Genomic DNA, 71,317 nt, shown 5'->3' on the forward strand with positions numbered 1-71,317 from the left:
TTTTTCCAAAAGAGGAAAAGCAGAGCCATCAGCTCATGAGTTTAAATCACCCTCCACTGCTACACACTCCCTCGACTAGTTCATCCCTCCAACCCTCTGCCGTGGCGGATCGCTGACACTAAGCAGATGTGCTGCCTTTTATCTTGTCATGACACCGAGCTACTGAAGGAAACCCTTAAGGCTCAGAGGTTCAGCCTGAACTTGATTTTATACTACTTGATACCTCATTAACTGCAGGATTGTGTGTAATGGTAATATAATAATCTGGTGACAAAACCTCTGAGTTTTGACATTGAGCAGAAGCCTATTGGAGGTGAGTTTAAATACTCAGTGTCCTCAGGTTCTGGATGACAGGAAATCAGGTTCACATCATAGAAAACTTGACAATGCTGGCAGACCATTACGTCATATGCACCTGAACATGTTATGTAGGTGAGACAAAATTCAATTCTTGGATGATTCAAAACTTGGTGTTAGGCTCGACTTTTCAGTTATACCATTAGGGCCCGGAACCTTTTCAGCATCTTAAAATATTGTTTGATCACAATAAAGTGTGAGTGCTGAGACTAAGCAGATGTTCTGTGTGTTATCTTGTCATGCTACAGTGCTACCAAAGTCAACCCCTTAGTTTTCAGAGGTCCCTGCCTGCCTGCTGCCCTCCTTTGTGGCCCGTGACGGCTCTAACAGTTTCCTGATTAACAGCAGCTGTCAGTGCAATAGGGGGGATGACTGGACCCATTATTAACTATTAACTCTTTGTTGTAGGGACGTTTACAAAGAAATTAGTTGTAGGAAGAATGTGTCATGTACTGTATTGAAATTCTAATCCACATATGAATGTATGTGATTACATGCAGTTAGATGCAATGCAGATTTCACATGTGAAAATTGTCATTCACATGTGAAATGATCAGGCCCTGTGAAAGCCAATCACTCCTGAAAATCTTCTGTTCACATGTGACAACTGTTAAATTTTACTTCACATGTGAAATTTCCAATGTGAAAATATTCAGTTCACATTTGAAAATAGCCAACTGCAATGGAGTTCACTTGCAAATCGCACATGATTTCATGTGTCATATGACAAAAAATACAATCACTTATAAATGCATGCAATTCGCAGGTCAAAATGCAAAAAACATTTTACCCATGCAAAAAACTCAATTAACATGTAAAAACTGCAAATCACAAGAGGAAATGTATCGAATGTACAATATGTAATTACAGGTGGAAATGTAATGTTTCATTCACATGTTTAAAAAAAGTCAATCACTTGTGAAAACTTCATGTGAAATTGCCAATAACATGTGAAAATTTTCAATTCACCTGTGATCTGACAAAAGCAAATTTCAAATGTGACATTATCGTAAGGGATGTGTCAAGTTTGCGCCAGAGCTTCACAATCTTTCGTGTGCTCTCAAAGGTGTGTACTGTATATATAACACAGTATTGTACCAGAACCACCCACACTGGGAGTTTTGCTTCTCATTACTACAAAACAAGAAAGCACACCAAAATAAAGGTTATAGACTGCTGTGTGTCAGTGCTCGACCCATGTTGGGGTTTTAAGCTGAAGTGTGTGTTTGACGTGATTCATCACGTTAAGCCCAGTCTGTTGTCGCAGGCTGATCTGCTGTATTAGTGTGCATGTGTGAAGTATAGCTCACCATCACAGAGCAGCAGCGCAGACAGCATGTTAGCTATGCAGGAAATGTTGACACAAGTCTTGTTCACCTTGTTCCCTGAGGTACCAGGTCGACAATTGCACTCAGGCTCAGTTGTGTCAATAAATAGCAGCCACTACTTTAATTATAATTACATAGACAATACTGTATGACACATGTGTCTATCTCTGTCATTCTCTCTTCCCTCCCGGCCTCCAACCTTCATCTCTGTGTGGTGCGGTCCGGCCATGAGAGTTGGACTAGAGATTCCTGGAGGTGGGAGGAGGGCTGATCCCGCTCTCTGTCACCCAGCGATGAGAGGTGATCCTGGGATTAGAGCGGTGTTGGTTCAGGCTGGGTCACTGGAGACAGACTGGGGCTGGCATAGAGACAGTAGCAGGGGGAGGGAGGGAGGGAGGCAGGAGGCAGGTAGGTTAAAAGAAAGGAAGTATGAGGGTGAGAAGGAAGGGGACTGGTTAAAGGAGGGATGAGATCGGAGAAAAATATGAGGAAATGCAAACAGAGTGATAAGTGAAGGTTGTTGCAGAAAAAAAATGTTGGTTAATTACTAGCCGTGATAGCATTAGCAGCTCAGCTAACATTAGTTTGGTTGTTGTACGAAGCCCATATGTGTGTATATGTTGCTGCTGTGTCAGACATGCACTGAAGATACCTATATATGTATATGTTAAAAACAAATGGTCTAACTGCAACATTTCATTTGTTTGGCAACTGTGTGTAGCTATGATTAGCATCCAGCAGTTAGTTTGCTAACGCCACACAAGTTAAACAGCTGTAACCTGGTGGCCCGCTGGGCAGTAACTGATGCTAATGTGAATCATATCCCTTCTCTAACATGTGCAGTGTTGAAGTTTTTCAAGAAGAAGTGGTTCCTGTGGTGATATTCACAATAATCAGTGTTGCCAGATCTTGAAGAGAAACAGGCAACCAGGGCTATGGAAACAAGTTCAAAAGATGTGACTTGGCTTAAAACAAACAGGTGTCTTACCTAATGTAAGAAAGGCCAATTGATCAATTTATACTTTATACAGTGTATTCTGATTTTATTTTGCATTTCATAAGATACAATTTCAAAAATACAGGATCTTGAAATTGTATATTTTTCTTTTTACCCCTAAGTAACTCGAACAAAACCAGCTGAGCAACACAAAATGAGGAATGAATAAACTGATGAATGAAAAGAGAGTTAAGACCCTGCATATAATGAACTGACCAAGTACATTAGCGAACATTGATGGGTAACAGTAATATCTCAGTAACAAATTTATATAGCACAATAACATCACCCGTATAAACTGGCATGTTGAAAAGGATCTGCATGATGTGCACATATATTACACTAATCTTACAGTATCTGCAGAGTGCCTTTTAATCAACTTACCCCACTTGAAGTTGAAGCCAGTCCTTCAAAACACTTTTTTCCCCACTATTTGTTATAGTTTTCCCATATTTCGCCCACCTGGTCCCCAGCATTGTTAGCTAAGTAGCTGTATAATATTATGAGATTTTAGCCTGGAAACTGCCTTTATCAAAAAGATGCTATTTTATTCGATGTATCCCTGCTGTTCTTTTTTCTCCCCATTATTTACTTTCCATTCAATTATAACTTGAGCCGTTTAAATCTGTCTGATACCTAAACTGAGTATTTGCCCTCAGCATGGGACCAAAGATCAGAAAAAGAAAGAAGAAAAGAAGAGAAGCAAAGAAAAGTACTTCACTCCACAAAAGACCTAACATAGGAATATGTCTGTGATCTATTCTGGACTTGAGACCTGGTGCTGCATGACATTGATAATGAGGGTAAAAGAAGAGCAGTGAATCAGGCCAGCCTGCACGGGACCTCCTCTTTCCACAGGTGCAGCACCTATTCTGTTTCAGACAGAGGTCATTGTCACCCCCCGCTGAGGGGTGGAGGGCTGAAGGGAGGGATGAAGTGACCGGAGGACAGGACCCTTCAGCGCCTCTTTGGTTTGACAATGGGTTGCTTCTGCCCGGCTAAACGGTGGGTTTGTGTGTGGAGGGAGGGGTCATGAGTGTGTGTGTGTGTGTGTGTGTGTGTGTGTGTGTGTGTGTGTGTGTGTGTGTGTGTGTGTGTGTGTGTGTGTGTGTGATGGCGTGCGGGACGGAGGGAGGAAGAGTTGTTACCTCATGGAAGCACTATCCTCCACATACACAGACACACACAGATCTCTTCTCTCGCTCTGTGCTTTGACCTTGCACTGACCTGAGCCAGTATCTGGTTCACCTGTCCACAGGGGATCTCCTCATCCTGCTGTCAACTCATCACTCTCTGTCCAACCATTATACCTCTGTGGCTGCAGACCAGACGAGGGAAAAAAGGGACCATATGAGCTACTGTGAATCCCTGGTTGCATCAACTTTGGAAAAAGCGAGACTAACCTAAATAGATTAAGCGTAGAAGGGTTAAAAATACTGATTTCATGCTCAGTTGAGCTGGGTTGATAAACCTCTGATGATGCTAGGACATTGCTAGAGATAACGTTTTGTTAAATCTGCTGTCATGAAATGTGTTCAACAATAGCTATGAAAAATGAAACTACAATTGGAAAATTAAAGTAACGTTGCAGGTGAGATTTTAAACAATGGCCTTAGCAACACACCTAACGATACACCTAACTGTAACCTGGGGGTCGGGGTTGACAATGAGAAATGGCCCTTTTGCTCCCTCCTGTGGGCAAAGCAGTCACATATGACAATGTCATTTTGTCCAATTTACTTTATAAATTGAAAAAAATGTGATTGAATATCTTTCGTGTGCTTGGATTGTTGTCACGCACTCACAACCTACAGTATACGGTGCAGACAAGTGCACTTCTGTAAAATGAATTTGTTCATCAGGTGTCTGAGAATGTGAATGTGATATTTGTCAAAATTGCAGTAAAAAGTCTTGACCTGAATGAACTGATGCTAAAGCAAACCGAAAATCAAACGTTTTTTTACATGAATTTACAATAAAGCACCTCGTTACTCAGCAAAATGGTGGCGAATATGACCGACACAAGGCTGTAGCAATAATTTCTCAAGCAAAGCTGTGATTGAAAGGGAGCTGGAGCTGAAAAGAGAAAACACTGCGCAGACGGAGGAATAGAGTGATGTATGGAGACAGAGCAGTGGTCTGGATGTAATAGTTTTGTCGAGAGTTTCCAGTGGCTCCTACAGCGAGGGCTGAGTGATGGAGAGAGGAGAGCACGGCCTTCACCTCTCTATGACACCCATCCATCCACCGTCGTAACAGGAGCGCATCACAGCGACGGCCAACAAAGGCAGCTCCACTGGTTTGAGATGTGCACTCACCACAATAAAAGGTCATGGAGAATATCTGTGTGTGTGTGTGTGTGTGTGTGTGTGTGTGTGTGTGTGTTTCATAACAGAGACATCCATGGTTTGGTCTACTTAGCCTCTGTCCTATCATCAAAGGACACAGGTGAGAGCAGCATTGTGGGTCCTCAGTTCTCATGTTACCCTTTCAACTCAGGGAGCGCACATCAAAGACGGGGGCTTAGAGGGTACAAAATACTTGCACACACATGCACACACACAAAATCATAAAAAATGCAAGAATGTTCTGTATGTGCATACATTACCCACACACAAACACACAAGTACACTCTAAAGGGACATAGCTAATATCTAATATGTGTGTGCGTGGTATACGCATAAATTATGTAACTCCTCCTCTTTTGGTCCACAGCACCACTTTGAACAAATTGGTCTTCCTCCATAACCCAAACCTCACCTTGTCATATACTGTAGTATCCATTAAATGCCACTCATTCACTGTGAGTCACAGACTTGTGCAAACTTGAACATGAAACATGAATGCAGGTTGTGAAAAAGCATAATCCTGTGATGCAAGTGACCAAAATGCTCAAGTTCTCCCCTTGTGTTATGCTCATCTGCTGATGTAGGGATCCCATGAAGATACTAGTAATGACCTGCCAACACATCATCATTTAAAGACCCATCTTAAAGTGTTTTCCTCCTCTGGACCTGCATGAAGCAGTCCTGTCAGGCCCTGATAGCAAGACAGTGAGGGTATGCCAGGTGCTCCACTGCAGCGGCCAATGCATGCTTGACACATTTAAAGGCACAACACACACGCAAATAGACACAAGCTCAATCACAAGCACAACTGTCTGCATGTCTAATGTGTAGCAAAGAAAACGCACTCTGCTCTTGAACAGCAACAATTTTCAACTTCGTCAGTTTGAGTCGTCAAGCGTTCAATAGAAAGAAAAAAAGGTTGCGAGGCAAAAGAATGATACTGACTTCAACTGGAAAATTAGCCAAGTAGATGACATTTTCAAAATGTGCTTGTTTTTCATTTGGATCCGTCTTGCCAGTGAATCATAACAATGCTTACAGAGCTGAAAAACGCAGAGAGCTTCTATGCTTTTTAGAGATCAATATGTCAGATTGAGTGATACAGGTCAGATGTGTTTATGTGCTTGGGATACCTCAGCGTGTGCAAATGAAAACAAACCACGCCTAAACCCACTCACCCAAAAGCAACTCAGTGCTAACGTTATGATTTTCGTAAAATTTTAGGTTCCTACTTTGTATCATAAAAACGAGCCCAGTGAGCCTTTTGTAACTCGAGACCTGATGTTTATAAGAAACTTTGATTCATGCATACAAACATTTTGGAGATGGGGGAAACAGGCAATGCAGATGGTGCCATGATGATTTGAAGCCAATTTTTATAATGGTGCCTCCCATACATTCAAAATCATGTTAATTATAAGTCCACGCCATTATAATCATTCAAACCAGCAGTGTTATGTCTGCTTGTCCTTATGGTGAGCCCTGACAGTGAACACAACAGTGCTGTCAGGCACACAGATCCCATTCAAGACAGGGCGGTGGCTGTCAGACATACTCCTTCTTCTTCATCCTCACCTCACCATTCAGGAGGTGCTTTGCATTGACAATTTATGGTTGAATGTAAGATGACATGGGGCTGATCCACATGCAGACAGTCTCAAGTTAAGTTGGATTTATAAAAAGAAACTGCGCACTGGCAGGTAAGGTTTATAAATCAGAATATGTATTGGTATGCGTTTATGTCCTGGTTCTTACGTACACAAACATCTAGTGTTGACTCTCTATGGAGTTTTATGAATGAAGCCGCTGGTGACTGTCTGGCCCCAGACTGACCTAAAAACAGTGTATGAGGCCCTTGACTCTCTAGTGGAAGTGACTAAGGAAGTAACAAATCCTAAACACAAGTGGACACCTTGGAGACACAGCGATGTGTCTGTGACGCATTTTAATCCATGTGTAACCAGAGTCCATAAGTCTTTATGAAGAAAGCCAAACAAATACCAGAATGTTTCTGCTGTGTGCTTAATTCAGGGTGTTACAGAGAAGGAGGCAAAGAGGTGTCTTATAGGACACACCTGCACACTTCTATTTCTGTTTTTTGTTTTTTTGTCTTTTTGTTTTTTTATTCAATTTTTGATTATTTTTATAGAGGCATAGTCTTCCCATTATTTTTTCTGTTTCGTCCACATGTAAGAACCTGCCGAGCTCATTGTGAACCGTATGTGCTCCTTGTGCTTTGTCTTTTTTACATAAACATTGCTGCCTGCTATGCTGTGTAAGACTTTAAGTAACTGAGGTAATGTTTTCCACTTGACCGTAGAGCAGAGTTGGTCATGAGAGAGGTTGGCACATTATATACCTTAAAGTCAGATCCTCATCTGATCCAACGTCTGCTTCAGTTTCTGAGACCCTATCTGTGGCATCGTCAGCTCTCACATATGCATTTAGAATGATAGAAACCATATCCAACATACCGTAGATTCACCCCTGTTGAAGAAAACTATTAAAAATGAAAAAGGAGACAGTTATTGTCTGTTTGAGGTCTTGAGTGATGTTGGTATCCGGGAAGTGGATGAACTCGACAGTGAACTATGATTTTTTAATTGACTCAGCATATCGCTCCCCATTTTCCCTCTTTTTCACTGCTGTCCTGTGTTTTATTGTTTCTTAAGCAGATCTCTTAAAGTTGCCCACCCACCCTTTTTACAGTGTGCGTAAGTAATTATGGCCACAACTTGACTCCAAAACAAACCTTGTACCTCTTTGGCACCTCGGATGGCTATCTTGCCTCCCTGATAAATAATTTCATAATAAGGGCTTTGCTGGGATGTGTGCTGTTTTGTTGTCCCCAGTTCAAACATTATGGTCTGGAGGTATTTATCTAATTTTTTCAGTGATTGTCGGCAAGTTTATCGAGAGTTCTATGTCACTGCTTCGGTCTACATCTTTATCTGCCAATTCAAAACTACACAACTTACCCCTGGATGGTGTCATTAAGCTTCCCAACCTGGTCATTGGTTTGAGGGTGGTCAGGTGAGCAGAGGCAGTTGAACGTCAAGACTTTCAAAGTGTCATTCACCCTAAAGTCCCACATTTCCAAGCATATCTCAAAATGCTAGCCTCTCTCCCTTCTAGAGATATCAGATATCACATTAGATGCTAACTGAATCCATATCAGTGCTGATTGTTATCATCTGTGTTAACTTAGTTGTCCTCAAACTGGCTCACACAAGGAGCTCAAGCTTATCAAAAAACCTCAGAGGTTTCAACAACAGAACTGTAACGTCTCTATTTTCTCTTGAGCTCTTACAAACGTATCTTCCAACTTCTACCTTGACACTTTAATAGTGTTTGCCTCATGACGCCAGTGCATCAACAGCACATATCAACAGTTAAAAAGAGAACAGTAATCCAATGCAGAAGAAGCATACATGTTTTTTTCTTTGCACAGACACCTTCACTACAAGCCCTTTATCTGAGCCCAAGAAGTGATGTCATCTATGATCGTTGTTCCCTAATGAGGTCCGTGACACATCATGGAATAGATATGGTGTGTTTGTGTGTGTGTGTTTCTACAAACATAAATATGTAACATATGCCAATGTAAGTGTCTTGGCACTGCTATCATCACAAAATTGCCGCCCCAGCTGAGTGCTACACTGGGATCAGCTTACTTCACCCCCACACATGCTGTACTGTACATTCAACCTTTGAGGACAACCGCTGAAATGATCTAGGAGCTGCAGCTTGAAGGGAACCATAACCTGCCCTGAGTCTGTTTCACAGTAGCACTCTTCTCCATCTCATAACTTTCTCGTAACTCTCTGGTTATCCTTGGTGACAGCAGTAGCCAAGCTTGCGGTGAGAGAAAAGAAGGAGAGGGGGAAAAAAACAGTGACAGAGACTGGCCAGGCGAAGCAGTTTTAAGTAGGGAATAAAGTTACTATCATCTGAAAGTTGGAACATAAAATTAAACAAGGGACGTTTAGAAGTTATGGATGGATTGCAAACAAAGTGAAGCCTGTGCATATATTTACTATATACGGGCTCATGTTTTATGATAGACTCCATAAACCACTGTAACAAAAGCTCTTCAGCTCTTCCAGAGATGGTCTGTTGCTTCTGTGTTCCTCTTTTTTCCCCTCGCCAGTAAGCCTCACGTGGCTTCAAGTTCTTGCATACTGATTTTGCACATTCTGTACATTATGTGTGTGTGTGTGTGTGTGTGTGTGTTTCTGTCTAATAAGCGTAACCCCTCCTTATGCACATTCACGGGTCAGTGCCCTCCACAGAGGTAAGAAAACAAGGTGTGGCTGAGTTCGCAAACTGTAAATTTGTTATGCTCCGTGAATAACTCAGCTGATCAATTACAAACCATTACCGTCAGTTAACTGGACGTTAAATCACAGAGCTTTCATTGCCAGCACATGTGCTGGATCTAGAACAAATGCAGCAAAGTAGTCCACAAGCTCATGACTTCAAAGCTGTTGCTTCTTAATAATTGGCACATTGTGGATTTAAGAGGGTATTTTATCACCATTACTGAAGGTATTTCATAAAGTCCACTTTGTCTAGGTGTCAGGGTCGCAGATATAGATAGTGCAGGCAGTGTGGTTGCATTGGGGCAATGCAGCCACACTGCCTGTGCAATGTGCAAATCTTGCAACACTTCAGGAGAAACTTCTGCTAACCTGCTCAGGATTATCCACGGTAATCAAGTTAAAAGTCCATGTAGGACAAAGACACTTCCGCACATCTGCTCGCATGGGACCTGGTGACTTTAATGAGAATGACCTCCCTATCCACTCCTGTCTACTTCCCATCCCAGACCAGCACTTTTCAGTTTTTAACCTTATTTTCAGAAATCTCCTTCATGCAAAATATAAGCATCAACAAGTGCAATACGCTTAATATTGAGTAATAGTAATAGTAACAGTAATAGTAAATAGTAATGTGATCAAGAACACAGAAAGTCAGGCTATGGCATCAACTGCAAAATGGATTGCCATGAAATGCTGTACAGACATTCATAGTCCCCTGATGATGATCCCCTTTGGTGACCCCCTGATTTTTCCTCTACCGCCACCATAAAGTTGTCTTTTAGTAAAAACAAAAGAAAGCACAAGTCACATAATGAAATATGATAAACTGTGTGAGAATGGAACAACAGAAATGAGCCAAATCAGCATCTGCAGCAGAGAAGAAGCTGCTCGTGTGTTTGAGGCATAAAGAGCACAGGGCTCGATGTCCATTCAAGACTCGGCTGACAATCTGTTGAAGATACATACTGAATGTTGTTGTTGAAAGGCCAAAAGAAGGATGGCGTTGTTGTGGGTTATAGTTGAGATTAGCGTTCTTGTACCTGAGCGTAGATTATAAAAAATGGCTTAATTAAACACCGGTTTAATGCACCACCACCAACGTTGATCCGTTTGGTTTTAATATGCTTTGAGAAAGATTGATTTGAAAAGTTGAACTGGGCAGGATGAGGAGGATGTCGGCTGTAGCTGCTCTCAGTTGTCTATACATCTCTATGCTGGCTGCCTTGCCGATGCCTTACCCCTTGATTTCACTGTTTGTTCTTTGTTACCCGGCGTGTCCGATGCTGTTTTATTCCGTCTTCTACTCGGCTTCATATCCCACTGGGAGCGTTTCAGGAGCGGAGCGTCATGCCTGTCTGATTGTGTTTATTTCATAATCTGTCTTTGATTTTGGAGCTTCTGCTGTGGTTGAGTAGGCTACAGAGATAAATTGTTTCATTATTTGTCCGTTTAGTGTGTTCATTGGTAATATTTCCGACTTTGTTGTGCTGTAGAATCCAAGTCAGCACAGGGTGTTTTATTTTGAAAATTGATCGAATACGCCATGCCATTCCGCTGCCTGACTTCCTGTCTCACTCCATCTGCTCTGTGCTTATTGTTGTAATATAATGTACTTGGTGCATTGGTTCGTCCAATACTTTGATTCATTAGAAAAGATTTTTAAAACGTATGACATTCCTATCAGCCTCAGCTGAAGCCTGCTTTTTGTTTTGTGATAATTAACAAATGTTAGCATGCTAACACACTAAACTAAGTTGGCAAACAAAGTAAACATAATACCTGCTTACAGTAACACCATCATGTTAACACTCACTGTGAAGATGTGCCATGCAAGTATAAGCACTTAGCTCAAAGCACTGCTGTGCTTAAGTAGCCGCTCACAGTGAGGCTCGCATGACTGTAGACTTACCCCCAGATTCCATCAGGCCTGGTGGCATTACTTTACGGCCTCGTTACTGTCACCAGAGCTATTCGTGGCTGCTCTAGACAATGCTCGTGGTTCCACCAGCTGCGCCATGGCAGGTTTCAGCAGCGTACCAGAAGCAGATTGAGCCAGACAGAAAGTCAGACAGCAGAACACTGCATCTGGTCAATTTTCTAAATAAAATACCCTGTGCAGAAATCTACTATCTATCTATCTAATAAACACACTTAAAACAGACAAATAACGAATGATTTAACTACATAGCCTACCCAGCCACAGTAGAGGCACAAAAATCAAGGAAATATGAAATAAATACAATCTGAGCAAGTCAACAATATCAGGCTCCTGAAACGCTCCTGCTGGGATATGAAGCTTTGTGGAGGATGGAACAAAGCAGCGGCGCACACACCAGGTAACAGAGGGTTTTTTTTTCTCAATAAACATAAAAAAGGGAAAAACACTTGCTTGCACTTACAAAAAATAGCTGTAATGAACTTGTAATATAATTAGCTGTAATACAAAAAGGATTCAAATGTCCAAATCTTCAAAATGTATGTAAGTTTGATGTCCAAACTCAATACAAGCACTATTTTCTTACAGATCTTCACCAACTCTTTCTGCCTCTTCTGAACTTTCTTTCCAGAGACATCTGCCTTCTGCTGGGCATACATTCTCAACATTTGTTTGGTGACATCTTAACTGTGGAAAAATGTGCCTCAGTTCTGGGAACATGGCAGTCGGTGGTGATGCCGTTGTGCAAGAGCATTCAGCTATTAAGAGCCAGCCCGACAACGGTGCGTTCGGTTCTGCTTGCAGCCTCATAAAAGCGAAGAGCATCTAGAGCCCCCTCTTTGCATCCAAGCCTTAATTCATTCCTTATAATGTGACGTGACGTGCCCAAACCCACCTCCCACCACACCCCTCCACACCACCACCACCACCTTGGGGAGTGCTGGCAGCAAATGAGACGTCACCTCCTTCGCCTCCTACATGGCATGTCTGTTTTTTATTACAGGTTAAAAGTTTTTCCCTTCATTTTTCCAGTTTTCTTCCCCTCTGAGCTTTCATTACACAAATGGTTCTTTTTTGGAAATAAGTATATGATGATAAATGACTGTTGGAGGCACACACGGTGTTACACTGCGGGCACATGTACCTTTGATGAAGAATGGAGGGAGGGATGAGAGGTATGAAGCTGGTGAGGTGGAAGAAGGATGAAGTCCTGTTTTTCTGCCTTAAAAATAAAGGTTCCCTCAAGACCTTTTCAATTAGTCATCGGAAGGTAGATTGGTCAGTTTATTTGAGCAAATAGGAGCAGATTTCAAGAAAAATGACTTCAATGATGATGAAGTCAGAGAGGAATTTCTCACCCAACTCCCTCCTGTTAATACAACTGTGTGCTCTGCATGTGGTGTTGGTCTAAGACCTGGACTGATTATCTTTGTGTTTCAGTTTTCATGCCAACTTCACATGTCTGACGACTTGAAAGCTAAAAGAGAGCATGGCTGCCGCCATTATTAAAATCCATTATGCCTCATGAAAGAACCAACCTTTCAGAAAGCCTTTGTGTTGACCGCTCAGATCATGGTATAGCCACTTTTAAAACAGATGCGGCCGGTTCTCAGTATGGTGTTGACTATACCGGGAAATGCCACCAGTGGTAACACCCACCACCACCTGCTAGTCATGCTCACCATGGCTGCGGGTTGGCAGGCCTCCAATCATCCCTTTTTACAACAAGTCTGTCTGGAAAGTTCTGATGAGGTGCTAAGTGTCTAATAAAGGGTGAGATAAAACTCCTTAAATCAGGACATGACTCCTTTCATACTCCTTTAGCAATCTCTTTATCATTTGCCAAGGAATGTGTCCACTTCTAACTGGGAGCACAGAGGGTCACTTACATTTCTGTGTGCACCTTAACCACCACCGGACTCGGCCCAATTGCTTAAATATGCACACAAATAACTTTTCAAGTTGCTTGCAGTACATACAGTCCATTTACATGCAATACTTCCCATTAAGTTCTGAGGATGGATGGGTCAAAACAAAGGACCTTCATACAAGAGACCACGGTTCATGTACTGTTTGAAACCAAAAATCAGCACTGACTTGTGACTTACATCCGGGCGTCAACATAATTTGACTTGCATCACGTATACAAAGCGACATCTTTTCTAAAATGTTACCAAGTAGTTTTGATTCCTAAAACTGCAACTGTGATGGTTCTGCTCTCTTTAGTTAAAATGAAGGCTATGTATCATTTTCATCTGCAAAATTGGACTTTGGCATATGCGACTTGGATTTCAAGTTGTTTTCTAGTTGTAAACTGTGTAATATTTAGTCTGAACGTGCGTTTAAGTCTTTTCGCCAACATTAACATGTCGCAAAACACAAATATGTGTCATCTTGTCGTTTGACGATATTCATTTTGTGAAGGCATTTCTCCAAAGTTATATTGTACTGTAAGATGAAGTGTGGTCTACATGAAGACGTAATTTAAAGGCATTTTGAAGAGGTCATATTATGCTAATTTTCAGGTTCATAGTTTTATTTAGGGGTCCAGTAGAATAGGTTTAGATAAATTAATTTCAAAAAACAGATTATTTTTCTCATATGGTGCATTGTTGCATTATCCCTTTTCACGCTGTCTCCCTTCTAGCTACGAGTGAGACATCTCGCGTCTGTTCGATCTTTGATAATAGTTGCACATGCACATTATTTGACGGGCGGGATGTAGCCAATCAGAGGCAGAGTAGGCAGGTCATGCCGAGCAAGGTGTATATTATATATATATATTTATATAACGCCTGTTACATAGTGAGGCTCGACTCCAAACCAGGCGTTTCAGGCAGGGCAGGAGCAGTGTTTTCTGTGGTAACTCAGTAACTCCCTTTGGCATGGACTTTGGGGCTTTTTCACTTTGCAGACCTTTTACGTGCACAATAATGCTACATAACACAATAAAGGAAGGGCAAAAACCCCAAAAGCATAATATGACCTCTTTAAGTTTCATATGAAATGTTATAAATATAGAACTATATATAGGCAGTGAGCTGCCAACAAGAAGCTCGACAGGAGCAGTATTATACATTAATGTACCACTGTAAAGCATCGGCAAGTACTTACAGCAAGTACTTAAAGCGTTACAGCTTCGAACTGGAACTTGTGGATCAGGCTAAAGAAATGAATAAGCACTGTTGTGGTGCAACAGGTTGAGTAGCCTTGATCCCTGCAGAGTTTTGTAGAATTTGCTATGAAGGCATCATTCATCCTCTACAATGTGCAAATAAGAAGCTGCTGTCATTTTAGAGCCTCACTAAGAAACCTAATCCATTCTCAGCACAATGTCGGTATTGCAAATCCCAACATTTAATCAACGTCTTGAAATATTTGGTGGAAAAAGGTTCACTTTTGAACCAGTTTTGAACGTCTTTTCACCGGTGACCATAGCCATATTTTAAACATCTTTTCAAGGGGCAAAATGCTCACTGGGTGGGTTGCCTGACTAGTTACTGTTGAGGCTTTCTGAAACTCTTCTCCGCTTCAGTTCTCTCCCTCTCTACATGTTTATCAAGAGGTTGGTAAGTAAAAGGTCAAGTTTGTTATTTGCTCAGTTAATGACTATGGTCAACTGCGTTGCCAGGTGGTCCGCAAAGTACAATCGAGGAAAGCCATTCACCGCCCATCGTTGTTTGCACTACTGGATGCTTGTGGTACAGTGTATGGTGGTCCCATTTCAAGATTTAATGGAGGAACTTCATTTGTTAAAATAGTTACTTCACGATTTCCACTCACACACACACACCCGACCACAAAAAAGAAACATGTTCAAGTTTACAACAAAAAAATATATATTTTATCAAACAACTGTTCCAAGAAGCCATTACGATGATTGAGTGCTTTCATCTGAGCCCCCTTCACCCGTCTTTGGACCGTCACGATGTCTCTCTCAACGCCCCGCTGTGCTGCTGGAATCAAGAACCATCTGGCTCAGTTCTCAGAGGAACCATCACCAGCTTTGAAGTGTGGAGGTGGATGGAGCCAGGAGTCAGTTTAAATCAAAGTGTACAGGTCAAACAAAACTCGACGCTAAATAGGGTTTGCATAAAAATGAACAGCCTGCAATGTCAGCAAGAGGAACTGACTTAGGAATATTAAAAGCGGGTATAGAAGCAAAATGTTTTCTGTTGGGGTGTATAAAAATACGTAGTAATAACAGAATAAAGACGTGGACCATTTCTGGACCTTTTACTTGTAATTATGTAATTTACTTGTCATTTTCTGTTCTGCCTTCTTGCTTTAACTCACCTTAGACTAGGCTTCCTTGTGTTTGGGTTGACTGTTGAGTGTTTATTCTTTAATATTGTCTCCCTGAGGTTCCTGCTTTTGCTTGTTTGTCAAAGCACTTTGTAAATTATGTTTGTAAAGGTGCTATATAAATAAAGTTTAAATTAATATTATTATTATTATTATATTCAAATTCAGGACTGCTGTAAACCTTACCACAATACCTACAGTGGCAAAATATAAAAAGTGAATAATGGTAGAAGACCAGACTCATTGCATGCATGTTAAAATATTCTTTAAAAATCATCTGAAACATCTCTGCTGTGGGAAAACCCGGGCCTCAAAGAATGACCATGTTACACCTTGATTCAAATCAAATCATAATAAAACAGTGGTGGTTTTTAGTCTGTGGCGGCTGGTTTCTGTTATATGACAGACGCTGAATCACTGCATTAGTGTGGCAGGTGGGAGGCAAAAAGCATCATAGGGGGCAGACAACAAGGAGAGAGCAGATGTCAATGAGGGCAAAGAGAAAGATGTTCTGGAAAGCCCCCTTGATACAAATTGTACAGATAGTCAAAATCACTCACGCAAATACACACACGGGCGTAAAAACACAGTCGTGTGTGCAGACACCTACACACACAAACACGCTCCTGCATGCACACGCAGGAGCTTACACAAACAGATATTTTATTTATTTAGATTCTTAAAACCTCAAAACGTTCAACAAAAGCTATGCAAGAATGAAATTAAAAAAAACAACAGCAACAAGCTCATCATGCCATATCCAAACACACAAAGTAAATTAACTTCCCACCGGCCTCATATTACACACTATAGATTGTAACATACCACCTACATTCACATCAAAGCCCATTTACTTGTTTGCAGGTGAAAGAGTGCAGGCACTGCGCAAGGCTTTTGTTAATCCCTGTCTGACAGATATTTATCACCAAAGTGTGTAGAACCAGAAACTCAAAAAAGATGTAAGACGAAAACATTTTATACAATATATACCGGATATCTCAGCAACCTGGCGCCTAACAACAAGCCTGAACCACCAGCAGAGCTTTCTGCAGTCTGCAAACTGCTTACGGTTTTGCGGCACGACAAGGTGGCACAGCAACATGGTTTTAAAAGGGTAAGAAAAGAAAAGATCAAAAATAAACAGAATTTCTTGTGGTTTGTCTGAGAATGTTGTTTTTTTTTTCTGTTAATCTGGCCATAACACTTAATTTTTTATATCAACCATTTAAATGCCTCAAGAATCCTCTTCCTTCAGCACCGCGTCTGTTGTTGCTCAGAGAGGAAACCGAGGAACCTAAACACATCTCACAAAGCACTTGAGTTGGATTTAAGTATCACCCCTTAAAACTTTATAGCCAATTGAAGCTTGAGATGTTCTTTATTGTATATTGTCGGTTTGGAAAGACAACTTATACACAAATTAGAGTCTATTTACCAGCGTTATACTGTAGTGCTCCTTGCTGCCTGGTAATATAAAACAAAGTTGTTACAGCTCTGGGCAGCTCCGAATGCTACATGGATGAAAGTCAGTGTTGGTCCTGGCCTGCGCCAAGCCAAAAAGCTGTAACAACAAGAACAAGCACTAACTCAAATCTACAGGGTTTATTTGGTTTGAGTTCCACACTGTCAGATACTGGCGAGGCCGTTTTTGGCCACACAGCAGAGCGGAGAGGAAAATGAAGTTAGAAAAGTGCTTAATCCAAGCACTTTTTATACGAGCTGATGATCAGATCAAAAAAAGCTGCATGGAAAAATATGATTAAGTTGTCTAAATACTAAGGAAAGGTTTTTATACAAGGTAGTGGTTTTCTTTCTTGTTGTTTCCATTCCGCCACCACATACAGTCTACTCGCAATCTAATAAATGTTGCTGGTTTTGCATTGGCTACTATCGGTTGGAAATGCTGTAGCTTATACAGGATTTACACTGACAGTCTACAGCCTCTGGTCACATCTGTTAGGACAATATCAACACCTGTAGATATCTTCTATCATACAGGATTTACACCATAATTGCAACCGTACTTTACTAAGTGACTAATGGGGACAACATTTTTTGACATTGATCCAGCAGAGCGCCGCTGCCAGCAGCCACTAATCAGACTGCAATTCAATCCTTCTGGGCATCTGCACACTGTCAAAGTACGTCCACGTAAAGTGCTTGTTTTTGCCACTGACACGCTCAGATTTTTATTCTAAAAGTCTGACAATATTATGAAAAAGGTCCCTACAGAGATAGACCATTTTTTAAGAATAAGATCAGTTTAACCAGAAACAGCCGCTATCACACTCGCCAAATCCACCACGCTCCATTAGCAAAAAAAGTTATCTTATTATCGTGAAACACACTTATTTCAGAAAAGAAATTCACAAAAATCTTCTGGTTCATATTTTCGCTGTTTCAACAATCGCCAACTGTTGAAATAAACCCTTATTTCACCACATTAGATGTGAAAATATCCAGAGAGGAGTGAGGTAAAATTACTGGCTCTGTAAACGGAGGCTGCTGGCGATTTGGAGGCTGTTTCTGGTTAAACAGAAGAGGATTATTTCAATCTGGTGCCCGGCCGGAAAGAGCTGAAATAGTTAGCTAAAAGTGGAGCTGAAACAGGTAATAATTAAAATAAATTGCGGGGCTTTTAAACTGGTAGCTTACTTGGCAGCGGTTTTCTGCCATCCGCTTCAGTGTCAAGAGATGTGTCGTCCCTGCCGTCCTCACTGCCAGGCTGTGACTCTTCGCAAGAGCACCGACTTTTGAAAACTGTTAAATGGTGACTGTATTTTTCTGTTTTCCATCTCTCTGCTCTGCTATCCTTTTTCTCTTTTAGCTTTTCATGTTGCTGCTCCACTGTTCTACCATTTTTTTATCCAGGTTTTTTCTTATTTGCAAATAAAGTAACTCTGCAGTCATTTGTTTATATTTATACACACATACACACACTCAATTCCTTTATCTAACTTTATCAAAAACAAAACAGGACGAGGTCACAGTTGCTGGAGTTTTGGAGGCCCCTAGAGGTCAGAGGACCCAGGGCACCAGTCCAATCAGTCCAGTGGCTAGCTAACAGCTAGCCTGGGTCTGTCTGTATCAGCAGCTCTACAGCTCACTAAATAACACATTTTGTCTCATTTAAAGGTGCTATTTGTAAGGAAAGTACATTTTTGAGTCTCATTCCCAACTCGTCAAATAAAGACGCTCTTGGTATCCCAACTTGTAAGAAATTGATGCTTAACGGTGGCGGGCGACCCAAGCATCAGCTCTGTATAATCTCTTTTCTCTAGAGACCAAAAGAACTTAGGAAACAATGTAGGAAAGACGAGAGGTAGAGCTGAGGATTCCTGACCGATCTATTGAGACAAACTTGTTGTGCGCTGTGTATCTCTTCCTGAACTCAACTTAAAATAATGATTATCCAGTCAGGTCTACAGAATCCACATAAGAAAAAAATATAATAGATGAGATGTTTCATTTTTGCATGATGTGAGCAATATACTTTACACTATACTTCTAGAAAAAGAGTTCAATAGTGTCATAATCAACCAGATGCGCTGTTTGCCTTCCACAGCACGATATCATCTCTGAGACTGGAAACTGTCAAAAGGTGGCAGTTCATTCAATCACTAACACACAGTTTGTATAAATGAGGCCCAGACAAAATTACTGTGGCCCACCCACACTGAAATCCTGGCACTGTGCCTGAGCTTAATTGAATGTAAAGATAAGAGCGTCGTGTTGATCTTCTCATCTGTCTCTGCACAAGATGGCAAATCCTCCAAAATGTTGAACTAATTCCTTTAATTGTGTGTTTGGCGATCTGGGGACGAGACGCAACAATCGACGATCTTTCTGCAGAAAGTTACATTTTGTTGCTTTAATGCCAAGCTCGATGACGGCGCTTACTTTTTGTGTAAGATGTAAAGCACCACTGGATAGTTCAATGTGAATGTAAAGACTAACAGAGAACCATGTGAGAGAAAAAGGAAAACGAGACAGAAAGTGTGGTTAGACAAAGTAAAATAGACACAATACAGGTAGAGATACATCGACTCATGGAGAAACGCAGGCATGCAGGTGAGCTGGGCGGGCTCACGTCAGAAAGGGCAGGTGTGAGTGTGTTGGTAACCAGGAGGCACCTCACAAATTCCCCCAGCAGTGATAGGGGTGTGATAGTCTGCGCAGGTCTCACAGGAGAAAACATTTGAGTGTCATGCGTGTCTCCTGGCCCTGACGAGCATACACCCCCATGGATAACACATTCCAGTCAGCTAAACAGCCGTGAGAGCAGTCGGTGCGATCGGCAAGTTACGTCTCTACGCAGCCAATGATGCTTACGGACTCACAACTTCCTCCAGCACATGGTACCCCTACACCTCAATCAGACCCTCTCAAGAGGCACTGAGGTGCATCGCTGAAATTCAAACCCAGGACAGACCGACACTCTTCACTGCTGAGAGGCAGAGCAGTTCGTCCTGAAAGATGTAATTTCTCCCGGAGAGGGGGGATGCAGGGACCATGCAAAGTGGGCTGGAGGAGTTAAAGAGGGGACTCTGTGAATAGAAAGACAGGGAGAAACAGGCATCTGCTAGTACGCTTGCAAATTAGAGTGTGGACGATAGAACGGAGGTGGAAGTGCATTAAAGTCATTTTTTAAAACAGCTCTAAATGGGATATATCGTGTAAAGCACAGAGGATATTGATATTTCCTGTCTGTGGTGTTCTTCCCGTGTTCACATATTTCCTTTGGCAGCTCCAGTTTCCTCCCACTTTGCAAATACATGCAAGTCTGCAGAGACTGGAGACTCAGATTTGCTCATTAGTGTGAATTTCAGCATTAGGGCGTGTGTCTGTATTTGCTCTATGACAGACTAGTAACCTGTCCAGGCTGTTTCCATGCCTCCAGTCCAATGCATGCTGGGATACGGCTCCCAATCTCCCTGAATAGGAAGTTATGGAAAATGGATGAAAAATGGCTGCATCCTCACTGGTGTCCTTCACTATATTAGACCCAGTTAGAGGCATTAGCGCTTTATGATCCTTGCAGGAGTGGAAGAGGAAATGTGTCACAACCACCATGTTTGCCATCTTGGCTGTCTATGTATGTGGGTGAATGTGTGTGTGTGTGTGTGTGTGTGTGTACCCACTTGGCAGTTTAGAGTCATTAAAAGAGGGCGTGAGGGAGCCATCCAGCGGTTTCTTGTCATTAATGAAGAACAGCACTGACAACCGCAAGAACCCCCCTCAACACACACAGACAGACACACACAAACAGTATAAACACAAAACAAGGCACATATGCACACATCCAAATAGACCCATTGACTGTTTGTCTTTGGCTCTTTGCCTCCTGCTGCTCTCTGCTACAAACACATTTATTTTCTTCCTCTTAACGGTCGTATTAACTGTGACGACCCCTTAAATACATCCAGACACAGACAAACATGGAATTTTACAAAATCAACAATGCATGTGTGAAGTGCTCTGGGGGACTTACGGGGTCACATTCTGGAAAAAAAAACAAAACAGGAAAACAAGGAGCTGCAGAAACCCCAAAGTGGGATATCTGTGGGTTTGTTTAAAGCATGAGTGGTTGTAGCTTAGCTTTACTCTGCGATAAAGCCTTGCATGATGATATAACAGCTGTGAATGGGCCGTGGATAGGTGAAAGAAGGATGAGGAAGTTGTGTGACAAGCCGTTCAGTCACCCCCTTTACTTCCTGGGCCAACAACCCTTGACCACACTTCCAGGCGAGTATCTTTAAAGAGGATGTTGTGTGTTCTGAGCGGCTCTGCACTTTCTCAACCACAGCTCTATCACTTCAAAAGCTTAGCCCCTGAACTGTTTGTTTACAGGCTGCACAGCATTGATTGTATGGCAAACAGTCTGTAGGCTGGACTACAGTAAGTACACACAGCACACACAGGAACTCTTGAGTGCTTTCTCTGCTCAAGGCTGTCATCTAGTGGCACTGGAGTCAATGGTGATTCCTGAATCTTTGCAATAAAACAAAATACTATAATCTCAAGATATTCTCCTCTCTTCTCTGAGTGCTCGCCTTTCATTATTCGTCTTCCTCTTCTACTTTGTCCGAAGCATGGTTTGAGTTTCACACAGCTGTTTGAGATGCAACTCCTGCTGTGATTTGTAGCACCGTAATGGCTTTTCCTCTGCTGCGCTTCCCCTCCCAGACATTGAGATAACAGCTCTCACCTTACCTCGATCAACAACTGAGGGGCTGCGGAGGGCTTCCCGGGGTGGATGAGGGCAACGGGGTGACCTGAGGGCGGGGGAGGCAAGGCGAGAAGGGGTGGAGAACTTGCAGGTGTCCAAACTCCCTTGGCTACGGACAGGTGCACTGCACCTGTGCCACATATGTTTAGTTACTCACATGTGGAGGGGTGTGTGTTTGTGTGTAAGTGTGTGTGTGTGTGTGAAGCTTAGACACTGAATACTGAATACCAGCTGTGCACTATGAAGTTTCTTTCTCTCGCCTTCATACACTGACCACCATCCCTCCTTAAAAGCACACACCCACACAGCCTTTGAATACAACCTCCCCATTACACACACACACACACACACACACACACACTCTTACATATATGTTTCATCAGGTGCCCCACACACTTCTGTGAAAAGGCATCAATGTGTTAGGTAGCATTACAGGTCACAAGGTGTCTAACACTTGCCATCCATCAGATGGTGAACAGATGCATCTTTTCACCAGATCTGATAACGTCATGATGGATACACAGCCCTCTGTCTGACTGCAGGGATACGCCCTAAAGGTTTGAGAGAGAGAGAGAGGTGTGTGTTGTACATATGCCTCCAGGTTAAAGCAACAATTCGTAACTTTTTTACCTTAAAATAACAGCTTCAAAGTCATGTTGATGGTACAGTGTCTCGCAATAGGCTGAATGGTGTCTCTGTCTCAGCCACTCCGGCCCCTATCACTTGTTTCTGCACTATGTAACTTCAGTGAGTTATGATGTTTATGAGTTGTCTTGCAGAGATATCTATTGAAATCAGCATGTTAACCAGCTGGTCCTGGCCCATCCCAGTCCAAAGCTCCTGTGCTAGCGATAAAAACACCAACACACACTCAGTCCTCCTTGGTCCCAGTCTGGACTGCCAGCTACATGGCTAACTGAGCTAGGAAGCTAATGGTAGCTACAGTTAGCAGCAATTAGCACTTAATCTGGTGATATGCTGCCCCCTATTTGTTTTGAGTATGAATTCAACAGGACTCCAATTCTTACATATTGTAACTTTAAGATCTTGGCTGGTCCTCTTCTTCTGAGAGCTGTTAAAACTACAGTTGATTTTAGTTTTACTTTAAAATTAGGTTTAACTTATATAATGGTGGTGTGTTTGAGTGTCCTAGGGTTCTCATAGCATCCCAGCTGATTCAGCAGTCTGAAGGTCACTTTCAAACAGACGGGAGTTTAATCAGGAGCCATCGTTCCAAAACAGTGGCCCTCTCCTCCTACAGGGAGTTCCCCTTTGAGGAAAAAGAGAGGCCTGTAGATGACAGAGGAGAGAGGAGGAAAGGGCAGAGGTGAAGTAGGTGAGGAAGAGGTGAAGGGGAGGCTGGGAGAACTGGGGATGGTGAGGTGGAGACTGATATAGGAAGAAGATCGCAAGAGGAATAGAGGCTATAAATATTTATTATTGCTTGTTATGGCTCTGCACACTGAGTATCAAAGAAAGAGGGATAATGATTAGTAAAGAAATATAAAGTAAAGTAAAGTAGAGACAGACCGATGAGACACGACTATTATTTACAGGTTAGGTCTCAAATCATTTTATTGCCACTGAATTACACCAGGAAACTGTTCTGCTGCAGTTAGCATCCAACATAAAACAAAACCAGATCTTGCAAGTACACACATGCATACACACACACACAAACAGAATTTCCACAACGTCTGGACAGCATTACGTGGTGTAGAGAGGAACCCCCCCCCCACACCCCTCCCTAATTATAGTCTGCATCATTGGAGACAGAGGGCTCGTAGAGAACACGGTTTATCACTGTAGTGTGGCAGAGCAAACACTCCTCAAACACAGTAATAGAGGGGCTGCTTCAAAACTACCATCGTCAACACAGAGGGGTCCTCTGTTGTGGCAAACACACTACTCATTTACATGAGACAAGCGAGGAAATATCAAGGGAAGACAGAAGTGATAAGATAGGCAAGGTCTCCGAGTGTCTTGTGGAATCATTTGATTTTGCCTGATGATGATGGACAACAAAAGGGCACTGTGGGAACTGTAAACAACACAGACCGCAAGCGATGGCGAGCAGGGTATCATGCGATGGTGCCTGGAACTCAAACAGGGAAGTGTGGTGGAGAGGCAGAGGCCCAAGTGATAAACAGAGCGAACGGGTAATGTACATAAAGGCCTGCTGCGTTGCTCTCAGGAGATGAATAATGAGCCAGGCTGCATGTAAACTGTGGTTGGAAAACAACAAAAGCTGCTGACTAACTGTAGTGGTGTGTGGCGAGGTGGGGACGCCCTGTCATTTGGGCTCTTGCCTGCACAGGGAGGCCTCTCTCGCCTAAACATGCTCCCTTTTGTCGGAACAAAGCTGGACTATAAAAGGCTCTACATGGAGTCACACATTTGTTTTTTTAGATAAACTAGATTTAGAATCAAAAACAACAAACATTTGTAAATCAAATTAATAACAGGTCAGTCTGATATAATAAACCTTGTGGTATTTGTATAACAGGCACATTATAGGCCCTGATAATGAATGGTGGTTAGTATTAAGTAAACAGGATTATTCTGTAGTATCCTGTGAAAGATTTTAAATGCCTGAATGAAAACAAATAAAACAAAATTAAGTGAAATACAAAAAAACATCATCTGTATTTGCTTTGCTACGTATGTAGGCACTAGGGCTGTCACAATATCAGATTTTCACTACATCATTATTATTATTGTGGCCTGAAGAGCTCAAAATAACGATATTATCGCAACATCTACAAAAAATTACAAACCAACAATGTCATCAGTCGAATTCATCTTTAACTTTGTTTATTTTGTTTTGTCTCTTTTTTTTTAAAATGAATTATGCACACAATTAGGTGTAAAGAGGTAGAGAAAGAGTCTGTGACCATTACTGCACACAAGCGTACAAAAAAAACAACAACAAAAAAACAGTTACACTGAATGAAATTTCCATTTTATGGTACATTTGGGTGCGTCACCACCTACTACGACAAAGCGAGAACAGAAACAGAAATGTTTTATGAGGCGTTGGATTATCAACACGATATTGTCGTATGTGTATTATTAATACAATATTCACATTTGTTATATTTGTATATTCCAACACCCCTAACATGCACTTTGTCAAAATTAAATGAAAATGATTTAGCATTTTGTCTTTAACTGAATTGTTTTTCAGTGTGAAATGAAAACGTAACGGAAAATGTATAAATTTGAACTGTAACAGTTTGTGTTGCAAACAGGTGGCAGCGAGTTTAAAGGCACAGGGAGAGTTACTAAAGACACTATCAAAGAATATTGTGGGAAATTTAGGATCCAGCGCTCTATGATACATGGATATGTTTATGTGCTCTACTAAATCACTGGAGTGCTTCTGTAACGTTTCACATTGTGTGCCCTTATAAAAGTTCCTTATAAAATATTAACAAATGTTGAATTCATCATTCAGGCAGTCAACTGTCGGTGTAGCAACTGTCTTGTAGTTTTAATAGTCAGCACTCAGGACAAGACATTTGTATTTTCTTGATTTATTTGCAGAGCAATAACGAGAGGCTTAAAAAGAATCATAATCAAAATGTTGAAAAAGATTTTAAAAATTAAGAAAGAGTAGCAAATAAGTTAACAATTTTCCTTTCTGAGTCCACTGACATGCACGTCCTGATCCTCGTGTCGGTTGTTTTCTCGCTCGAGTCGTTCACTCTCCGTTGACTTCAGGTTTGTTTTCCTCCTTGCTACACCTCTTGTTTACCCCACTGAAATACTTCTCTCTGAAGGCGTTGTGTCCCTGGTAGGGGCTTAAGCTTGGGTCTGCTACAAGAGCTAGATTGTCTTGTTCCTGTAAAGAGACAAACGTAGAGATTGAACATACTGTAACGTGACTGTGCTGCCAATCAGAACAAACAAACGAAGAGAACCTCTAACAGCATTCAGCCACATTAAACATGGCAGAATACAGACTGGAGCATGGTTTTTTTCATCCTTTCCATTTTTCAATAATAAAAAAAACAAAACTTCATCCTCCCTGACACATTTTGCTATTAAGATTTACAGCATGTTAAAGAGTGTTATGAGAAGAAAGAAAGGAGAAAGCAGCTGCCAGTTTATACTTTCTATCCCCAAAAAGAACATGTGTTGAGCATGTGTTGAGAACAAAAATGTGATAACACTATATTAATATAAATGTAATATACGTGTAAAAGTTGAAACAGCTTTTCCTTTTTTCCAGTAGATAAAGCGATATTGGCATCGCAAGGTTCGCATACTTTTTCCATATTTGCATGGAGGAACAGGACTCTTGTATATTCACAATGTATATGAGCTGTTATGAATCCCTTCAGTTAAACAGTTTGTCTTGGCTGTAAGGTAGCCGCTGGTCAAAGGAGGGATGAGGGGAGGAAGAGAGATGCTGGGAAGAGGAATAATGAGGTGAGCTGAGTTGAAAGTGATGACTCCGATGCTGGGCCTGTAATTTGTCAGGAACACCTCTCTTTTGCTTTCTCATGCTGCCAAGCAACCTGGAAACAAGACTGACAACGTAACCATGACCCCGAGTTAATAAGGACAGAGGGACATGACAGCAAACAACTGAAAACAGTGGAAATAACCACGCTGTGTGTGCCAACAATCATACAGGTGGAGGGTTAAATGCATGTAGAAAAATAAGTTATTTATGGCCACCAAACACTTTGTGTCACACCCCATAAATAAGAAGATGTGAGCTGTTTCTGCACTAGTTTAACTGGAAATGTTTACAGCAATTAGGCTGGCCCCTTTATTGTCAAAACACAGAAAACAGTGTGGACACATGCACGCGCATCACACACACACACACACACACACACACACACACACACACACACACACACACACACACACACACACACACACACACACACACACACACACAGCTTTGGACCCAGGCGACTGAGTGTACATAGGTAAAGGCTGAGGTCTATCTGGAAAAGAAAAACCTTGTGACCTGAGACTGATACCAGTCAGATACAGCAAGATCAAACATCTGTGTGTTTGTGTGTGTGTGTCATACAAGGCTCTTTATGGGAGCAATTTGGGGTTTCCAAATGGAATGGATGTCAGATCCAAAGATGGATTGTTTTCCATACGATGTGTGATTAAGCCATTTACAGCTCCAGAATAAAAGAGATGAGCCAATCATAGCCAGATGGTGAGGATTTACCCCAGACAGACACAGAGACACCATCACTTCCACTGGGATGACATGTTAAAAAACGAATACATATGCACACAAACTGCATACATGAACATAACACATACTTGTGTGGTTACATATACAAACAACTCTGAAATAAACATGAAAAACATAAAAGATCATGCACACACATGCTTTCATTTTACGAAATCATATCTGTGTAGCTGTTTACGCTCACACATAGAAAAACAGTCAACAACCCTGCAGCGCACACCGGTTGGTACTGTGCAGATAGGATCTCAGTCATTACAGTGCAACCACAATATGTATTCAAAAAGTTGTGGATGCATAAAAATGTGATTTGTATTCATAGGCACTTCAGAAGAAAAAAAATGTTTTAATTCTGTAAAATAACTTGTTTTTCCTGCACATTAACCAGACGACGATGCCACTGTGTGTACAGAACAATGACACCGGTAGGAAAAAATACAGTTATGAAACAAAAATGTCACAAAGAATTGCACAGTGTTCGTCATGTCATAACTTCACCATTTTATCCGATTAGATATTTGTGTTAATTTTGTTGTAATTATCGTATGCATTGTTGTTGGCCAAAATGTCTCCATGCCAGCGATGGCCGTGCCCAGAAAACTGAGCATACATCTCTGCACATCCTCACACCCTCGCAAGCTAAAAACAAAGGCCCTCATCCGATTATTTTCTTGATTTATATGTCGGAAAATAGTAGTTTCATCATTTCCCGGAGCTTAAATGGAACTTGCTTGTTTTATCCAAACCAACAGACCTCAAGTCTGTTCTAAGATAATCAATTAACTAAACATATAACAGAGAAAAGGCCATGATTTCCTACATGGGCAAAAGTCGAAACGATGAACAAAGGGGAAAAAATTAAACAACTAATCTACTGTCATAAAAGCTGCCAATCACTTTTCTGTTGTTTGACTTATCCGTTAAGCGATTACTTGTTTCCACTCTAATCCAAACACATCGAAAAACATAAAATAATTTTTTCTTCTTATTTTTCCCATTAGTAAACTGTTTTGACCACAGACTTGATCTACGTTTGATGCATCAGAGTTACATTAGGAGCTAAAATAACAGATAAAGTAAACACCAAGTTACCAGACTGATAAACTAAATAACACAAAATAATGACTTCATTTTAATATCTGAGCTCCCGTCAACAAGCGGCCCAACAAAATCAAATAAGTGTTCGTAATTTGTTACAAGATACTTTTTGATGAATTTGTGCCCATCTCTGATTGTCGGTTAATACATTTTTAATTGGTTAAATTCTTAACAACGATTAATCTATAACTGATTTATCATTAACATCCCTAGTATGCACACACCTCTGGCTCCTTGATCTTCTCCATGGTGATCAGGCGTCGTGAGGTGTGGCTGGAGAGCGTCTGCTCACAGTTACTGATGATCCGCAGACACGGATGAAGAGGCACCATCTCCTCAGTATAGCTGAAAAGGGGACACATACACACTCAAGGTTACACATCAGTCTCCATAAGTAGCAAAGAGAGACAGAGAAACCAGTAAGAGAGCAGTTTTCTTCATGTGGGCATAATACAGTTTGACAGTACACATCTAAAGAACTAGACCTGAGAGGAATGTTTAAGGCCCTTATGAAAACAATCAACTTCCTATTTGGTCTGGAGGCCATAAAGAGGCTGCTGGGATACAGACATAGACTAATCCTGTCAAAATTACTACCTCACTTTTGCCAACTCTCTTTGCCACCCACTCCACTGCCCCGTTCGGTTTCTCTCTCACCAATCAAACTGCTAAACATTCGGACCAGTGCAGTGTAACCACAGCAAAGGTGGCTCGTTTTGTGCAAAGAAAGACGGAGGTGGAAAAAGTGACTCTGACCTGACAGGTCGACTGCTGGCTCTGTCATCACCAGCCAGGCCAGGTTAGGGCCTATTAACAGTGGATGATGTATGTGTTTGCATATTTGTGTCAGTAGCACCATCACAGCAGCAACAGTCCCAACTCACAGCCAGATTTCACTGTTTGTCTGCCCTGTTGCCATGGCCTGGTGGTGATGCAGCCTGGCGATCGTTCTCTCCTGCCAATCAGGAGTCATTAGTGGAGAGTCCTACCTGTTGAGCTAGTTTTAACATCTAAGTTGAGGTGCAAGGGTTGTCTTTCATCTCCAGAGCTCCTTTTTTGTTAGTCTATGACTTTGTAAAGGATACTTTCACGCTAAATGCTAGTGCTCTCTGCTGTCACACTAATTTAAACAGTATTTTTCATGCCTTTTTCTTGGGTAAGAATTTAAATATCTATTGTTTCGGAAATATAAACATAACCTTATTCTTTATGCGACTTAAAGGTCCAATATCATAGAAGGTGGTGTTTCAATTGTTGATCATAAAGCAGTTCCAGGTGCTGTATAAATACTGTGAAAGTATCAAAACACTCAATCCACGGAGAAACACACGTATTCAGAATCTGCGCCCTTAAACGAGCTGTCTTCCTTGAGGTTGCGATGTCACAACTATCAAATACCACCAGCAGAGCTGATGCAGGAACACGGTGGACGGTGTATCATCAGGCCTGTGAGCTGACCAATCAGAGCACTCTGAGCTATTCGAGAGGAGGGCCTTAAAGAGACAGGCACTAAATTGGAGTGATGAGACAGAGGGTGAATAGAGGCGCTGCAGCAACACACAGTATAAGAAGAATGATGTGTTTTTTGAACATTAAAGCATGTAAACATGTTCTAGTAGACACCTTAAACAAAAGTGTGAACCTGAACCTCAGCAAAATATGCGACCTTCAAAGAAGTATTTCACCACTGTTCATAAAACTGTCTGTCTATGCAGCAGAGAGATGCAAATATTTTTGTACATTGGTGTTACACAATCAGAGAAAACAGAGAAAAGGGGCTGCGGTATTCACTTTGGCTCAAAAGATAGACAGTCTACAACAACCAGAATGCAATGGGCTGCACCAGGCGCTAAACACTCGTACCGATGGTGAGTTGGACAGTGCTTGGTTTTGGCTCCTCCATTTTCAAGCAAGAAAAAATGGTTCATTTGCATGTGCAACCCACACTGTAATGAAACAAAGCTGGTTGAAAATCAGCAACGCTTCCCTTTCACATTTAAGAATAACAACAGTGTGGTGAAGCAGGCAGGAGGTAATTATCCAACAGCATTCAAAATAATACAATGTATACTGTGTTTAACAAGAAACATGATTTTAAATGCACCAAAGACATTTTCAAACTACATTATTTGACCCATAACTTATTGGGTTCATATCTGCGCAGGATGTTAATCTGATGCTGAAGCAGTGGCCTTTGACGGTACCACTAAATGAGAGATTTGCCGACATGTCTGGAAACCTAAACTGAAGTGAATTATGATGACCTGAAAATGAAAACATGGCTCATTTATACTCAATGACACATGTATCACCTTACTTCTGACAATACAGCCACTTCATTTCTTCGCTTCACTTGTTTATGTTGTAATTAGTTCCTTTATGACTGTGATGACTGATATTACATCATCTGTCTTGATACATTTTCTTCCTTCATTTATTTTTTAAGGGCAGAAAGAGAAGAGAGTTTAAGGGGTCTGACCTGGTCTAGACGCCGTCTTTTGCCGACAGGACTTGTGTCACCTGTCATCACATGCGCACACAACCTCGCCATTCTCATGAAGCAGACACAGACACACACACACACACAATCCCCACTGTTTCTATCACAGCCATGGACGCAGATACACACATATGTGGGGTGACAGAAACCTGATATCTCCCCTGTAGAGCCCCAGATTAGGCCCAGGAGACAGGCTGCGTCTGGGCTTACACACATATCCAAAAACACACATGCGATTGTACACAGAAACACACACGCAGGTCAGCCTGCAGAGACAGATAGTTCACATATCTGACTGGCCTGGCCTCAGACGTTTATTTTGGCAAGGCGCTCTGACAGGCACAGAGTCAAGCACCGGTGGATGAGTAGCAAAGACAAATGTGTGAACATGATGACACACATGGATGCATGGGCTCATACACAAGACCACACACATTCATGCATATATACATATGCATTCACACACACACACACACACACACACACACACACACACACACACACACACACATAGGGACATGGGGTCCATAGGTTTGAAAGGTGTTTGTACATGCACATCCATACTGGATTATCTCATCTCCTTCCCGGTCTTATAATCAGTGACGAGAAGATTTTTCTTCCTCTTGCCTCTGTCTGTTGTGGTTCAGACCTCTACAGTCAAACACCTGCACTTGGAGTCAGCACTTCACTTTCTGCTAATGCACACATTATTTAACAATGCACAACTGTGTTTCAGAGGAGCCCGCTTATAGAGCCGACATATAAAGGAGCCGTCAGCTGTGGTTTACTGTAACCCAGCTGTTTGGGCAGGAAGACCTCAACACACCTGTATACCCCTCTGTATAAACACTGCCATTCACACAGGTGGCTACATGCGCAGGACGGTGTTTTACTTTATAGGAGCGGGAATGGAATAGTGTTACGGGGAAACGCTGGGAGGTGGAAAAGTGTGGTGGAAAAGAGCTGTGTGTGCCAGTCTACTGGACTCAAACTGAAAGAGCTGCATACATACACCGCAGGGTTTTATAGCATTTAGCAGCTCATTAACTCATTTGTCAAAACGGATTTATAAACTGACATTTTCCTACTGAATGTGCTACAATTCCCTCAATTAACTTACAAAGCCTCATTTATTACAGGCATTAGTTCATTAGATTAAATGCAATCATGTTGACATTATACTATAATAATCCTTTGTTTTATTTTGTTTGCTTATTTGGGTAATTAATTAGATCATAAATAGATATAAATCCTACGCTCAGGACAGGCTTGAATTGTGCAGTTCTGGTTTCTGGTATGAGCCTGCCCCCTACTGGTACAGATTGTTAACTGGAGAAAAGCACCATTTAAGCTAAAGGACTCCTCAAGCTAAACCTATGAGGACAGAGTTCACTTCAAGTATAGTAATCAAGTATCAAAACATAAATATCCATTCACCAAGGCATGTTTTTTTTAAACAACAAAAATACATTTGTCACAGACCCAGTTTGACTGTTCAAATAACACAAGTCAGTAAACTTTAAAGAGCTTTATGTTCATGTTACTGTTGTTCGAAATGGTGACTGTAGCAGCAGGCTCATCATCCTAAAGACCTTTGTATCATCAGTGAATGTCACAAGACAATAGGTCTGCGTACTTACTCTGGTCTGTAGACAGGAAGCCAGTAGACCAACCTCCCGCCCATGACCAAACGGTGGGCGGAAAAGTTTAACAGATCTGTGAAGATGTCACTCAGGTGGTACGCCTGTGTGACGGGGACGTGAGACTCTACGTAGCTGGGCAAAGGAATCAAATAAACATGGACAGGTTTAGGGGAGAGCAACGAAACACCATGATTAACATAACAAACATAACATTTCAAATTATTCTCTTAACTTACTAACCACCTGTGAGGGCAAAGCTATTGGGACAACAAATGTGTGACCTAAAGGTCCAGTGTGTTGGATTTAGGAGGGTCTACTGGCAGAACTGGAAGATAATATTCACAATGATGTTTTTATTTGTGTTTATCACCTGAGGGAGTGGGCCCGTTCTTATAGAGCCCACCATGTTGCACTGGCAGGTTATCATGTTTTTGGCATCTATTTTAGTTTCTCCTACACGCTTGAAAAGAGAGGATGTGGCAACAGGTATTCAGTTGGTTGTAATCTGCAACTTCACCACTAGATGCCACTAAATCCTACACACTGGACCTTTTAAAATGATGCATAGGAAAAGTCTGAAAATAACTGTAAGGGCTGTAAAGAGAAATTCACTGCTACATACAGGTGAACTTACATGCCGTCAGAGGGTTTAGGAGTGTCTTTGTGGGAGCCCGTTCTCCTTGTGGACTCGCGGATACCGTAGGGAGCTGAAAAAAAGGACCACAGAGGAAAAAGGTTATTACATAAGCTACTGAAACATTTATCACAAGTTTTCACACACAGCATGTCTAATACTGGTCTGTTAAGCATAAATCCAAGGACTTACGATCAGTAATGATGGCATCAAACAGAGCGGTCTCCCTCCACACAGGCTTGGATGCATCAGACACCATGACATCTAAATACATGTTCTCTGTTCCGTACTGCCGCAGGTTGGCTCTGATATTCTCATCAGGTCCTCGCCACTTCTGGTTTTTACGGCTTGACCTACCTGAAAAACAGAGGCACTTTGAGGAAGGCATCTTAAATTGAGAGCAGGTAGAGCACGGTCCCGCCACTCTAACACAGAAATTACCTGAATTATATTAAATATAAGACTACAGCTGGTGTGCATTGTAAGCTCTGAGTTGACAAAACTTACCTTTGCCGTGAATAGTGTTGTAATCAATGTCTGATCCACAGACGTAGGCTCCAAACTGAGAACATGCTACCAACAGGCTCCCTTAAACATGAAAGAAACAGAAAGAACTGAAACCATTTATCAACACAGAATTCCCCAAAGTGTGTGACTGTCTGTAGCTATGCATGTGTGAGTGTCAGTGCCATGATCTTCTCACCTGTGCCGACAAACGGGTCAAAGACGACGTCATTCTCGTTGACCTTAGCATGGTTGGCCATAATGAATGAGAGCCCAGCATCCATACTGGTGTTTCCTATGAAGTGCCTGTTCTTCACACTGTGGGAGCGGATGAGTTCACGCTGTCCATCCCCTATCTGGAGTGTGTAAAAACAGAGAGTGTTGATTTGCAGACCAGCCCCTTTATTGATCAAATGTAAGCAAACAGTCAAATGCATCTCACCCATCGGCCAAAATAGATGTAGTATGGATGCTCAGGGATGTTGTTGGGGTCTGTTCCGTAATCTTCCAGCAAACAGAAGACGTGCTGAGGGCTCTTCAGGCTCACCGTGCCTTCAAATGGAAGATACTCCAAATCCTGGTGAGAGAGAACAGACCATGACATCCTGCACATAGGCAGAGGCATTCAAAGATGATATACACCACACTTGTTAATGTGTTTTCACGTGCACACACACCTAAATACTTACATCAATCTTTTTGATTCTGTCAGTAAACTCCAGAGTCTTGTTGAAAGTGTAGACGTTGATTCTGTAAGTTGAGTGTTTGTCCATAAACGGTGACTGTGGAGAAAGAGCACAAACAGAAATGAAACATGTCAGCCCTAGACTCATGTGGAAGTTTTGCTGAAGATGCAGGGATCAGTCTGTCCAACAGAAATATGAATACAAGCTGTAGCATCACCAACCATGTTCTCTGACGGGTAGTTCAAGAGGGATGTTCTGAGTTCACTGTGTGTTTGTCCGTGGCCCCATAGTTCAAAAGCAGACCTGAAAGGATAAAGCAACATGAGTTACATAACAAGGTCACAGATTAAGATGGATGAAAGCTAAAACACTTACTTTGCACAAACAGATCTGGCCATGATGCCGCGGACATCCTCCTCAGACAAACCATCCAGACACCAGAAAGGAGACTAGAGAGAAGAGGCAAGAAGAGGAGTGACTGTGAGGAATGGGGTCAACTGGATAGAAACGGCCTCATGTGGCAGCTGTCAAATCATCAAAAAAAGAACAAGAATTAAAATAGTTACATTTGTCTTGCGAACCTTTTCCTTGAAGTTTTCAATTGGCTGGAATTGTTTTCCTCTGAGAGCCAGCAGGGCTTTAATCTCCTGCAAGAATCAGCACATAAATCAGGAACAAAAACAAAAACCAAACACATACAGACAGATTAATATATTTAAAAATACTAGATCATACAATTTACATAATGTAATGGCATCTTTTTGTTTGACCCTCCCTGCTTGGTGTCCACGTCTTTCAATCACCAAACTCCCATGTTGTTCGGCAGGCTAATATAAGAGTCAAATAGAGAAACCATACAGCTGTTTTTACAGGCTGAGCAGTACTCCTAGTGAAAGATAACCTGATTCCCAAGTGTAAAAATCATTGACATGTCTCTTTAAAGATCTAGTGGATTAATTAAAAAAAGAAAATAGACATGATGCAAATGACTTTGCGTATGTACACGTGTGCATTACTGCACCTCAAGTCAACAATGTCCATCTGTCCAGGTGTGCTAACATGCATACTGGTCATATTCACATGGTAAGATTTACAGATGATTAGAAACAGGCTACAGATCACGTGATCAGGTGTTAATTACCAGTTTATCACCGTGTCGATAAGAGTTCAGAGGTCAGGTGGAGAAATGCGTGAACGTGTCACTATCATGTGATTACAAATAGAGAACTTCTCACGTGACACCAACGCCCAAATCCAGTCACACCGCTACAGTAACAGATGAGGTTTTCTACAGTTTGAATTAGCATGTAGCTAATGTAGCACATCAAGCTAGGAGGAGCTGCTGTCTGTCAAATTCTGAAGTTTTCCCGAGAACACGTAGACATTCACAACAAGAGCTGAGTGTAAACTGTGAGAAGTTTAATAAGGTTACCGGTAACCTGAAGTCCAAATTATCATGCGCGAGGTGTAGTAGATATTGGAGGCATGATCGACTGTTGGTGGTCGCCATTTTTGTTGCGGATTCAAAACAGGTCCGGCTCGAAACAAGTGTCTGACACAAAGTACCGCCTGGTGACCAAATAACCATAAATGGAAAAGAATGAGTTCTTCTCTTCCAGTTTGATACCAAACAGTTTAAATTAAACATAAATGCAGGCGGACAACACGTTTTTACACATGCTGCTGTTGGCTTGAGATTTTAATTGTGACTTTGTCCAATTTAAGTTATTGTTTGTTTTGCCTGAACAGTAGCATGTCGCGCACAAGCAGCTTTTTGTTCTCAATAACTCGCTGCTGTGTATTTGCGTGCTCGGATAAACTCCTCTCCGGGCTGTAATCTGCTTTTCTTCAGAGGCACCTTGTCACCCTTTCTGGTCACTGATTGGCTGCCTGGATCTTCTCTGACAGGTCACTGGCCGAGACAGATGTCCATCAGACTGGTGTTGCCTCGGGACAGAGAGGCACCCGCACTCCTGCTGCTGTCAGCAGTGCTGCAGTGTTGTAAAATACTAGTTACAGTGTCACTACAGGATTTATTTGCACTTTGGCCATAATGACACATTGTTGCAGGTGGAGTGAGGATCGAGTCAGTGTGTGACATGTAAGTTGGATCATGTTTGATTATAGTTTGCTCCAAATCTCTGAAAGGTTGTACAGATTATCTTTACAAAGCAGGATGTTCACTTCTTCAAGATTTAAAGATTAACTGCTTTTGTGAGTTATTTTCTCTTTTCAATGACTTTTTAAAATGACCAGATGAAAGCTATGTATTGTTCCCTTCAGTGGAGCCAGTGATGGGGACCAACAGCCAGATCACCACCACCATGGAAACTGAAAATGACGTCCCAGCTCCTGCTCGGTTTAGTGATGACACAGCAGTGTGCATTGCTTCCGTGAAAGGCTTAAAAGAGAACTGGCAGAAGTGGTCCAGTGAGCACCAGGAGTACCAGAAGCACAACCCCTTCAGTCACGACACCAGGCCCAGTGTGGTGGTCCCTCAGAGGGGGCAGGATGACTACGGGAGGCCCCTGCAGGGCTCCATGACGGAGCAGCGGGGAAAGGATGCTCACACACACATCAGCAGAGAGGTCGAGGAGCTGCGTGAGGTGATAAGGAACATTGGAGAGCCGAGAGATAAAGACGGGGATGGAAGCGGCAGCGATGGGAAAGTGATCACTGTGGAATTTGGGAAACTGTTTGAGCATTATGTGACCATCTCTAATAAACTGGTGGGGATTCTTCTGCGAGCGAGGAAGCAGAAGCTGGTTGACTTTGAGGGGGAGATGCTGTGGCAGGGGCAGGATGACCATGTAGTTATCACTCTGCTGCAGTGATCAGAAACTTGGGATTAGCATTTATGCCTTGATTCATGTTACATGCAGCAGCAAATATACTACAAATATACCACTGCTACTTTATGGCAGCACTCACTGTAGTATTCAGACACCAGGAGGACCTGACTGATTGTGGCACTTTTTATTTTAGCTATTTTTTTTTCCTTCTGCTTAAACAAGTAACAGCCTGCGCCACATGGTTTGTGATCTCACACATCTAGCTGACTCACAGGGTGATAAATCTGCAGTCCAAAGTGCAGCTACATGCTGAGGTATAAAAAGTTATGTAAAAACTCAAAAAAGTAACGGACTAACATAAGTTAATCACAAATTTAAACACGGTTATGAATTTGTGTCATACCAGGTGAAATGCCAGTCAGCAGTTTAGGTCATCACCATGTTGATATGCGAGTTTTTTCAAAGCATTTAACAGCATCTGTACCTAAAGAGGTAAATAACAGTAGGAAAACACCCTCACTCTCCATTATATTTCCTTCATTAGCTTTTTAATGTGAGGAAAGCTGAGGAGTGAGCAGCTGAAATGAAGTCAGAGTGGTTAATGAGACTGAACCAAAGCCAAAGAGAACATGAGGCTGCCTGTGACAGACAATATGGTGCTATAGGATGAACTTGATCCTACTTGGCTCGAGTGCTTCGGAGCATGTATTTATTACAAGTGTGCTCTGTAATTTAGGAAACCTCTTTACAGTTGGAAGCTTTGTATACCTGCAGCACACTGAGATAGATGCACAGTAAACTGAAAATGCTGTTGTAATGGAGAACTACATCGTAAACTATACACTGAGTGACACGCCATAATATCTGCTGCTATTAAGAGTAATGGCCGTGCAAATGAACACATTTTTTAATCACAAGGAGGTAGTATTCTGATCAGAAACAGTTATTCTGAAGTACTGCTTATGTCATTATGGTGTTATAATAAAGGAAAGAAATCGCATCCTGTCTATCATTGTGTTACTGTGGGTGTTTGTGAAATGTAAGCACTGACTGGTGTAGTTAAACTAATGACTGGCAGAGAGAGTGTAAAGTGATATCTGTGACCTACTGCATTAGAAGCACACAGAGAACCAGTAATATATTATTTATTCTAAATTAAATCCGTTAAAGTGCACACCAGTTCGTACAGTACATACAGTATGATTTTCTGTCTTTACGTTCCTTATTATACAGCATTATAATATCATCTCATGCAGCAACCAGCCACTTCATACTCTACAGTACATCTTAACACATTACATCAAATTAAAAATAAATGAGCATGTGTAAGCAAATACCCCACTATATTTTAGTGCTTTTTCAGATCATTAAGCATACTTTACAGTGTCAGAGGAAGACCACTGTAAAGGAACCCTGTGAATAGTTAATGAAGATGCTACAGTGCTTTGACCCAACTCACAAAGCCACAAACTGCCCATCAGTACAGAGATAACTCAACACAGCTTAGGATCACTTGGTTTACACAGCCCTCCAATATGGTATGTCAATATATATGAATAACATATTCATTTTTTTTTTACAGTTTTCAAAGGATTTCAGTTCTACATGCATAAAATCAGACCCGCAAAGTATTAAGGCAGTCTTTCATGTCAAGAAATCAAACGTGAATTACATGTGCGTAATGCCATCTCAATACGTCGTCTACTGTTAGACTCAGCTTACCTTTACATTCAGTAGAAATAAAGACTGTCTTCAACATTTTCTTTGGTGATTAATAGATGTCAATCACACTGTCTCCTACTTGGTCCATAACGTAAATACATTTCATTACAGTGGAGTTACGGAGGTTTAATTAACTTCTGTAAAAAATAACATTAAAACAAAATTACTTATAATCCCAGAACATTTTTGTGACCCGTCTCAAGCAGCAAGAAATATGTTGTGGCTTATTTAAGCCTGTATCTGGCTCCTAGTCTGAAAAGTTTTCATAGCAAAATTAAAAACCCAAGTGGTTTCTTGTTACAAATATGTCACCAGTGTTTTATACTGTAATGGCAACTTAATGGCATCTGCAAAAAGGTGGATGTTCCAGCCACTACAGCACAGCAAGGCCTGGATCTGAAGTGATCAGTCGGTCTCTCCTTTAGAGTTTAAAAGCTCGATCAGCTGGTCTGCCTGCAACACATTAACACGGGACAAAACAAAAATCAGACTGACATCAATACTACCTGACCTTCAAACTCTATCTGGATGTGTTGACTTCATGGTTCTACAATGCACTGCCCTGCAACTGGTTTGTTGCTTCTATAAAACCACCTTTTACACTGTAAATCCTTATGCAGCACGGGGCGGAGCATGGCTTTTATTTCAAAGCCAATAAATGTATTGTTTCATGCACACACAATGATAGAGAGAGAGAGAGAGAGAGAGAGAGAGAGAGAGAGAGAGAGAGAGAGAGAGAATGTCCAACAGTAAAAACAACGGGACTGTCCACTCATTAGATTATTTGGTTCAAAGGTCTCTACACTATTAAGTCATGCTGCATACAAGAAATTAATACTTAATGAGAAGGGAAAATACATCATCACATGGTAAGACCACAGTGGACTTCTGCATCTGTTCTGATTTTGCTTTCTTGCCACCCTGATGGTGCCACAAATTTGTAAGCAATCAAAACAATTCATTTATTTTTATTAATCCTTAAATTGTGTGCAATTGCATTTCTAGTACAACTAATGAAGAGGGAGCTCACCGTGATAAACCAATAGGAGTTGAGTCTGTAGAAGAGGCGGGACATGAAGCTCAGTTGACTGGCAGGTGCCAGGACATGAAGGTGTAGGTGTGTGACAGAACAAAATGGGGGCCAATGGAAACCAAACCTGCAAACAGAAAAAAGGGCTTCACTGCTCCAAAGGAAGTTGTTCAGATGTTACAAAACTAAATAATTAATCAGTGACACATTACACAACAGCTTTAAGATAATCTGTGACCGTTTACATTAGATTAAGTGCTACTGTTCACTTGGTAAATACATCTCAGTTTACACTACATTAAAGTCAATACTGTGACAATGTTTACTGATAATCATGTTTATCAGAAGCTGTCATCACTGTGAATTGCTTGCTTGTAGACAGGTTGCAGACAGTGTTGACTGTTAGTATTGATTGACATTAAAGGGACAACTGACCCTGAAATCAGTGTGATGAGCAGTAAACTACATATGTAACACTGAATAAAGCTCACCTGACATCACTGAGATCTGTGACGCTGTTTTTCTGGAGGATCTCCTTCCCTGTCTCCACCATTTGCTTCACTGAGTATGACAACAAAAACATATGTTAAGACATTAAAAGTCTACTTTTCTTGTCTGACAAAAATAGCATTGCTGATTTTATTTTATTCAGTTGCCGAGTAGTTGACACCAGACACAAGTTCCTGTCAGGATCAGTTAGCAAGGCGCTGTCATTGTAATTGTCTCAGATGGCACAAACTGTGGACAGCAACATCTACACATTTGTGAACAGGCAGCAGTAATAAGATGTGGAGTTTAAACCTCACCCAAAGGCACGTGTTCTTTACTGAGTGATTTACAGTTCCCAACATGTTTGGTTGGGACGACCAGGTAATGATGAGGAGCTCCGGGTTTGATGTCTCTGAAACATGAGATCTCCTCATCCTGCAGTGGAGATAAAGGAATAAGTCAGCAAATACAAATTAATAAATCAGCTCTAGGATTGGAAGCGTAAAAGGGTAGGGACTATAGTTCACTTTAGTACTTTAACTTGATTTTTTTGTTATGTTTATGGTGTCCATTTTATTGACTGAGGGCTCTTTTAAGCTCTTTATCCTCTTTCCTACACCAGTGTTTTATGAAAAAAAATAAATGAAGCAGAACATATTTATGGTCATTGGAATGAAATGTTTTGTACAGCTAGCTAGTAAGCTAACACATACCTACCTGTATGTGCGTACAATAACCTCGTGTATTTGAGGGGCACACATGAGCCACACCCACAAAACACAATAGCCCAGCCAATCAAAATGAATATTCACTTTAGTATTAAATAAATATGTGATGGTAAAATTACTGTACAGTTAATTTATATTGTCTCAACGAACATTAAATATTAGCTACATGTTCACAAAGCCGGTATTTGTTACACCGCCAATAAGGCTGTTGTTTACAAAAGCAACAGGCTAACGCTAACTAGCTAGCTTGGCACTCTGTTATTTGATTATCACAATATTCTCACACAGTGAAGAAGCTCCGTGCCCATTTCGTTGTTTATAATCTTGCAGAAAATACATTTCTTGTCATATCCTTCAGCCGACGCGCTGCTAGTTTTGGATAAATCAACCTGGGCAGGTTGTGTAGCCTCGACTGCTGCCATTGTTGTACGATGAACTGTCAATAGTAGCTGCACAGTCGATCCCAGAGCTCATCGAGCTGACAAGGGGAGACCGAAAGATTGCCGATTTGCACCACAAGTGTAATGGATGAAAACGGCCACCAGAGGGCGATGTGGTTCATCATAGTTCAAAATCCATGTCCAACTTTTCTCTTTCCCTCTTTTGGTGCAATGGTCCTTAACCTGGATTCAGCTCATTTATGTGCCTCATGAATTCATCAGGCTCCATCATAATTTTGTATATTAAGTGCCTCCCTGTATTTTAATTAAAGATTCACGTACGGATATTTGAAGACGTTTGGACAAAAACAGACAGTCCTCGGATGATGTGGTCAAAGTAAAAAGTGGAGATTGAGGGCTCATTTGGCAAAAGTCTCCCCAGGAAGGGCTCCAAACAGTTTCAATAGGGCTCAGTGAAAGGAAGTGGGGAAAAAAGAACAAATATCATGAATTATTATATTGTTCTTCAAGATCACATGGAATAACCTAATATTTGTGATTTAGTTAAAGAGATAGTTCAGTGATTCAGTCATTTTCCTTTATTCCACTTTCCCAAAGTCAGAAACTAATAAATAACTTAAGACTAACCCCAACAAGCAGTATTATCCTGGCTCAATTCTTAAGTGTCTATGGGCTCAAATAACATAATCATGATCCTAAATGTCAAATGATCAAATTTCAAATGATCCCAAGATTGCATCCAGGAATTGAGTGAGTAAGAGGAGGTCGGGGGGGCACTGCTTCCGAAAATCCCTGCCTTCAAATATAGCCTACATTTGACAGAGACAGTGGCCATAAAGATTCCGAGGAGTGACACCAACAGCATTAAGGATGGAAAATAGAAATAGTCTCAATATAAGGGTTTTTTTTTATTTATTCAGTTTCTTTTTTGTTATTATGTAATCATGATTTTGGTCTAACTGTTTCTGTTCCCATGGACAGTGTATGACACAGCTAGTTTCTGCGTACAGACGTAAAAAGCACCCATCTTGCTTTCCAGAGTACCTACTTCACTGGGAAATCCGGTGTGGTTTTCTAATCTTTTTCCGTGGTATTCTGCATGTCAACCTCTAAACTCTTGCTGCTTGAAACTGTTTTGCCTGTGGTTGAAATGAAAAGAGGCTGTCTTAATCCATTCCAAACCTTTCTTATATAATTAAGGTGACACTTCCCTCCACATCTCATTTAAAATAATATAACTTTTATGTGGTCTTTTTCTCTACACGTACAGCACTGCACAGCTTCGTTAGAGAAAAATGAGTACACATACAATACTAATCAATACCTGATCCGATTTGGTATCCGCAGATCAAGATCTAAAAAGCATGATCAGGATATCTTTACTTTTGACTGGAAATTTGTGACTTTCTGAGTAACTTTATCTTGGTAACCCACCCTTGCATGTGCGTCTTCTTTTCCTCTGCGTCAAAGTTTTGCAAGTCAGGTTATATGAAAACATTAAATTGCCCATAGGTGTGAATGTGTTTGACTGTGTGTGAGCCTTGTGATAGACCGGCACTTTGTCATGCTGTTAAATAGATAAATGAACTGCAACATGTAACTTAAAGGATAACCAATTCTTTTTTTGATTTGCTTTGTCTCAATATTTCTGTTCAGGTTGTTTGGTGCTGAAAGCGGAGTGCAGGGCTTTGAGCAGGTTCAGTTGCATGTGTGGTGTCATGTTGGTTTTCCTGTTCAGCCGCTCTTCAGGTAGTCATCTGTTGTCTGGGGGACAGGATGGCTGCAGTAATACAATTACTTAAGTTACTTCTAATTCCTCTCTATTGTTCCCTCTTTCTCTGTGAATATTCAGTAATGTATGGATGTAAATGTATTGTGAATGTTCAAGTCATCCTGATGTGTGTGTGTGTGTGTGTGTGTGTGTGTTTGTTGTGTCACTACCTGTTATGTCATAAGTATGTGACACAGATGCAGCTATAGATGAGGGGCACAGTTTTATTACAGTCTAATTCTATTTTGTCTTTTTAGTATGAAAAAAACAACGTCCTCAGTGGAAAAGGTGATGTTTTAAGGGTTTATTCATAGTAAAATATGAATGCTTTGAAAACCTTGTCTTTCACCTGGAGAGACAACGTTTTAATGTGGTTCACAAAACAACATTGGCAGTGCCGGCACTGCCTGGCAGACAAACATAAAGAAATGTAAAAACAAACAGACAAACAGGAACAAACTGTTTAAATTTTCTTAAAAATAAATTTAAATATGTAGATAGTAAAAAGATCTGAAATGTTATCTTGAATCCACTATCCATATATGGAAAGAGGCAGGCAGGTGTGTCACTTCCGAAAAACAGAAGTGACGGTTAACAGTTGAGGTTGTTTCTTCTTCAAGTAGGACACATCACAGAAAATAAGTTGTTTATAGTGCAATCCTCTACTTTTATTCTTTTAACCTGAACGGACAGGTCACCGTCTGCAGCTGTAGTTTTCAAATGGACAACAAAAAAGCAAACCTCACGTAAGAAAAAACTCAGAAGTACAATTAGAGTCCCGACAGGCCACTGTGGGCCCTGTTGTGTTACAGTGTTTTTACCATAAATTCATTATTTAACCTTTTTCGTCTTAAATATTTATATGGCCCATTACAGCATGTGCCAAGTGTGTTTCATAAACCTTGGGGCCATGACAGCAGAAAACAGACGTATGCGCACTCACACACAAAGAGATACAAACTGTAAAAACCACACACTTTAAAATCTCACAAACACATTTGGATGTTCAACAAAAAAAAAAAATTAAAAAAGCATTGTCCTTACATCCTGAATGTGCTTACAGTTGTTACCAACTTTTTATCCAACAGTGTTACTGTGAACTTTGTATCATAATGCTCACCACAACCAATGGAGGGCACGGAGAGCTTAAAGCTACAGATGCCAGTTACTTACTGGGCTTAGCACAGGGCTACTGATGAATAGCCGGTATAGTTTAGAGCAGTGGGACCCTGAATTGCAGGATTTCATCCAACCAACTGATTTAGCAGGCAAAGATCAAACCAGCATAACAAGAAAGTCCAGTCCAAGAACCCCCAGAACAGACATCAGACTGTATGTGGGCTAATCTGAGCCGGGTGCTCAGACCGTAGCAACCACTCTATCAGGGTTTGTATAGTAGCAGCTAAACCACACGTACTCATTGGAGTCTAGAAATTCTCTAACCCCAGACAGGACAGTGGGATCTTCTTCTCAGTTCTGCACGGTCCAGACTTCGAGGTCTTGTACGACAAAGTCTTCTTGTGTGGAGAGAGACTCGTTGTGAAAGGTGGGACAGGAGAAGCTCGAACCATGGTACAGATCAGCATCCAGCCACAGGCCAAAACCGCCCCTGTGGATTACAAAAAAGCACTTCAGTGTCGAATCTTTTCAAAGTCGCTCATGTCTCATGCTCTTAGATAACAGGTAGTATAATCGCACATAGCTCACAGATAGCTCATAGATTGCAGTAACAGTAATTATTTTGACAGCCTTGCTTTTTATTACTTTATGACACCGACAGGTGTAACTGCAGCCATTTCCCTTTGATGAGCATATGTATATTGTTTAATCTGTAACTTACCCTCCTCCACCAATCTGCAGTGATTCAAGGTTGCCGCTTACAAAGTAGGAGTTCTCACCACTCCACCTGTATGCCTGTGAAGACGACAAATGTGACACATAAAAAACTTGTAGACAAACCCAATGAACAATTTTCAAAATATAATAAATTTGTGCTTTTTAAATGGTCGCAAACATCATTGTAAATGGTATTCAAAAGTCTTGTCTCGTAATTATACACTGTTTCTCAGATTGCTGGTAGATATAATTTGTGACCAGGTGGTGACAAAAAATGGTCCCACTCTTACCTGGAAGTCTGGGTTGAAGCTGAACAGGAAGGTTTCTCCGGTACCGTAGCAGTATTTACTGACTTTGAATGGATCGGAAGAAAAAGCCCCGAACACCTGAAAAGACCAAGACACCAGGTAATTTAGGGCGTCCACAGCCATACTGTTAATATCTAACATTTGTGTATTGAGGAGGCTTGGTGGGTTATGATATAGATGCCGACCTTTTGGTGCATGTCTTTGATGACCAGCAGCACAGGGCTGTCCAGGCCCCCCATGTTCCTGTACAGAGTCTTCAGGCTGCTCCCATGGATGGCTGTGCTGTAGACCAGCTGCCATGGATAGCACTGGGTCCTTGCTGGCATGTGAGCAGCGAGCTGTTGGAAAAGGGAGGTGTTAATGAAGGGAAAACTTTCTTCGTCTTCCAGTTTGATTATGTTGAAATGTTGCAGTCACTTACTCTCTTTATGTGGTAGTCATCCATCAGCTGGCTTTCGTCACAGAGGACAGGCAGAGCATCGTCATCTTCCTTCTGGTAGTCGGGCTCCTCTGCCTCCGAGTCCTCCGAGCTGCACAGACTCAGGCGGCGTTTGGGGTCCTTCACTGTGATGATCTGGAAGAGGGCAAGTGGGTTAGAAATCAAACAAGTTCATACTCTTGTTTTTCTCATATACCCTACTGTTGTTTTTCTGAGATTTTCCCTCTACACACATTATGTACAGGTCTGCGGCTGAGTGACTCATTTAGAGACAGTGCAGACGTCAAATTGAAAGGGTAAAAGTTTGGCAGCAGTAAGTTGCAAGATGCAGGGACCGGTTTAACACAGTAGCACCACAAGGTGCTGGATGATGGACGGATGATATGAAAACAAACGTTTTACCATTCAGTGTAAAGTATTCTATCCATACCCCATGCATACAGTACAGCACAGTATCTCCTAACATGATTACACACAATATAGTAGTCCTACCTCAACATACGGCTCCACACAGTCACTGGCAAAATAAAGCACTTTGATATTTTCTGGCAGCAGCTTCATAGCTCCTGTTTTGCCTGTCAAGCTCTGCCCTCTGCTGTACCACATGTCTGTTAGACAAACTGCCGGCAGTCATCACTTTTGTACTCTCTGATTTACTTTCACTCTCTGCGGTTTGACTCACAATTGGTTGGAGACTCGAGCAGAGGGGGCATCTCATTGGTTAGCTGTGATACAGAACAGTTTCTTTTTTCTCTAAACAGGAAGGTGACATGCAGGATACTGAGAGGGAGTGGGGAGAGAGAGAGAGAGAGGATGTCCATATATAGAGAGTGGGATTTCCCACAACCGACTGGGAGAACTGCCAAGCACTTTAGTGCCTCAGTTACTGTAAATCGGAGATACTTGATGATATTTGTCTGCAGATGTTTAAACTGTAGCGCTTCAGGTCATGACCTGAGTTGAGCCTGAAGTTAAGAAGCCACTGGGGGCTTTTGTACGTTTGTGCAAACCTTACCTCCCAGTTGTTAGCAGCAGGGTTGACGGGGTTACTGAGGAGCTTGTTGATCACAGCCACCTTGTTCTTCTCCACTACCAGAAAGTGCTTCTGACGTTTCTCTCTGATGAGGTAGTGGGGGTGGCGGCGCTTCTTGTTGCTCTTGGTGTAAATTTCTGGTGACCATTGCACAAAGAAGGTGTAGAGGTGGTCAACCCTGGAGAAGCAAAGGGACAAAGTACATTTTTACTTGCAGATAATCAATGTGTCATGTAACCAAACAGATAAATTTAGTCTGTTCGTGTCGCTTGTTATGCATCAACAGCTGTTAATTCAGTTACAATGACATATTGTTAAGTTAATAAATCTCCATGACTTATACTGAGCATGTAACGTTGCTGCACGTTTAAAGCTATAATGACAGTTGGCCAAACCTCTATTTCCCATGAGAGAAAAAACAAACAACTTGAGCAAATGGCACTCTTCCATTTTTTAATATCTGTTAAGACATGTCCACGCATGAATAGCAGGAAAGTGAAGCATGCCTTGAATGCTGTAAGCATTAATCATGCTGGACCGAGAATATCCGAGAACATCTGCCAACAATGGGAACCCTTTTTTGGAGCTTTTTCAACTGGATTCCGCTATCGTCTCCAGTTTCAACAAAGAGAAGCACTTCTGGGCAATTCAATGCTCAAAAAATCCTGGAAGTCAATTTTAAAGCCACTTTGACTTTAGTGTTGTTTGGCCTCAGTCAAGCCTCTCTCTTTTCTTTTCTTTCTCTTCCCCTCCCTTTCTCCCTCTCTTCCTGTCACACACACAGACACACAATCTCCAACCCTTCCAGTCTGCACTACAGTGGTTTGACAAAATGACTCCCTCTTGCTTCCTTTGCACACATAAATGCAAAAGATTGGATTTAAAATGTTAAAATGTTCTTTGTCAGTGCAGGCTCATGTTTTCTTGCTTAAATTACACTGTGCAATCTGACAAAGTGTGGAAACCGACTAACTTAAAATGACCAAGTAAAGTAGATCCTTTTTAAGTTGCTAAAACTTTTTAGTTCGCTCAACTTAAATTTGATAATCTACTTTACTTGGTGATTATGAGGTATTCGGTCAAGTCAACATTTAAGTTTTACAGTATAGTTGACACAAGCAAATCAACATACAGTCAGTTTCATCTCCAGATAACACCACCATGATCAGGACCCAGCATAACAATGTTCACAGTTGTCTTGATGTAATTTTTCACTTACTCTCCGACACTGTACGCAACTCCCATGGCTGAACGAAGAGGAAGGCGTAGATGGTACACTGTAAGGGAGAAGGAGAGAGAAGGTGGTTTGGAGGCTCAGTGCTGAAGCAGCATGTCCACACTGAGTCTCTGCCATCGCTGGCCTTTTATACCAGAGGATCAATTGCTGAGATAAGCTCCTTTGACCATAAACCCTCCCTTTGACTCTTCACAGCTCTTACATAGCCTGCGCATATTCACACATGGATTTCACAATGGCGCCTGCATGTGGTGACACATTAACCTGACCTGCTCTGGGTCCCTGTCCTTACGTTTGGCTTGAGTTCAGACAGTTACTGTGTCAAGGTAGCAGCTCAGTGAGTGAATCTGATGGCTTTACATAAAGATAAAGGTCTGTCTCTCTGTCTGTCTGTTTGGTTGTCTTATCAATGTGACATCCCATCTGTGTTTCTGTCTCTCAGTCTTCATGGATATCTGGTCTGTCTGGTGTGTCTGTCCCGTCCCATTGTGAAAAGTAAATTACATTTCCATTTAAGTACAGTAACAACTCATTAATTATTAATGACTTTACTAAAGTTACCCTTTTTGTGCCCCCCTAAAGTAAAAAGTAAGACATCATCCTGAGTAGTTACCAAGTGGACTGTTTTTCTTGGTTAAAGGGGCATTATGTAGTTTTGGAGAAGTCAGAATTTTAATATTTACAATATTAATGAGATAATAATACAAACTCAGAAACATGAACTGAATGAACAAGCTGTTCTCAGAACATGGTGTTGCATTTTATTTGTAATTTTCTTTATTATTGCTTTGTGGAAGGACTTCACTGAATAAGAAGCCTAACAACATGATATTTATATGTAAACAGAAGGAAAGAAATCTAGTGAAAACTTTAAAAAATGTCATTGCTGTTACTATAACTACTGATTTCAAATACACTGTAAGGGCAGACATTGTTTTGATGTGCTCATATTTGAAGGTCTGTTATGAAGGAATTAATTGTGATCTCCCTGGAAAAACCTTGGTAATGAGGGACTACTCAGTAACTACTCAATATTATGGATCGTTTTACATGACATGACACAAAAAGAGTAACTAATGATTAAATAATCTGTGATTAACGACAATACTTGAGAACTACTCAGTATGATGTTTCTGTTTGCTTTCAGATGCACACAAAGAGTAACTGATTAAGTTGTCAGTAATTATTCAGGAATTACTTATTATCAGTAATCACTAATTATCAACTCATTCATGGTTCAATCCTTATTCGCTCCTTAGCACTACTACTCACCTAATCACATGTTTGTGTACCTTGTAATTGAGCATTTTACACTGCGGTATGAAGTACTTAAAGGTACTAAAAGTACTATCTCTCACTTTTAAGTGTTGTTTTTTCTTTGTCTTGCAGCATGTCTGTCAGTCTGCCTCTCTCTCAAGCTTCCCTTGATCCATCCAAAAGTGGTAGTGATTAATGTTTTGTTTTGGCAGTCTCGGAGAAGGGTGACCAGTTCATAAAGGAACGGTTGTGGTCTGTATTAAAGACGTCTGTAAAGCAAGGCTGGCAGAAGATTTGGAAGTTTATCAGGAATTTTAGATGTTGCATAATGTTTGAGATGTTGGCTTCATTTACATACTCTTCAGGTTCTCTGTATGTATATACATGTGTGCGTCTGAGTTTATCTCATTGTTGTTGTTGTTGTTGTTGGGTTTCAGTGGACACAATGAAACTAATCTCAACTCTATCTCCCTGTATCTGTCATTTGAAGCCCTTATCTTAACAGTCTCCGCCCTGTCAGGATTAGTCTTAGGCTAAAACATTCATGTCAAGATTTAATCAAAGCAGCAGACCTTGATTGCAGTGTTGACCATTCATAAACAATCAATGTTCAAACACCAGCCATTCAAACTTGATCAATTTCCAGTGTTGGCCTTTATTTCTCTACACTAATGCTCAAACAAAATCACAGATTTGTCTGTTCCTTCTGTCTGTGGTCATTAGGATTATGTTGCTCGCACAAATAAGCAGACTTCTCAACTCGTTGTTTCAACTCTTGAAGCAGTAATCCCATTTATGAGAGCAGTTTTGGGGCTGTTATTTCCAAATCTCTTCACTTTTGTGACTAAATCTTTCCACTGTTCTCTCTCTACTTCAGCAGATAAGTTTTACACACGTTATGAAAGCTTGATTCATGATACATACAGCAAAATGTCAAATACTGGAAAATATCTCCTTTAAAGTTACATTAATGATGATGACAGGGTGGTTTGTTTATGCTCCGATATCAGGTTGGGAGACTTGAGTAGTCAATTTAAGTCAAACTTTATTCATATATCAGATATCATACATGGGGAAACATGATGTGACAATACAATCGCAACACAATCATAGACGCTTCTAAATATACAAGATATAGATATAGATTAGAAACGCATGGATTAATTTCTCAGTACCGTTTTGAGAAATAGCTTTTGTTTCTAAGATGGTAGAAGGTTGATCTTTCGAGATAATTGATATGGCCCTTATAAATTGAGATTCCAACCAGATTTCCAGCTTTACTTTTGCTCTTCAGAGAAATCGTAACACTCTGGGGCCAACAATCAGTCATGATTTTCTTACACAATTGAAATAGGATGGAGGAGATCAATTGTGTTGGTCTGACACACAGACAAGATCGATAGGTAAACATACAGTCACACAGATATACAGATGTACACACTGAAAAAGACAGATATATATACATGTGTGCAAAGACCAGCAGATATGCATGCGTCCACGATCATATACACACACCTGCTGCATGCGTACTTGTCAGTCTGCACATGTGCACACACATATGCAGAAGAACTCTTCATATTGTTTTGTCTTCAGATGGAGTCTGTTTAAAATCCATTGTTAACTGCAGTGAACTGCACTTGCATGCATGAGTGAATGAACTGCATAAAGGTTTTAGTTTTGGTTCCCACATGTTACAACACAATTGCACAGTTTACTTCCTTTCATCAAAGCAAATGAAAACGCCAATAATGGAGAAATCAATTCACGTAAAATGAAACACAGAGGATATATTTGAAGAAAATAACCTTACCAAAAAAAAATCTTCTTTTAAATATTTAAGTTAAATATTAAATCTGGCTTCGGGCTCTTCGATTATATTGAACAATTTCTGCCACTGTAAATCAATATACTTTTCTTTATGATTGTGAATAGTACATAAGATATTGCTTTGCTATTGTGTCAGAGGCTGTGGGCCTCCAAGAACACACAGGCGCAACACGCCCACCCCACTTTCTTGGCAGTTGTGTGTTGTGGCAGAGCCGTTGTTGCTTCACCTCTCCTCCAATTCCTGTAAATCCTCCCTGTCCATGCACGCTTCCAACAAGCCATGGGAAAAACCTCTCTGAGCCAGCATGCTCATTTTTCTGGTTTACAGAGAACACACACACACACACACACACACACACACACACACACAAACAAGAACAATAGTAGTCGGGCATGCAGGCACACACACACAAACAAGAATCCCTCTGCAGGCTGGATTATTGGGTCTTGTTTATTCCCGTAAACTTCCTTTGGAAGCTTGGAATGTCATCTACGAATCATATACGCGAGTTGGGCAACTCTGTAGCCTCCGCAACACTAATAGTGCACAAGTAAGCTGACAGAGTTGGCTTTTCAGAAATCTATAGCCTGGGGGACTATCACTTGTTTGATAATGATTTAAGATGTCTCATGGATCCCTGTGTGCTTCAACAGGACCACCTTCTTACCACAAACATTTCACAGGAAATCATTGTCATTTTGCTTGGAACAGTGTTGCGTAGACATCAAGGTTTAATCAGACCTCTTCCTTCACACATCAGATCAGTCTGTGCAGCTGTGGAAATCGAGCCACCTAGAAAGCAAGAATCAGCGAATATACACAGAAAGCACAGTGATTGACTAAATCATGAATAATTGTGTTTAACTTGCTGAATACATCTTGTTTTTATAGGAAATCATATTGACTACTGACTCCACTCAGCATACGAGTTAAATAGGTCGCAGACTTTGACTGTGATACCAACATCAAGCAAAAACTGGCTGGCAGCTTAAAAGGAGTATGAATTGTAACGACTCCAGCAAATGCCTCTCCGACCACAATCTGCTAGATATGGTCATTGGCTTTTCCACTATTGGATCATACAACACATTCATCACCTTTGTAATCCGACTGAAGAGCTGTTGTTATTCAGTGATACAGAGAAAGTATGAGCTCATCGCTGTCTGTGGCCTTCTCCCACTTTCTGTAGAACTCACTCCTATAAATTATATTAAGGCTTACATTTCTGTGTAATTGAGGGCATTATTTCTTGCTGTGCTATCTGACTGTACGATCAGACCAGAGCACAGAGACAGGCGCTAGTGTTTTGGAGCTTCTGGAGGAATAAACACCCGCAGTCAAGGAGAGCACAGAGTTTCTTTTTTAAACTTTAAGGGATTAAAAAGTGGATTTATCTTCCGTCTGGCTTCTTAACCTGTATGTAGCAACGGGCAACTGTGCTGCTGAAGTCCAATGTAACGTACTGCAAGTCTCTCTTATTTGACTGCTGAACAGAGGGGAAATGTAATATACTTCATGAATGTACAGAGAAGAGATGGCAAAAAGAAAAGACATTACAGGTTAACAGACAGAGCTGGAGCCTCTGGTGAGTGCTGGCTTCAGTCAGAACCTTACGTTAAACTGAGTACAAACACAGACACACACATCCTCGATCCCTGCTGTTGGTCACTACATTAGGGCTAATTTAACTTGAATAAACACAAGAGATCCTGGGATCACTCACACAAATAATACAAGGTGATCCACTTCTCTTTCTAATGAACACAGTTAGGTTGTTAGCCTTAACTAGCTTGGTAGCTTGGAGCTGCTTGGGCCTGTTCAAGTAACTAGGCTTCATTCCGCTCATCTCAGCTCCACCCACGCTCCAACTCTTTACCCATTTTTGATTAGCTGGAAATTAGCCGATGTCCCACTTAGAGCTTCATTCCATTTCTTCAGAAACCTGAGATTGTCTTGTTATGATGAGATTTTTTTTCTCAATAAAACATAACACCATTTCATCTTAGTAAGAATCATAAAGAATCATATTGTGTCATGATGACAGACCAACTCATCTATAATTAGAGAAGATATATTGAATTGAATAAATCATTGTTACATTTTTGTATCTTATAATAGAAACAGATACCATAACCAACAACCACAGTTATGGTGACCCTGAGAGCTCAACGCACTGCAGCTTAAGAAAACACAAACAAGTTAAACAACATCTTGACAGCAGTGTCCATCTTCAGTCTTTAGCTTTGTGCGTCTCTGAAGACACGATTTAGCTAAAATGAAGCAGTCATTTAAAGTGACATGACCACAAGTTGAACCCTGCAGGGGCATTGATTTCTGCCTATCCAAAAGTCCAATTGGGGTAAGTGCTGAAATTCACGTAGTGTGTGCAGGTACGTGTGTGTCTGTGTGCGTGTGTGTTGCACGAACATGCCTGCTTAGATTTGTTCTGTTTATGAGTATGTATTTATTCACAAGTTATCCTCAGTCTACGTGTCTAAATGATAATAAAACAGGACTGAACATTTGTCAATCAATTGAGAGAGCACGACCGCAGCAGTGAGTTCACACAGCGGTCATAGATGAAAGTGTATCAGCTTCAGGGTCCGGCTCAATCAGGTCTTCATGCGAATTGTGTAACACAAAGGTCGGCGTATCTTCTGGTCACTCTTGTTAGCTTCCAACAAATAGAAAATAATAATCTTTTTTTTAAAAAACATTTCACTCCCCCCCTTTGACCATTAAAACGAAAAGCAAATAACCACTTATTTTTTGTCTCTAAATAACCGTTTCTGAAAAGAAAATTGACCATTAATTTAAAAAAATTAGAAAGGGCACCAGCTGTGTGCGGTGGGGCATTAAAGCACAGAAAAGTCACTGGTAAAGGCACCCTAGACGGCACTTTATCATGCCACCAGGGTTGGCGATAAGACATGGCAAAAAAAGGCCTGTCATTCGCAGAACTGATAATTTTCCCATATTTCAAATGTCATAAAAAGTCCATAAGAGGTTAGAAGAGATTTTCGATGTAATCCTGCTTAAAATGACCCTGACTATAATCATATGAAGGTTGGAGATATCTTACTGTAGAGCATGTATGAATGTTATAATGAAATTGGAGATGACTTACCCAATTTTCTCAAGAACTGTACAGTAAAATAACTCCGAAAGTCACATGGTTTTAGTCAGGGTCGTCTACATCTTAAAGAAGTTACCGTTCATATATGAGGAAATAATGAATGGTATGCTGTAATTTTAGCTGTTTTTCCCTTTAATTTTCTATTCTGAAAATGTTTTTAATTATAGGCTGACGTCATATTCAATAAGACTGCTTCTTCCCCCTGCTTGTTGTTAAGTATTAGCACTCAAACCAGGTTAATGCAATTATACTTTTGTTCTTTTTTTGCCTGCATGCTGAGAGGCCAAATCTCACTGCTTACAAAAACTGGTTTGAGCTGGATAAGGTACTGCTTTTGTACTCTGTGTGTGTACATGTATGTGTGTGTTTGTGTGTGTGTGTTTATTTCTGTCATAGACTATGCTTTAGCAGAAGGAAAGTACAGAAGGAAAGAAACTGTTAGAATGCTCTTAATGCTATACCTTGAATTGTACATGTTGTACCCACATGATTATATATGTCGTCAAGAATCTCTCTCTCTCCCTCTCTCTCTCTCTTTTCTGTCTCTGTAACTCAGTTGCAACCCCACCGGGCGTAAACTGCTTAGCCCAGCACTTTGTTCCCAGAGACATTTAACTTTAAATGCCATTTAGTGACACTCTGATGCAACATGTGTGACAGCAGGCAGTAAATGAGAAGTTTAAGCCTGATGACAGCATAATAGCTCTAACTCTGCTGTGTCAGTCAGGGTTAATCAGTGATGTTTCAGAGAGAGTGAAGTTTCCATTAACCTACATACAGAACAAGATGCACTGTGGGACTGTGAGGTTACAGGAGACCACAAGCGAGAACTTGGTGACATGTTTAAGAAGAGACTTCCTCTACATCACGAACCGCACTTCGTGAGTAATTCAAGTGTAAAGATGATGTGTGATAAGACAGATGAAGGACTTGTGCGTAATTTCTTTCTGAATTCCCTGTAAAAACAAAAACATCCCAAATTGAATTAAACTGAAACCTGTTAGTATGTTACCAAATTTTTAAAAAGGTAAAAACAGAAAAACAAAGGCAATCTACAGCTAACACCATTTTATTTTACCAAGGACTTCATTTATTCCTATATGAATCATTGAATATTGTTTGATTGAGGATTCAATGACAATCCTTTTTTTTTTCACAGCTGTAAAAACCACTGAGTATTACAAATGTGTCCTTGCTTAACATGTACATAACCATCTCTTTATCCCACCCCCCTCCTCACTTCCCAGGGCTTTACATCATGTAAATCCAATGGCTGCATTGAAGAAGGGGATGCCAAACTGATGTTGAACTGATCTAGTTTGTTTAACAGCAAGAACTGTATTCTCTCCACGAGAGAAAGTTCTACTTTTTCTTTCAACTATAATTTAAAGGTTAAATTAACATTTAACTATTTGCTATGTAAAGATATAGTGGAGTAATGGTGTCGGCCTGTGTGTGTTGTGATCTGAGCTTCTCTTTTCCATGTTTCGGTAACCAGGACACACCGAGCGTCCATGTTAGTGCATGTGAGGCTTTATTAGTCGTCACCGCGTCCATTTTCAACATAGTGGCCTGGCGACAGACAATCTCATTTTACAGCTAAATAGCATACTAAAATATGGCTCTAAAAACATTTGCAGTGAGAAATACACTATGCAACAACAGATCTTGATTCATATTTGATCAACACTGTCTAATTTTACAGTTTGATGTGAATGAGTTTCCAGATTTCTTTTTTTCTTTTCAACCTAATCGAGTAAACGATGCACAGATTTGTTTCCAGTTGGAGATGTTGGTGCTCTCATGTGATATCAGCGGCAGTAAATGTATATTCCAGCTTGGAACCTTTTCCAGATAATAATTCCAATGACTTAGGTGATCTTTGAACATTTCATCTAGCGTCCACCAACAGGTCTTATTTAATGAACAAAAACCTGAAAACCATTATGCAGATTACCCATGGCTTTGAAAATATGTCACTAAAATAGGTGGTTAAGGGTTTGGGTCAGGGTTAGTGGTTCACTTGGACAAGATACTATTGAGCGGCTCTCTCATCAGATGTGTAATGAATGCATGAATGCGTGGAGAAGCTGTGGTTGTGGACTCCTTTACCTTTTCATGTTTTAGTGTTTTATTATCTAGCATAACATCTATAGAGAACCATATATGTCCCCAGGAGCAGTCTCAGCATTGTTAGAGCAATAAGACTCGTATTCCCATCATCAACTCTGAGCACATAATTTAAGAAAAGAATATATCTGTGGCACACTTTCAGATTAACAGACTCTGGTGTCCTGCCAAAATCAACCTGACTCTCAGTAAACTGAACCCTCACTTTTGCACTTTAGACCAGAGCAGGCTTTACACAGCAGCAGCCAAGGCCAGCGATGTGCTCCCCGTCCACTCTGCTCAAGCTGTGCAGTCTTCTATGGACTGCAGTAAAACCTAACAGGTCTTTCTATAACCTATGTTGCATCAGTTTACATTGTTTTACGAAGTCCTGGTCAATATATAACTTTTTTCACAGGAGGTGATGGAGGAACGATCTTCGTCTGTCTGAATTACTCACTCAAGGCAGCAGAAACCAAAGTACAAAAAATCAAATTCCATTTTAGGTGGGAGTGGGGCGGGTTTGTGTGTTTTATTTTTAAGTAATATGTTTGGAAAAAAGAATAGGAGGGGACTGAAAATGTCAGTTCAACAATCGTCCTCCTCAATAAGCAAGTCAGAACAACAGTTGGGAAAGAGATATCGTTTTTGATTTGTATGTATGTTTAAATAATGCAAATGTAAATATGTGCAACTATAAGCTTTGTTGATCTATGACCCAAGGAGAATCGTGACCCATTTTAACTTTGAGTGGTAGTTTGTGAAACTTTCTAAATGAGTCATCACCATCCCACTGCACTGTCTCTCCGTGTGGGAGATTCCACCAATAAGACCCACACCATTGTTTACCATCAGTATAGTTTTAGTTTGTAAAACGGCATGCTCATTTATTCAGTCAGACACACAAAAACATTTCCCATCAAAGGTCATACCACTAAATCTGATTTCACGTGTTTCACGCTCAGTACGCTGGCATGAGCCCAGTTCAAATCAAAGGCCAGTGGTAGTGACCTGTTTCTGCTCCACACACTTGAACGATACTAAACTTGGCATAGGTCGCGTGGCATGTAATTAGGTTACAGTTCTTCTCAGTTTAAACTCATAAATCTCTTTGAGAAGTGTAGCAATATTTGTGTAAAACCAACTAAGAATCATTTTACAGTTGCTTGTCAGCTCGGTCACATCAGTGCTGATCTATACTGAAGTCCTCTTGCCTTGCAAAGTTTAATCTGGGTCATCTGTGCTGGAGATTCAGCTTGGCACTTTTTCAGAAAATGTAGTCTTTCTTATAAATGTGTCCATACGCCTGTAGTGCTGCAGGCCTGTAGTGCTGCAGGCTGTGGCGCACAGAAGTTGAAACTATCTATTTCAGCAGAACTGACAATTCAAATAAAAAATGAAACCGAAACGTTGCGCTGCAAGTTGTGCAAGACAAGAGTGTACACGTTTCTATGTGCAGAATCCAACATTGGTAGACAGATTTGTTAATATTCTACCAACCAGTACTGAGATTAATAAGATTAGCTGACGTGGCACTGGACATGTGCCACACTGGGCCCCAAAACACACAAGAAACGCAGCATATCTCTGTCTCTCTTAAAGTGATTATTTCACTTTTAATAGACCATTAGAAAAGTATCTGATAGAACATAAGGAAATATCACTGGCTTAGTTATTATGAGTTATCATGCCAGTAAATTCAAGTTAAAGGGGAACTCCTTATCAACCTGTAATCAGTTGATATCCTGTGTGGTAAATCAGTCATTATCTACTCACACCCCTGCCAATGGAGAGCCAATTTACGTTTTTTTACGTAAATGCTGCAACGCTGTTTTTCTGTGAAGCTCCAGAAATGTTTTGTGGACTACAAAACTTTACCTTTGTGACACCAAAGGACATAAAAACACATCAGAAGCATTAAAGGGCTTCATAAACTTTCCCCAGCGTGGGTGATGATGATGTGCTGATGACGCTGGATGATATTCATCAAAACTCAATGAATCACCTGTCAGTCTGTATGGCCTAATGTTAACTTCTCTTGGTTCGCTTGGAAAATGTCAGTGTGAACAGGAAGTGGGTCAGACCAGATGAACTGAACAAGAAGATGTCATTTATATGTTATAATGTCTGAATTTTCACTTTCTGGGTTGAGCTGTGCCTTTAAATGATGCTGTTGCTTTTTCCTAATTTGGTTTGGTGAATACTACACACATTGACTTACTGCATGTATTAACATAATGACTATTGGACATCCGTCGTTTACCCTCCACAGCCAACACATCTGTTTTATTTGCACATTGCACATATTGTTAATTAGAGATAGACCGATATGGTTTTTTCAGGGCCGATACTGACACCGATACCGATTACTAGTAGTCAAGGAGGCCGATTACCGATATTTGGAGCCGATATTCATTTGCAGTAAAAGGGAAAATATTGGCGTCAAAATTTTGAATAATACAAACTCCATCATGCTTAATTTACTACAGCGTTTGGGAAGCCAGTAGTTGATTTTATTATGTAAATGTTATATTTTAACAACATGTGACAGCAGGGACCCTGTCATTCAAACTAGGCTGCTACATTACTAATGATTAATGTAACTATAGCTGAAAAAATAGTACAATAGCAATAGGAGAGACTATTCATCCCTGAACACCATGCAGTTCATGTAGGCTTTATGATGCAGTTACATTATGTCTTAAGTCTTGAACAGCAATATCCTGCTCCTCTCTACAAGAAACTGTCAAAGACAGCTTCAGGACACACTTCATCTAACAATGTGTCATTTTCTGCTGCTTGGGATCTCTCAATCAACACAGAAAAAGGTAAAGTAAAATAACTTGGTAGTTAAACAGCCATCATTGCCCTACAGTTTTCTCTCAGACAGACAGTGCTTTGCTGTCAGTTTCTGCAGCTTCTCATGTGGCTTACACACAAACACACACACACACGCACACACACACACACACACACACACTATTCTCTAACCATCCCCTCAACGTGCTTCCTTGCAATAAAACTAACTGAATTTTACTCTCACACACACAAACAAACACTTCTTACTTTTATCACTGACTATTTCCCTATCAATATTATCAGCAACCTTGTTTCAAGTGATTAAACCGTAAAAAAACAGTAAATAGCCCACAGCATCTTCCCTTTAATAATCAGTGTCATAGGAACAGACAGCTGCCGCTAACGTATTGGGCCTCACAGTAACGTCAGTAGTCGTGAGTTGTAGAGTTTCGCTACAGTCTGCTGAGCGTCTAGAGCCAGAGAAGGAGAAAGCGGACCGGTGGGCTAACGTTGCGCTATAAGCTAATCAGCCTTCACCTCAACGTGCATCCCTGCAATAAAACTGGACTGAATTGAGTTCATTAGGTTTTTACTCTCTCACTCACACACACACAGACTTCTACTATCACGGACTATTTCCATATCGATATTATCAGCAACCTTGTTTCCAGTGATTAACAAGCATGTCTGGAGGGACTGTGAGCGAGCAGAGCTGCAGCTTTTGTTTATATAACGTTAATGGGCTCACAGTAATGTTACTAGTAGTTGTTGAGTATAGAGGACTGGGATGTTTATTACAATTTCGGGAGAGTCTGCTGCCTTAAAGGGGAACTACCGTTTTTTTTTACAACCTGGACCTTATTTCTAGCATAAAATATGATCATTTACTCACCCAGATAACTTTGGTGTCATTTGGCGCCATTCAGAAGAAATTAGATCCAGTGGGGCGCCGCGTATATCCATATAATGCGAGTGACGGGGCACCGAAGCGCAGCCTCTATGAGCATTATCTGCCGCGAAACTAGTTCATTTCACCAATATTTTGTTACGATATGCTAGTGCTATTCCCCTCTGAGTCCGGGCTCGTCTGTTATCAACATCCGGGGTCTGTAGGTTGACCTACTACCTCTGACCTGGATGATGTCATCTCTGAGCTGCGCGCGCACCCGCGACAGCCGGCTTGTTTACCTGTAGCTGCTACTGCTAGTTTGACCCCGGATGTTGATAACAGACGAGCCTGGACTCAGAGGGGAATAGCACGAGCGTATCATGACAAAATATTGGTGAAATGAAATAGTTTCGTGGCAGATAATGCGTTATATAGAGGCTGTGTTTCAGTGCCCCGTCACTCGCATTATATGGATATACCGGCGCTACACCGGATCTAATTTCGTCCGAACGACACCAAATGACACCAAAGTTATCTGGGTGAGTAAATGATCGTATTTTATGCTAGAAATAAGGTCCAGGTAATAAAAAACGGTAGTTCCCCTTTAACTTACCTTCAAAACAAAGCCCCCAGGAACAGCGCCGGGCTTTGAATCCAGTTTTACATGGTGGCAAAACTTTTTCTCTTCTCCACCGTGTGTGTGAGCACTGTGCATGCACAGCTTTCACTGCTGATAGGCTGTTACCTGTGCCGTGGCTCTGCCTGTAACCAGAGCGTGTAACCAATCAGATAGTGCTGTGGGTGGGACAATGCTGGAGACAGAGTAGTGACAGCAGACAGAGAGGCACGGCTGCCTCAGAGCCAAAATAACCCAGTTTTAAATTGATCTCTTATAGGCTGTCGGATTTTAAAAAAAGGCCGATGCCGATATGCGTCAAAATGCCGAATATCGGCACCGATAATTAGCCCGGCCGATAATCGGTCTATCCCTATTGTTAATACTATGACCACTTTCATACTCCTCATTCAAAATGTTGCTAACCTTTCATTCTCTTTGTTTTAATCACTGTAGAATACATATTGTATTGTATATAGTGTTATTCACCTTAACACCTTAACACAATAGTAAATTCCCTGTATTTGACAACCTACTCGTCAGTTTCTGATTCAGTTCTTTTAATGTAAAGCACTTAGTAACTATTTAGAAGTGCCATGTATATCGTTTGTTTTGTCTTTACAGAACAGATAGGATTGTGTAGTATTAGTAACGGTTGAGCAACCTTTAATACAAAGCGAAAAAATACTTTCTCCGTGTTATAATACCATTATGAAACCCACTCTCACTCTCAGGAACGAGGCACATTTATCCTCAGACTCACTGAGATTAAAGCAACTTTGCAGTGGAAGAGAGCTGCCGTTTCATAACTAAGCTACACGTTTCGGGTGTATCAACAAGTTTGGTAATGTGATTACTTGGTGAACTGTGTTGTCTCCAGTAACAACACTGCTATTAAGGTCAAGGGGGAATTTAACATTGTTTTATTTTTTTAATGAAAGCAACACATTGCAATGAGTAAACAAACAACTAAATAAAATGCACATGAATAATTATGTTTCAATAATAAACATAACCATCAAACTTCATTAAATGATGGAGATTTTATATAGATCATAATGCTATTTAATTTCTTAGTAGTAGCACAAAGAACGTTTAAGGGACAGGATGTAAAAACCAAAAGTTTACAAGCTTTAAGATATTGCCTCAGAGTTTCAGGAAGCAATTCAATCTGTTTCCCTAGATTAAAAAAAAAGATAGATAGATAGATTTTCAACAGCTAATCCAGTATGAGGAGTAAAATCCTGAAGTTAATATGATTAAAGATCAGGCAGCGCAAGAAAACAAAAGTGGAATAAAATTAGCAAGGTTGAGAGATAGAAACAATTAACAATTTGCTCCACATGCTGTGGAGGCACAAGACTCCCACGGTACCGTCAAGTCTAACGTCAAGAGCCGTAAGTGCTGTATAAACATGAACCACGGGAGCAGTTTGTACTTCAAATTCCAATAAGGCTGATGTCTGTTCCCGCAATAAACACTTCCTGTGCACTGTGACTCAGCCAAAACAAGAGGCAAGAAGGGTCTTTTGGAAAAGTGTGACAACTTTGCATGCCCATATGTACAATGACACTAATCATTCATCCTATTTGTTCAGATTGATTGAAGCTAAATGTCCAGTGTGTAGGATTCAGTCACAGTGGCATCTAGCTGTCCTCTCTCACCCCCCTCTATGGTGGCCAAAACAAACGTGAAATGTAGTGAACCTCAGTGAAGGGTGTGAACGCAACCCAGGTAGTCCAGCAAAGCTCCTCCCCCTGCCCAGGTGTAATATACAGTATAAGGCCTCAGCTGGCTCAGTTCACCCTCTTGCTGGTCCCTGGTGGTGATTGCCTGCTGAAGGTGGCTCACCTGCTGCTGTTCTGCTTTTGTTAGGAAGTTTCTTTTTGTTTCTTTCTTTGATTTCCAGTGTGGCCAGGGTGTCATCAGGTGGGAGGCTACGCACCGTGGTGAGAACCTCACTCCTGTTGCATGCAAGTAGGCACTGGGGCACTTTTAGTGCATGTTTTGTTTGTAGTTTCTGTAGTGTTGCACCCCAGACTAGTGAGAAGGGGCACTTTCCCAGTAGTCTGCCTCCCACTGAGGCCCCAGCCCACTGATTTTAGTTTTCCATTATAGTCATTAGAGTTTTAGTATTGTTATAGCCGGCTTTTTAGATTGTTTCTGTTAAATACATTTTTCTTATACTCACCTTGTGTTTGAAATCTTTTTTTTCCAGCAGTTCCAGTTTTTCTCTTTAGGTTCAATCCTGTTTTTTTCACAATATTATTTATTAAATAAAAATATTTGCTTTATTTATCCACCGTCTCTGCCTCATGTTACGAGCTAGCGGGTCTAGGGCGATTCAAGTAAACATAACATGTGCTAGTCCTAACCTGGAGTGTGTGAGAAGGAGACAGAATGTGGGAAAGAAGCAGGGCGGAGATGTACTGGTTTTCACCTAGAGAAAAGTGTGGAGGTGGGTCGGCCTACTGGAGATAGCTGGTCTTCCAGGACGACACCGCCGCCAGCTCAGACCTGTGCTCTCTATGGAGCGGCGAGCTCCGTCTTTGGTTTTCAGTTCAAAGTTTTTAAAAGAATGACGGTGGATGGGTCTCAGGAGGGTAAGGTGCGTCTCTAGCGTGGCGCTCACTCAGACTACTTCACAGCCCAGCCCCCCACAGACACAGGTTAGTCTCTTTTCTTTGATTCCAGGGGCGGGAGGCACACGCCTCTCCAAGTGAGGTCATCCCAACCTCAGCACCGCTTAACCACACCTCTTACATCTCTCATGAAAACCAGTCCATTAATGTGTGAAAACATTTGGAGAAAGAAAAGGAACTACAATCCCTCTACTCCTAACACTCATCAGTCTCCACCCTGTGCCCTTTATATATTTTTTGCATCATCCTGGTTTATTTTAGTTTTCATATCCTGGGGTCCAAGTCCCCAGGTGGCGTTGCTGGTCCCTAAGTTAGTTTCCTTCCCTCCTTAGTTGTCTCTATTCCCCCCCCCCTTATTTAACTTTAAAAACTCCACATCTTGCCACAAAAACATGAAGAACCCTCTCTAGAGCCACTGTTTGGTTGTCCCTTCTGGGCTACTGTAGAAAACTGGCAGTCATTCAAACGCGAAAATCACGAAAACACAACTGTTCTTAGTTTCCGGCGATTATACACTCATGAAAACATGATTATATTATATTCCACTTCGGCCCTGAGTCCTACACACTGGACCTTTAATCTTCGGTTTAAGCTATTCAAATAAGAACATTATAACTGATGATGATTTGGGATGCTGAAAAGGATTTAATGATGTGTAAAATATCAATTTTGCTCTTTGCAGCTGTTGCTCCATGGTTACTGGGATTGTTTAAAGGTTCCATATTATGAAAAACTCACTTTTTCTGGGATTTGGGGTGTTATTTTGGGTCTATGGTGCTGCCACACACATAAAAACCTTGAAAAAGACCATCCGTGCTTTTTTCAGTGAGATACAGATTTCTGACGGTGTCTTGTCTGCAGTTTCCAGATGGGCGAGTCAAATTCGGCATTGGTCACCGACGTCATTGACCGATCATTTGAATATTCCCACCCACAGTGTCTCCACCCACCAGGTACAGCATTACCATCTCGGAGATCCGCCATTACGCTATCAAAAGCACCATGTCGAAGTACAACGAGAAGTGTTCTGTTGTTGGCTGTAAAAATCAACATAAGTGCCTATATTCTGTCCCAGCTACAGAAGAGACAGTGGTTTCGTTTCATTTTTAACGCCAGCGTGCCGGCTACGGTTCGTGCAAGTCTGTTTGTGTGTGCTAACCACTTCACATCGGACTGCTACAGTAACTTGGGTCAGTACAAAGCTGGCTTTGCCTCAACACTGACCCTCGTAAAAGGATCAGTCCCAACCATACAGGACCCAGCAACTGCACCCGGGCCACAGGTAAGTGTCGCCACGTTTCGATAGTATTTACAGTTGCCTACGAGTATGGTGAAGTCAGCTTGAAAATGGCCAACTAGTTAGCTCCGCTTTGGTCCGCTATGCAATGGCGTTTGGAGCGAGTTTAATGTTAATAATATTACGAGGGAGCTTGGTAACTAAGTAACATATTCAGACACACTAACCATTCTGAAACGCCCTGCTGCAGCCGCAGGGTCTGTATTTTTCTGAGCCTCTCCTTCTGGGTCCGATTCTGGGTTAAACTGGTATGGTTGAACAACAGCACCTCGGCGAGCCATAGTGATCCACTGTAAACATTAGCGCATGCTACCGCTAGCGTAAGCGGCATCCTCTCCCTGAGAGGGGCGTGTAGCAGGCAAGGCAGGTGTTGACAGACGGAGCTCATTAGCATTTAAAGGTGCAGGCACAGAAACAGTCCGCTCTCAGTAGAGCTCACTTGAGTGACTTTTAGACGGCTGAAATTCAGGACCACGGATGGGTTTGGGGCAATACATTTCGAATACAGCGTTGATGGACCTCTGACAACTGTGTGAAATTGATGAAAAACAGTATAATATGGGACCTTTAAAGGTTTGCTCTGAAGCATGGTTTGAAACTAACAGATGTTTTAAAGGCAACACTTGAATGTTTTCTAATATTTCTTTGTTTGCGTCTCAGTATTTTTCTGCCACTTCGTCTGCTTTTTAACTATAACTTAAGCTTAAGCTATTACATAATCAAATACAATGAAATACAATCTTTTTTCGTCGTGGAAGCACCAAAACGTCAACAATGAGGTCTCGGAGAGATCATTTCAGTTACACTGGAAAATCAAATTGGAAAAAAACTGTTGGTGGACAAATAGGTCACTTCCTGTGGCAATTGTGGTAGCCTAGTTTCAGAACCCAAAACAGACCCATATGATGTTTTGAGGTCTAATTAAAATAATAATAATAATAATAATAATAATAATAAGAGGTTTACTTTCATACTGTAGACATTATTCAAACTGATATAATACAAACAACTTAACTGCAGCAGAATATTAAAGTACTTTGAAAGCTTGGACAACGTGACAAACTACAGGCTCAAACTGCTCTATACTCCATCGCTCGTCTTGATCTGCAGAAGCTCAATGAGGACATCTGCTGGGCAGATGAGGCATGACATGTTCAGGTTCTCAGTCATCCAGGTCATGGTAAATCTAGGTGCTGTATTGTAGGCAACTGGACTTGTTTCAATTTCTTGAAGACGTTTCACCTCTCATCCAAGAGGCTTCTTCAGCTCTTACTGGAGGGGAGTTGCAGGCTTTTAAACTCTCTGTGCAAGTGTCCTTACAGAGTCGTGAAGGACGTGTGAGCTCTGAGTTTCAGAGTCAGAGTAAGGGCCACTGTGAGTCGTTGGTCAAACTGGCCTTCATGTGGGTTTCTAAGGCTAGGTGAGCCCAGGTGTGAATGGTTGTTAAGCTGTCTGGGGAGGGAACTCAGTACTGCATTGTAGGTGGGGGATAAGCAACGTCATAGGCCACCTCCTCTGTTCAAAGATGGTCGTTCCAGTTTGACATAGATGGATTCCTTTAATCCTCTTTCAAATCATCTGTCTTCTCTGGTCAAGATGTTTACATTGTTGTCCTCAAAGGAATGATTATTCTCCTTCAGATGTAAGTGGGCAGGACACTGAGATTTGAGTAGAACAGCTATCACCTTTTATTGGTGAGGCATCTTTGCTGGTTGAAGCCAATTACTCTGTAATGACATACTTCTTTGCAGGTGATCAGTGCAAATGCAGACTATTTGGTGATGAGGCTAACACTTTTAATAGTCTTTATCTCTACTTAACTTACTAACACACATATCAACATAACTGGTTGTCAGATTGTGTGAAAGTGTGAACCATTGAGCCCACAGCTCCTCCCCGGCTTGTATGAGTAAATAAAGATTCATCTTCTTTTCTTCTTCTTCTTTCTCTCCTTTCTCTTCGTCTTCTTCACTGAAGGCACACATCGAAATAAAACAAGATATAATGAGAATATATTTCAGGTAAAACAAGTTTGACAGCATTTTCATTGCCTTAGAAAATATCTGAATATACTTTATTGTTACTTTTAAGAAATCACTTAATTATTGCAACTTGCAACCTCTTTGGACAAAAGTGGCATGAATACCACCACCTCCTGTCATAAAGATCTTGATCCGGCTAGCAATTGCATTTACACAGGACACATGGGGATGAGGTAAAGTATCTGTCCGTGACTATGTAAGATTAACAACAGAAACATGACGATGCTGAAATACATTTGGACTCATTATTTTCCTGATCCTTATTTTCATATTTACTCCCAATGTCTATTCTGTTTTTCAACCTCAAGCCCTCACCTGGATGGCCAGTTAGAACATTTAAGGCAAAAAAAAGTATTAAATATACAACATTAATAACAGTCATAACTAATACCATTACTGTCACTATCATTAAAATAACACATGCGATGGAGTTACAAAGTTCAAATAAAAGTATAATGGCAGATATTTTCTCGAGATTCAAAGAGGCTTTACTCCAAACCTTCTAAAACTCTGGTGTCTCTTTGTCTCTCTGTCTGTCAGCCTTTCACTCAATCATGCAACTCCTTCCCAGAAGTGGCTCAGAGGTTTTGACACATCACTGTCTTCTACATCTGAGCGTAGTGATTTACAACATGTCCTAGCTTTACTTCCTCAATTTTTCAGTGTTTGTGGTTTTCTCTCTGATAATGTCGGGCTGCTCTCCAAAAAACAAAAATCATTTAGATCTGGCTATCTCAAATGTTTTAAACCAGTGTTTGCCAAACCAAGGTTTCAAACTAAATGTCTGTTCTGCACTTCTGTCATGGCTCATCTACAAGTGGAAATGCCCATGTCAATGTTTTGTAAAACTGGTTTCACCAGAGTTGAAGAGGTCAACACGGATGTCATTGTGCCTTGTAAAAGCACAACCATCAGCAAAGACTTGAAGTTTGTTTTAAATTTGGTGTGTAAGATTTAGTCTTTGTGACAGTCAGCCAGAGCAGAAAATCAGCTCTTGAAGAAACAATGGATTAATTTCTTATCTAGTGGTGTCATCTCAGACCATTTCTCAAATTACCTTCCTCTCTTTCCTGCTGGTGTTCTTTGTGACCAACAGAGGGTGTTTCAGCAAGGTTTAACGATGGCATACCAGCCACTTCTGCAGGTCAACTCTTCAACTTTACAGCACTTTGCAGTTTGACTGCGGTCGTTGGCATCGTTTCAGTTGGAGTTGATCTCTGACAAGACTTCCAGATATTTTTGCGGTTAGGGACTATTTTGTCATCTTGCTCTATTGCATGATAAACATCATCATGTGTGGATAACAATAAAAGTAGTTAGGGTGTTGATTAATAATGCTGTGTACAGAAGCAATAATAATACATGTTTATAGTGCAAAGAAAAATCAGTCAAATAAACCAGAAAGCTCACAACTTCATTAAGACAGGAAGACTGGCCTTTGTTGACTGTACAGATGATTTTTGGTGGACTCACAAGGAAGTCAAGTGCAGTAGAAATGTTGATTGATTTATGATAAACAATTATGATCTATGTATGAATAACAACATTTCTGTAATTGTGTATCTATATTCATCAGGCATCTTAAGCAAAGGGATTTTCATTAGATAAATGAGGTTTTAATTCGAAATCACCTGTGAATGTTGATGTGCAATATCTGTTTTAGAATATCAGCTCATGAGGTACGATCAGCATTGTGGCTATTTTTATACACACTTACGGCCATGTTCAAGGTTTTGTTGCTGGGAAGTGTGAGTTTGTACATACTTGTTTAATTAGGACGGTGATTCCAGTAGAACCAGTTGGAACAGTGTTGTGGAATTTTCCCGTCATGTCATTTCCTGGTTTCATGAGTCCACGACGGACGTCGTGTGTGTTGTGTGTTTTTAAAGCTTTTTAAACTCTTGATTGGATTCTATTATTTGGACATTACATACTGCTTTGAAAAACATTGAGATTAACCAAGAGCATTTTAATTGATTTAAATGACGTGACATGAGGGACACACACATAAGTGAATGGTCATTTAAAATATCACGCTGAACTTTATTTTGAAAGGTTGTAAGTCCTATAAATGTAGGGAATCTGACAGATTGATATCACTTCCTGATTGATCAGCAAATGAAGAGATGATGGATATGGAAAAACTGGAGGGACATCAGGCCATACTTCCTGCGTACTGGCCTGATGCTGCAGATCTCTTCTTTTTCTGTCCTTCGTTCTTTGTGGAAGTAGAGTGAATGTGGTGTTTTTTAGTGTTTACAGTATAAAATGCAACACAACAGCTTTTATGGTGCCACTCGTTCTTTCAGTTTGGCCCTTCCACTTTCACACTGTTTTCTCCAAAAAGGTTGTATTCCTTCTCTCGTCTATTTTTGTGGGGAAATCCTGGCTTTAAAGGGACAGTTCACCCTGAAACCAAAAACACACATAATTCCCCTTACCCATAGATTGTTTTGGTGTGAGTTACTGAGACTTGATGAGTCAGTGATATCGGTTGTAGAGATGTCTGCCTTTATTGAAGCTACATGGCACTGAGCTTGTGGTGCTCGAAGCACAAACAAATGATCTGGTTACCTAAAAACATCCTCCTTGTTGTGAGTAGTTTCATGTAGGAACTATTTTCTTTCTACCAAATCCCCATACAGAAGGAAGCATGCACATGCAAGCGTACTTTACACTCAGTTAGAAAAGTCTCAGCTGATGTCCTTTATTAGCTGTTCTTGAGCTTTCAAAATTATGACACAATCTTTAGAGTTAAGAAAGTTGAAGATCTTCTTGTCCATGCTGTTTCCATAAACTCAGCCAACGTAGACAAGAAGTTCTTAAAGTGCTCAGAAAAAAAGAATAATAGTACATCTCATTTTAACTTATGAGAGACAGCATCATGAGAGATTAAGTGCATAAAACTGGTTTGAATCAGATATGACTGCCTTTTCTGTAGGCACAGTGTAGAATATGTTCCTGAACTTAATGAAGCTTTAATTTTGTTTTTGTCTCTTCCTGATTCAACTTCAGATTCCCAGAAGCACACACCTGAGAGAGAGATAAAAACAGGTGTGTTACTGTTCAGCTATCAACAGCAATCAAGAAGGAATGTTCTGATGCATGCGATGGGGAAGGGAGATATCGCTATTTAAGGGCCACCGTCACAGTGTCAGCTCATCCTCTGCTCAGGACTCTAGCTGACTCCATAAGCTCTCGACTGCAGGTGAGTTTAAGCATCTGTAGTAGCAGCTTTAAACAAAGTGGGTCGTAACTCTTTTTATTGTACCAACTTAAATAGTATCTCAGTGTGGCTGCTTGCGCTGATTATTTAAATTCTAATGATTTTATTAGTATTTACACAGATTTTAGTTCAGATTGTTGACTTACTGCTTCCAAAAACCAACTCATGTCTAAAGAAATTCATAGAGCTGTTGATAATTATGTGATGATGATAATGATGATGATGATGATGATGATGATGTTTAATGAAATGGTTTCTGATTCCAGTGTTGCCTCTGGACTCCCTCACACATCAGAATGTTTTTCTTCCTGATCTTTGCTGTGCTCTGCACCAGCTCCGTGGCAGCACGTAAGAAACTGACCCAACTGTTGAGACCTTTTGACACCAGTTATATACTTTATACTTTTATACACAAACATCAAGCTTTGAAGATCTTTGTACATGGGTTAGGGTAGTTAGTCCACAAGCAGTAGCTTCCTCTTGACCATCACATAAAAGTTTTTTTAACCCCTCTAGCTGCCATGGTGCCCAACTCCTACTCTGTTGCTGTTGGCGGTGGCAGTGGCACGTCCTTCTCCACAGTGGGAACAGGAAGGATCACAGCGGTCAGGGTTTGGGAGATTCCCAACGCTTACATCACTGGGTCAGTCACATATCCTTCTTGGCCATAGGTGCTTCGGGACTGTACGAATATTATCAGTGGGTAGAAGGGCTCAAAAAAAGGGAGGGGAGTGTGTATTTGTTTTAGCTGAAGGGAGGGTGGTCTGAAATTTTTGTAAGAGCAGGCATTAGTCTTTATTTTTGTTCCCCCCTCATTAATATTTTAGCCCTCTCTTGACCTACAGCAGGCCTGTATCTAGTAACTGATAGTAGTCAAGACTGTTCAGCTTGGTTCAAAACAGGGTGGCTGGAACTATGATTCAATGAGTCGTATCAGTTCAATGCTGTTATATTACTTTGAGATATTAGTGGGGATGGTGTTACAGATGATCTTGTAAGGGGAACGTTTGATAAAGATGAGGAAGGCATTCATTTATTAAAAAGTGAACCATTAGGTTCAGCCACCCCTCTCGCCAAAATCATTTTCATACAGTCCCTGAATGCTTTGGACAGTTTCAGTGTTTATCTCTGCTTTCTATGCATTTGCTGTGCTATCTAATTGTTCTTGTTCATTACAGCAGTCACAGTATGTATGGCTGTTCCTGTTGTCTCTCCGATCATTCTTCATACATTTAGTGCCTTCACGTCTTGTTGTCGTCTTTGGTGGTTAACAGTTTCCTCTCTGTGTCTTGCAGTATCCAACTGCGCTACGAATACATTTGGTCTGCAAGGGTTGGTCGTGCATATAGCAGAGTGCATGAGCTGATCCTCTTTGACGATGAGGTCATTGTTCAGGTGAGGGACTTCACTGATACTAAAATATAATTAGGTTATGAATTATGATAAAAACACTGTGCCTCAGAAAATAAACTTCCATTGTTAAAATCTTTTTTCATTTATTTAATTATATTCATTTATTATCAAACCATCTAAATGTAATATTTATTTAACTGATATACATTTACAAACATTTTTA

General features: G+C 40.9%; 5 protein-coding genes across 7 annotated transcripts in view; 2 read left to right on the top strand and 3 right to left on the bottom strand.

Annotated features, from left to right (window-relative positions):
• Nucleotides 1-24,619: 24,619 nt before the first annotated feature.
• trmt11 (tRNA methyltransferase 11 homolog) lies at nucleotides 24,620-35,671 on the bottom strand. Of its 2 annotated transcripts, none has more exons than XM_084357400.1 (13): nucleotides 35,547-35,671; nucleotides 34,696-34,761; nucleotides 34,490-34,563; nucleotides 34,336-34,417; nucleotides 34,118-34,210; nucleotides 33,871-34,005; nucleotides 33,628-33,784; nucleotides 33,432-33,512; nucleotides 33,117-33,281; nucleotides 32,925-32,997; nucleotides 32,288-32,422; nucleotides 28,372-28,492; nucleotides 24,620-25,666 (listed from the first exon to the last, which is right to left on the bottom strand). In XM_084357400.1, the coding sequence occupies exons 1-13, from the start codon at nucleotides 35,622-35,624 to the stop codon at nucleotides 25,526-25,528; spliced, it is 1,401 nt and encodes a 466-aa protein (XP_084213526.1). In that variant the 5' UTR covers nucleotides 35,625-35,671; the 3' UTR covers nucleotides 24,620-25,525. The 2 variants fall into 2 exon arrangements, with proteins under 2 accessions (XP_084213526.1, XP_084213525.1); XM_084357399.1 differs by having other exon boundaries at nucleotides 34,681-34,761.
• Nucleotides 35,672-35,778: 107 nt separating this feature from the next.
• On the top strand, nucleotides 35,779-37,887 carry LOC311259957 (actin-binding Rho-activating protein). The gene is made up of 2 exons (XM_084357401.1): nucleotides 35,779-36,215; nucleotides 36,398-37,887. Exon 2 carries the CDS (start codon nucleotides 36,409-36,411, stop codon nucleotides 36,946-36,948), a length of 540 nt encoding a protein of 179 aa, XP_084213527.1. The 5' UTR covers nucleotides 35,779-36,215; nucleotides 36,398-36,408; the 3' UTR covers nucleotides 36,949-37,887.
• A 148-nt stretch (nucleotides 37,888-38,035) lies between these two features.
• Nucleotides 38,036-41,336, bottom strand: hint3 (histidine triad nucleotide binding protein 3). Its single transcript, XM_084356357.1, has 5 exons — nucleotides 41,160-41,336; nucleotides 40,465-40,582; nucleotides 40,150-40,219; nucleotides 39,659-39,785; nucleotides 38,036-39,081 (listed from the first exon to the last, which is right to left on the bottom strand). The coding sequence occupies exons 1-5, from the start codon at nucleotides 41,295-41,297 to the stop codon at nucleotides 39,034-39,036; spliced, it is 501 nt and encodes a 166-aa protein (XP_084212483.1). The 5' UTR covers nucleotides 41,298-41,336; the 3' UTR covers nucleotides 38,036-39,033.
• A 2,000-nt stretch (nucleotides 41,337-43,336) lies between these two features.
• ncoa7a (nuclear receptor coactivator 7a) lies at nucleotides 43,337-47,983 on the bottom strand. 2 transcript variants are annotated; one of them, XM_084357151.1, is made up of 7 exons: nucleotides 47,883-47,983; nucleotides 46,646-46,841; nucleotides 45,613-45,765; nucleotides 45,377-45,529; nucleotides 45,174-45,269; nucleotides 44,888-44,961; nucleotides 43,337-44,656 (listed from the first exon to the last, which is right to left on the bottom strand). In XM_084357151.1, the coding sequence occupies exons 1-7, from the start codon at nucleotides 47,906-47,908 to the stop codon at nucleotides 44,518-44,520; spliced, it is 837 nt and encodes a 278-aa protein (XP_084213277.1). In that variant the 5' UTR covers nucleotides 47,909-47,983; the 3' UTR covers nucleotides 43,337-44,517. The 2 variants fall into 2 exon arrangements, with proteins under 2 accessions (XP_084213277.1, XP_084213278.1); XM_084357152.1 differs by lacking the exons at nucleotides 46,646-46,841; nucleotides 47,883-47,983 and adding an exon at nucleotides 46,123-46,214.
• A 22,038-nt stretch (nucleotides 47,984-70,021) lies between these two features.
• The window catches only part of LOC311260143 (uncharacterized protein), an 8,083-nt gene continuing 6,787 nt past the window's right edge, over nucleotides 70,022-71,317 (top strand). The window contains exons 1-3 of the mRNA XM_084357658.1: nucleotides 70,022-70,089; nucleotides 70,258-70,384; nucleotides 71,037-71,136. Coding sequence (XP_084213784.1) covers nucleotides 70,038-70,089; nucleotides 70,258-70,384; nucleotides 71,037-71,136 — 279 coding nt within the window. The 5' untranslated portion in view covers nucleotides 70,022-70,037. The remainder of the gene's footprint in view (nucleotides 70,090-70,257; nucleotides 70,385-71,036; nucleotides 71,137-71,317) is intronic.

This window comes from Pagrus pagrus (assembly GCF_965226575.1).
Source record: "Pagrus pagrus genome assembly, chromosome: 7".
NCBI lineage: Eukaryota > Metazoa > Chordata > Actinopteri > Spariformes > Sparidae > Pagrus > Pagrus pagrus.

What these genes read in the sequence shown, in the direction of transcription:
- trmt11 (XM_084357399.1), bottom strand. Translation starts at nt 35,624, where the DNA reads ATGGCGACCACCAACAGTCGATCATGCCTCCAATATCTACTACACCTC. An exon ending in ATTTGGACTTCAGGTTACCG is followed by an intron (nt 34,762 to 35,546) that starts GTAACCTTATTA and finishes TGATTCTTGCAG; the next exon opens with GAGATTAAAGCCCTGCTGGC. An exon ending in AGAAGATCAAGGAGCCAGAG is followed by an intron (nt 25,667 to 28,371) that starts GTGTGTGCATAC and finishes GTCTCTTTACAG; the next exon opens with GAACAAGACAATCTAGCTCT.
- LOC311259957 (XM_084357401.1), top strand. Translation starts at nt 36,409, where the DNA reads ATGGGGACCAACAGCCAGATCACCACCACCATGGAAACTGAAAATGAC.
- hint3 (XM_084356357.1), bottom strand. Translation starts at nt 41,297, where the DNA reads ATGGCAGCAGTCGAGGCTACACAACCTGCCCAGGTTGATTTATCCAAA. An exon ending in GCACGGAGCTTCTTCACTGT is followed by an intron (nt 40,583 to 41,159) that starts GTGAGAATATTG and finishes TCTCCACTGCAG; the next exon opens with GATGAGGAGATCTCATGTTT. An exon ending in ACAGATCTCAGTGATGTCAG is followed by an intron (nt 39,786 to 40,149) that starts GTGAGCTTTATT and finishes TTCTGTTTGCAG; the next exon opens with GTTTGGTTTCCATTGGCCCC.
- ncoa7a (XM_084357151.1), bottom strand. Translation starts at nt 47,908, where the DNA reads ATGGGAGTTGCGTACAGTGTCGGAGA. An exon ending in TCAAAGACATGCACCAAAAG is followed by an intron (nt 45,270 to 45,376) that starts GTCGGCATCTAT and finishes TGGTCTTTTCAG; the next exon opens with GTGTTCGGGGCTTTTTCTTC. An exon ending in GCTTCAACCCAGACTTCCAG is followed by an intron (nt 44,962 to 45,173) that starts GTAAGAGTGGGA and finishes TCGTCTTCACAG; the next exon opens with GCATACAGGTGGAGTGGTGA.